The 64,822-nt window shown below is 48.0% G+C and overlaps 2 protein-coding genes and 1 long non-coding RNA gene across 4 annotated transcripts; 2 read left to right on the plus strand and 1 right to left on the minus strand.

The window, feature by feature from the left end:
• Positions 1–2,093: 2,093 nt before the first annotated feature.
• On the plus strand, positions 2,094–13,811 carry RAB25 (RAB25, member RAS oncogene family). Its single transcript, XM_084823923.1, has 5 exons — positions 2,094–2,444; positions 7,275–7,470; positions 9,263–9,456; positions 10,415–10,495; positions 11,584–13,811. Exons 1-5 carry the CDS (start codon positions 2,405–2,407, stop codon positions 11,718–11,720), a joined length of 648 nt encoding a protein of 215 aa, XP_084680049.1. The 5' UTR covers positions 2,094–2,404; the 3' UTR covers positions 11,721–13,811.
• Positions 8,184–24,146, minus strand: LOC146334155 (uncharacterized). 2 transcript variants are annotated; one of them, XR_014786280.1, is made up of 3 exons: positions 22,551–22,752; positions 12,445–12,505; positions 8,184–9,580 (listed from the first exon to the last, which is right to left on the minus strand). It is a non-coding gene; the product is annotated as an uncharacterized LOC146334155 (long non-coding RNA). The 2 variants fall into 2 exon arrangements; XR_014786281.1 differs by lacking the exon at positions 22,551–22,752 and adding an exon at positions 23,907–24,146 and having other exon boundaries at positions 8,185–9,614.
• On the plus strand, positions 22,830–35,196 carry LOC146334156 (ras-related protein Rab-11A-like). The gene is made up of 5 exons (XM_084823920.1): positions 22,830–22,997; positions 28,424–28,619; positions 29,839–30,032; positions 32,282–32,362; positions 33,554–35,196. The coding sequence occupies exons 1-5, from the start codon at positions 22,958–22,960 to the stop codon at positions 33,694–33,696; spliced, it is 654 nt and encodes a 217-aa protein (XP_084680046.1). The 5' UTR covers positions 22,830–22,957; the 3' UTR covers positions 33,697–35,196.
• Positions 35,197–64,822: the final 29,626 nt, after the last annotated feature.

The raw sequence follows: 64,822 nt of genomic DNA on the forward strand, positions 1-64,822 counted from the left end.
CAGGTTGCATTTCCAACTTCATATGTACCTGAGGTTATCATCCTTTTCTGCATTCCACGCTTCCAGTCTAGCTGGATTAGTTATTTAGTTTATGGCACAGAGGCTAGGAATTAAGCATGTTTGTGACAGTGCTGCTGAGAGCATAATGTAGGCTTCTAATTCAGGATCCAATAGCATAAACAATCTGAATAATTACAACTTCCATTACTGAAAACAAATCCAGTTCCTAGCTCTCAGGTTTGTGAAGAAATGCCTGAATGTGCACTGGCAGTTTCTGCTAAAAGGCTTAGACTGAGTGGGTGAAGAAACCTCAGCCTGTGAGCCAAGCGTCCACATCCAGGTGCCTCAGTCCAGATCTCTGGGCTCTCCCTAAACCATGCCTCATTGCAGCAGCCCAGAACCCCACTGGCCCCACTCCACATTCTTATTTTCTTCATCCTGCTCTGTTCCCCAAGTACAAAGTCAATGGAGGGAAACCTGCAGAAGTTGGGGGTGCAGGGTGGAGAATGCCTGGATCACAATCTCCCTCCCCAATTGTGCACTGAACCAAGGTAGGAGCCACATCTGTAACTCAACCCACTTTCAGCTCTGGCTGCGCCCATTGCTGGAAGGTGGACCACAAGTAGGATGTGAGCTCAAGAGTACCTCCTTGCCCATGTTCCCCAGCAACTGGTGTACAGAGACATACCACCTGATACTGGAGGCAGCCCACGGCCATCAGAACTAGTAGCCATTGATCGCCTTCTCCATGAATTTGTCCAATCCCCTTTCGAAGCCACATGCTGTGGTAGCAAATCCATAGTGTATGGTGCACCATGTGAAGCCCTTTTATCTCTCCTGAATCTCCCAACATAGAATTTGGAATCTCCAAGATGTTGCTTGCATGGCTTCAAAGAGGGATCGGACATTCGAGGAGGAGAGGGCCATTGACAACTGCCTCCAGTCTCAGAGGCAGCATGCCTCTGCATGCCAGTTGCTGGGGAATTCGGGCAGGAGGGGGCTCTTGTGGACATGTCCTATTTGTGGGCTTCCAATGGGCGGCTGGATTGTGAGCTGTTGTGTCATGCAGCGCGGGTTGTGAGCCAGGAAGACCCCCACTTCAGCTGTTATTTCTGCCATAAGAGTATTACCTCTTAGCGCACCCCCACCCCACACAACAGGAGGAGTAACCATGGTGCACAGCAACCCTGTCAGGCTTATTATTGTATTTATTCATTTGTATCGTTTGTGTCATTTCTCTACCTAAAGGCACGCAAGGCACCAAGTAACATTGAAACTATTGTGTCACGTATGTACATAGAGCCATGTGAGTTGGCTTTTGTTTTTAACATTTTCCTCCGCCACTCCCCCAAAATGCCGGTTGCTATTTATTCACATTTTACCGATGGGGCGGCGGGCTTGCCCAAGACCACAGGAGGAGGCTGTAGCAAGAGGGGAGAGAAGAAACCAGATCACAGTTGCGCCTTGGATTTCCCAGGGAGATGGACTGCCTGTCCCCGCCAGCTCAGGGGCTCAGGCTGCCTCCGTTTAATACAGTCAGGATCTGTGCCAGCGTCATTTAGGGCGCAATCCTATGCAGGTTTAGACAGAAGAAGGTAGGACTTTTTTTCTGTGTAAACCTGCACAGGATTGCGCCCAACGTGCCATTCCAACTTTTTCCATAGGGTGGTCCTGTTTTCAGTTTTCCGGAAGACATCCTGTGACCCTTAGCAGGCTGCAAGAGACGAGGAATTTCAACAGGAGCCTCTTCAAGGATTTACCGGCTGAACTTCAGCCTGTTGTGCGGCTGTCAATAGCCCAAGGACTCTACCTACCGGTTGCTGGCAAGCTGCCTCGGTACTGTTTCGATAAGGAATGATATAAATATCGTCATATAATACAATTGTATCAGTATAACACAACAGGAGCTCTGGCACAGAGAAACACGAGTGGCGACCACCTGGGGCAGCCCCCTCCAGCCACTGCCCCCCCCGGCCGTAACGCGAGCCTCGGCGACTCGGGCAGAGTCCGTCGGCCCCCGTGACGCGCCCAGGTGAGGCGCAGGGGAAGGGCCGGGCGCAGCCCTTACCTGTCTGACCGGCACAACAGCCGGAGCCCCGCCCCGCTGAGTCAGGCAGAGCGGCACCTTTCACCCACCCTTCTGCCTTTCCCTCTCCCAAAAGGCAGCCTTGCTCGAAAGGCCCCGCACCCACCGCCCCACCCTACCCTCCCTCGGTGCAAACAGTCGCCTCCCTTCGCACAGGCAAACTCCGTTTCTCTCCCCGCCGCTGCTGCCGCTGCAAAGAACGCCGTCTAGCATTTCCCCTTTCGCCACCTTCCTGGCTTAGTGGATTGGGGTATAAGCGAAGGAAGGCAAGCGAAGGCTTCCCAGCTGAAGTGGGCCCACCCGGGCAGCCCGGAAGCCATGGGGACCTCCGATGAGGATTATAACTTTGTCTTTAAAGGTGGGTGTCCATTTCAGCCCTTCTAGAAACTGGGGGGCGGCCCTGAGTTCTGTTCCACAAGCTGCATACTGAGCAAGGTCTTAAAGGTAGGGAAGCCTCTTCCAAATTCTGAATGGATAAGATCTTCAGAGATGGAGGTGTTCAGGCACTGGGAGAGGGGAAGGACCCTTCTGTGCCCGGGACTCCGGGCAGCCACCACCACTCAGAGTAGACCATACTGGGCTGGATAGGCCAACAGGGGGGCCTGGCAGAAAGCAAAGTCCGCTGTTCCTGCCTGAGAGCTACAGAAAAATCTCTGTCTTTGGGTGAGAGCTTGCGATGAACTCCTGCCCTCGTGTGACACCTGAGGGTATCCGTGGTGCTTCTTGCTTTAATCTTAGCCGATTATGATTTTTTGCTCATTACACCTGCATAAGCTTGCATATGAATAAAGCCTTCCCCAGCCTCAGGCCTTCCAAGTCACGACTAACTTAATTTCGACTCTACGTCTGCATCCAACCCAAAGATAAACACATCAAATATCAGTAATGACAATTTGTAAAGGAAAAATTAAAGAGGCAGTAGCAGCATAAAACAATTTACAGAGGTATTTTGAAATAAACCCGCCTTCACGGCCTGCCTACAAGTGTGACTGTTCTCAGTCTTCGCTGCCACAGAGGAAAGGACCCCCTGCGTGAAGCCCCCACCTGCCATTTCTGATGGTGAAACCCCAGGAAGTGAACCAGGTTGTTCGTGTGGCAGAAGGCGTTTCTTGAGATCTTCTGCTCTGGGCTCTTCAGGGCTTTAACACTCGAAACCAATAATGCCTTGAATCAAGCCTGGAAAGAAACTGGCAACCAGCAATGCCTTGGGCTGAACGCCACACATTTCAATTAGCCATGTTGTCATTCAGTTGTTCCGATTATGTTCCCTAACTTTTTCTCATGCCTTCTGATGTCCGTACCCATTCACAAACATCTTTTGCTAGTCCTAACAGGGCCAGAGTAGGTCACTCCTCCATGCTAGGTGGGGCTCTATCCTTGGTCTAAGCCTTGTGCAGTTCCCCGCTCACCCCTGATATGCAGATGGGGGGGGGGAAGAGAGAGAGGATCAGCCATCCAAACACCACTGAATCCATGTGCAAGTTGGATTTTTAATACTTCCCTCCCTGATGTTCTCCTTCATTGAGCAGCTGCTGAATTATTAAAGCCAGCATAGACTGTTTTGTGCATCCCAACTCTCCAAGCAGTGAGGGTTCTGGCACTTACTCTGGAGTCTGGCTTCTTTTGAATGAGGTCACCGGAGGCCTTTTGCAATATTTTTGTTTTTTTAATACTGAAATGCAAGTTGAGATTTCACAGTGTAATCTTTATGCTATGAAATCTCGACTTGTATATTTGTAAATAACCAAGAACCATGGGGTTGGAAGAGACCTCCAGGAGATCATCTTGACTCACCCCCAACTTACAACAATATGTTTTGGTTTCTGAGAAATCATGCTGTCCATTTGTTTTTTAGACCAACAGGTAGCCGTAATTGGAGCAGGTAGAGAGCTAGAAACTACGCAGTTGCTTGTTGTTCAGAGGCATGCAGCCCTAGTGCTGATCTTTAAAGTCTGGATTAGCAGTAATAGCGATCACGGCAAGGTTGTGGAAGTCCAGAATGCCCACTGATGTTTGGTCTCTACAGGGACTGGAAAAATCTGACATCTGGGAGGTAGACAGCTGGCAGTGACTGCTACCAATTCTGCAGAACAGAGGTATCCAGGTTTAAAAGGCACTGCTGTGCCTGGTAGGCAGCACAACCCCTTGGAAAATGGACTTCTATGGCGCAGGATGGCGGGGAGTGCCCGGTGGGGTTTCTTGGCAGGGGGAGCTGTGACTTGAGGTGAGGCCCCGCGACGAGATGGAGCAGCCGACAAAGAAAGCACAAACGAACGCAAGGGCCGGGTGTTAATTTGGTGGGGAGGAAGGAATGCAGTGAGTAAACAAGATGCTGAGCTGGCAGGAGGGTGTGCTAGGCCAGGTTGTTTAGCAACATGCAAAGGGCGTTAGAACTAATTCTGAAATGAACCGGCCAGTTTATCTTCGGGATCATTCACGGCATGGCGGACTCAGTGGTGCCGCTGAGGCTCGACCCCCATCTCAGCGACCGCCCAGACAGCGAGAAGTGATACGCAGGGAAGCAGGAGCAAGTTCTGCCTTATTGCTGTAGGCATCTAGTGCTGCGATTCGAGAGCCACCGCACGTGCCCAGAGTATTTACAGGCTTTTCATTGGGGCTGGCTCTTGCGGCCAACGGCACCCAGAGTGAGTGCTGCTGCAGGAGGCTCCGGGCTGCAGGTGAGAGGCCGAGGGAGGTCCGTGGCACCATCCAGAGGCAAAGCATCACCTCCTCTGCCACTTGCAGGCAAGCAGAGGCATGCTTGTATTGCCCCAAGCTCCAGCCCAAGCAGTTTCCACACTAGCCGTGGGCCCTGCTGGCTGGGAATGATGGGAGTTGCAGTCCAGCACATCTGGCGGGCGCCAGGTTTGGGGGAGGCTGCTGTGCACAGTGCGAAAGGGTCTCCTCTGCTTGCTGTATCTGCTTACAGCGGCCTCTTTTCCACAGACTTTAAAGCCACGTCAGTGTCTGAATGCGCTAGAAAAACACGTAATGGTCCGACACAATAAGATCAGCAATACAAAATATACTTTAATGTATTTTATTGCTGTACGCCACCTCGGAAGGGCTTCTGCCCTGCAAAGCGGCCAATGTATGTTATAAATAAATAAATAACTGCATGCATGCTTGCATGCATACTTGGGCAGCTGCAAGATGTGAAGTGGGAGATGTGCATTGCATGGTGTTGTAGGACCAAAGTGGACAAGAAGTTGGATAGGCACGATCAGATCTCCCATCTCTTTACATTTTTCAAAACACAGCCATGGATGGTATACATGCGCAGTTTTGGATTGGGACTGCCACGCCATGAGTGTGTGTGAGGGTGGTTAATCCTTTTTCCTCTTGCTGTTTTCACTGGAAATAACACACACACACACACACCCCAGCTGTTTTTTTGCTAAACTTTAGAGGCTGGAGATTGAATTGCTGTTCTCCGTCGCCTCCCCTTGTTTGGCCCAGAGGACCCCACTTTTTCTATGCAGTCCGTGGCTTCACTCTCTACAGATACCTCAACTGCCCCCCAAGCAGCAGGACTCACATCCGGGGGCTGCCCAGGTAGATTTTGTTTTTGCTGCTAACATTGTGCAGGGCAACGCCTCCTTTCTGATCCTTGCTGCAGTCATATCCTGATTTTGTCCTTATTTTACCTTTCCCAAAGAGACTGGGAAGGCAATTTTACATTTTTTGTTAGCGTTCACACAAGTGTGCTCAGTTTCTTCAGGTTTCAGTCCCCTCTCCCAAGTCTGTAGAAGCGAAACAACAGTATTGCATTGTGGCTGTAGTACACATGCGTGTAAATGCTCGCACATGAACACAAAATGCTGGGACAGGCATTCCCTTCTATTACTCCCATCTCCACCAACACTATTGCTTGTCCAGCGAGCAGAATCAGAATCGTGGGGCTGGAAAGGGCCTACAAGACCATCAAGTCCAACCCCCTGCTCAGTGCAGGAATCCAAGGCAAGTCCACGTCCAAGTCCAAATGCTGCTGAAAGTGTTTTTGCATTGCAGCTGAGTGTAAGTAGCTCCTCTGTGAAATTTAGTGGTGTTTTTAAGGAACCCTTTGGTCTGTTTACTTACGGATGTGGTTCTGAAGCTGGAGCAGGAGAGGCTGCTCCTGAACTCATGAATACAGTGGCACAGCACAGCGAGCAGGGTCTGCCACGGCGTTTGATGGGGGCAATCAGGCAGTGTGTCCTGTGAAGCTCACGGCCCAAAGGAGACAAGTGGCAGGTGCCCTTGTTTTCCCATGAGAAATATTGGGGGTTATATCTTCAACACAACTGAAATGAAGGTTATGTTATGTACCTGCATTTCCTTGTCATGTTCTTCTCTTGTTGCCTTTACCGCTCCCTCTCTTTGCCATCTCCTCCACCACCCGGTTTTTTATTGTAAGCTCCCAGAAACAGGTCTCTTTCTCTCCAGCTCATGTTGCTCTTTAAAATGCCTTGTATGGCAACTGTGTGAGACGCAGTATCAATAGCAACCCACAAAGGCAGCTTCCAGTGAGGGCTCCTGGCGAGAGCAACGAGGAGGCCTTGTGCAGCTGTTCCGCCCTTTTCGCTTTAACAGGGCCTTCTCAGTGGCTGCTCCCTGGCTCTGGAACTCCCTGCTGAGAGGCTGGGTTGGCCCTTCTCTGTTGTCCTTCCACTGGCAAGCAAAGAGGTTTTTATTCAAGCAAGCCTTTGGCATATAAGCTGCTCTGTTGCTGAAGGGGTTTTAAATTTGGGTGCTGTTTATTTCTTCTGTTGTTGTGTTTGAAACTGTTTTAGTTTATTTGTTTTTTGTTATGTTTTTATTAACATTTTGTTTTTAATCTGGATTTCACCATTAGCCACCCCGAGTGCTATTTTTTGGAAGGAAGGCAGGATAGGATTTCAATAAACAAACTTTTTTGCAGCAAGAAAGAAGGCGGAAGAAGCAGTAAGCAAGCACGGGAGGCTCACGAGTAGAAGCGGCCACGGTCTGGACCTCCATAGCGAGGCGAAGCGATGACACCATAAAAGCCTCCTCTGGAAGTGCGCTCAGGTGCAAGGTGCTGTTCCACCTCAGCCATTCCCTGAGAGATGAAGGCCATCCTGGTTTGTTTTAAGGGCTCCTGGAGAATGCCCATGCAGTGTGTCCTTGTGTCATTTACTTATCAGTGCACTTTGCATTTTGACTGAATACTCTTCTTTTCTCCCCCAAGTGGTTCTGATTGGAGAATCCGGGGTAGGAAAGACCAACCTGCTCTCCCGTTTCACCCGCAATGAGTTCAACCACGACAGCCGCACCACGATCGGCGTGGAGTTCTCCACTCGCACCATTCTGGTGGGAGACGCCCTGGTGAAAGCCCAGATCTGGGACACGGCTGGGCTGGAACGCTACCGCGCCATCACTTCAGCGTAAGAGGCAGGAGGGGCTGATGGGGTGGGAGTTCCTGGGAGGGACTCCACTGAGAACCAGGCAGGCCTAAGCACCGCTTTGGATCTCCTCTCACTCAGATTCACCAGGGAGCCTTAGGCAAGCCCCTCTCTCTTTGCCCCAGCACCCCCATCTGCAATAGGGGGATAAAAACAACTGACCACCTCACAGGGCTGTTGTAGCACATATCAGGTGTTGTGAAGTGCTCCAAGCATTTGTGCAGCCCAGTGCTAGGCATGTTTACTCTAAGCTGACTCTCCTACACCCAACGGCATGGGATACATTGCAAAACATCAGAGTCTTGTGACACCTTAAGGACCATCAGATTTATTGCGGCATGAGCTTTTGTGGAACCGAGGGCCCGTGTCACCAGGTGCACCTGAGTTGCAGGCTTTGTCTGTCTAAACATGCATAGGATCGCGCCCTTTGTTACTAATGTCGCTGGTGCGCCAAGACTCTGAGTGCGTAGCAGTGAAGAGCAATAAATGTGGCTACTTGTCCGGAAGTTCATGAATACATATTTCAGCTTTTCTGTCTTTGTGTGTGTGCTTCCTAACAGACAGAAAGCTGCTGGGAAGTCCATGGCAGCTGCTCCGAGATCTGTAGGGGATGGGTAGGATCCAAATTTAAAGGCATTTCAATAGGGTTTGGGTAGAATGAATTCCTGGTCGACAGAGGCAGTACTCTGCTACTTAAGAATAATCCATAGGGCTTTATTTATATAGTTTTGAACAGTTACGTTAATTGGGAAGCTTTACATAATCACGCAGCTACATTAAAATCCACTTTCAGTTCTTCTTCCAAAGGGGCTGAAGCAACAAAGCTTTCCCTTGATATTTTATCCTCGCAACGCCCCTTTGAGGTAGGCTAGGCCAAAGTCACCCAGTGAGCTTCCCAGCAGAGCAGACATTTCAGCCTGTCCCCAGTTGTGGCCCAGCACATTATCTGCTGCACCACGCTAGCTCTCTAAAGAGACTCTGTAGTTTTCAGACTTTCAAAGGCCTCTTTTGACATCCGCTGAGGAATACAAGCAGATGGCAAATGCTCCCAGGGCCTCTCCTAAGGCATATACTTAATTCACGCAGAGCACTGGTTGGGTGCTGGCCTCACGTGCACTGAACATGCACCCTAGAACCTGTGCAGAACCGCCGTGCAACTGTGCAGGATGAGGGAAAATCCGTGATGGGCAGGCAGCCATTCGCTTACACCAGATTGGAAGTCTCCCAGACCTTCTCTCGCTGATGAGCTTCTGAGACATGGCCACAAGACAGAAAAACTACTCTTAACTCCCTTGAAATAGTTTAGACAAATTCTAGAATTAGGACAAAAACCATATGGTAAGAAATGATTGCAAATGTACTATGCCATTAAAAACCACTCCGACACCTGCCCTTCACCCAGAAAATTAATCTGGCCCATATTGGCACATCTGCTTCGTTAGATGCTTCAGCACAGAAGCAACCCCACATGGGCCTGGTGGAAGCTGTAGGCCAACACATCTGGATGGCTCCTGCTTGGGCCAGACTGTCATCGAGTCATTAAAAGAGATACAGAAGGTGCCAAACTGAGGTGGGAAAACTGGAAGAAATCTGGGGTCCAGAATGAGGAACTGATGGAAGGGAAGACCCCTTTATGACATGATGGCGAGAATTCCCAAGCCAAGGAGGCATCTGGTGAAGAACAGAGGAGTTTCCTGTGCTTGTTTCCCTTCCGTACTGTAGCTTCTAGTTCTCCACATGCCCACTCTGAACTCTCCCTGTCTTGTCACTTCAGTTATTACAGGGGAGCGGTGGGCGCCCTCTTGGTTTTCGATATCACCAAACACCAGACGTATGACGTGGTGGAGCGTTGGCTGAAGGAGCTCTATGACCATGCTGAGGCCACCATAGTTGTGATGTTGGTGGGCAACAAGACGGATCTGTCCCAGGCCCGGGAGGTCCCAACAGAGGAGGCAAAGATGTATGCAGGTAGGAGCAGGTTTGTGGCTTCACCCAGGCATCAGACATTGATTTGCTCTGAACACAGGAACACATTGGGCCCAGAGAAGGATTTGTGTGCCAGCTTCTCAGCATCTGCGCGAAGAGCTAACAGCTGTAATAAGAAGGAAATGGGGCTGTTCCATTACCTGGTTAAAGAAATCAATTAATTAAATTTGCATCTGAGAAAAAAAGAATAGTTCCAAAGAAAAAAGCCTACATGCTTCATGTTTAGATGATATGCTGTAACGTGCAAGCAGCCTCCGCCCAGGCCTCCTCTTAGAAGAGGCACCTCCCATTCTTGCTCACACAGGAGGAAATGTCTCTTCCAAGATGGTTCTTGATGCCTTCAATCCTTGTAAGTGTTTGTACTATAAATGTGTGCATGTGTATTTTAAAAAGAGGCACCTACAGGCACATTTTAAATAGGTTACTCCAGTGGATTAATCGACTAAACGTTCTAGCCCCAGTAATGTTCCTAGTCGTCTTTGGCTGCTTTCGTGAGACAGACCTTTTTTCCCGCTGCCTCTTGAAGATCCTTCTCAAACAGAGTCTTTGTCAGTGTGTAACACTGTGTGTGTATGTGTTCGTTCACGAAGTGATTGTTGGCCAGAGATACAAGCATGACATGATACAAGCACATCTCTGAAATGTTGGGAGGGTGTGTGACCTCAGCAAATGAGGATTTGGGAGCAAGCGTTTGAGAAGATCACCTCTAGCCCTTCCCTAGATGTGAACATTCCCTTTTGGTGGCAAGTGCAGAGTACAATCTGAAGTTTGATATTTCAGAATGTCCTTGGTGGGCCTTGCCACCCAAACCCCTTCAAGCCACGTTTCTTCCTTTCGCACATTTTTGCAAGTGTCTTCACTTAAAAAAAAATACACTTCTTTTCAACATCCTCAAAATTGGGAGAGGTCTGAGAGGGTCTCGCTGTTGTTCTTGTCATAGAAAACAATGGCCTGCTGTTTGTGGAGACATCTGCGTTGGACTCAACCAACGTAGAACTGGCTTTTGAAACTATTTTGAGAGGTATGTTGTGGGACTGTTGATGCTTCAAAACTGAGATGGTGCAGCAAGAGCAGTGGAAACGCTCTGGGGGAGCTGGGGGGGGGGCTTGTCTGCCATGACTGTTCTTTATACTGAGGCTGTGGTAAGAGGGGGCCTGTGGGGATCTGGCCCTCTTGGGGAGGTTTCAAACCCCCAGTCCAATTTTTCACCTTTCCATTAAAGAAAAGGGGAAGTTTTAGCATTTTTACTTGTGGAGATCATGTGTCTGGGCAGAATTCAATCCAACTGCTCCATAAGAAGCAATACAATTACCTACCTTTATTAGACTATCTCCATTTATCTTCTGCCTGTTCTGCAATGATTCCCTCCTCGCCCCCCTCACCACACCACAACACTCCTAGCTAGAGACCTACATTGAGGAATCCCTCAAAAGTTTCAGAGGAAGCTCAAATCCCCCCAACAGTCCGGACATTCCCAACTGCTTCTCTCTTCTGGCTCCTGATAAAACCCTGTCCCTGTTCTTGCCTTTGGGGATGAAGCCGTTCCACTTCTGGGCGAGGAACACAGGCAGCTGTGGCCTGATACCACATCAGGCCACTGCCTGCACTGCCTGCTGGGGGCACTCTGCATCTCAGGCGCAGGTCTTTCCTGGCCCTTCTGGAGAGGCCGGGGGCCTCTTGCAGGCAAAGCAGGGCCCTTTCCGGAATCGTTGTGCATAGGGATGCAGCCATGATGGCTTATCCTGGGGTGAAGGAGGTGGGACAAACAGCAACTCCTGTATGGCCAAGGGCTGCGCTCCTGTGCACCTGTATGGCCAAGGGCTGCGCTCCTGTGCACCTCAATAAATGCACACAGGATCAGGCTGCAAGCATTCGTTCCATTAAGGCTTTTTAAAAAATGGTGGCTTGCAGTTTCCTAAAACGCTCTTGCTTCTGAAGCCCATTCAGGACAGGTTATTTCAGAGCAATGAATACAGCATAAACCAGAGAGGAGCCTGCAGTGAAATGGTGGGGTGGGAGGCTGGCTGGGCTTCAAGCAGTAATCTTTGGTGCGAGGTTCACTAGGTGGACTCTGAATCAAAATTAATATTTATTTTCCCTGCCTCCTAGACATTTTCAACAAAGTCCAGAAACAGAAGCAGAAAAGCCCCCTGGACAATACAGTTTCGCTCTCTGCTGAAAACCCCAATGCCGAATCCACCTCTCAAGCCATGGAAGGGAAGCGAGGGTGCTGCTTGAACATCTGAAGGGGCAGGGGGTGGGGAAGGAAGGGTCCCCTGCCCTTCGGGTGATTTTCAACTGAGACATCTGTTTCGCTGTAGCCTCTGCAGCCAGGGATAGCTTTGGAAGCTGTTGGATCCGGCTCTCCTACCTAAATCCAGGGTGGAGGTGGGCGGGCCACAAGCTGGCAAGGTCTACTTTGCTTTTCATTTGAACCCTGAGACCTGCAAGCCAGAGCCAGGTACAGAATTTTTCATTCATTTTTTGAATAGAACATTCTGAGCCCAGGAATTTGGTTTGAGTGCCAGAATGGAATGGAGCCAACAATCCTTTCACACAGCAATCCACTCCCGGTCCCCCGCCCCTGACAGGCTTTCTTAATTTCAGCAGTGTAATGGGGGGGTGGGGTCATTTTTGTTGCCATTGTTAAACAACTGGGATTCAGAAACCCTTGCAGAACTATTTCAGACCACCAAAAGAGCTTCCAAGAGTTCTGATCCACCTTCTGCCCACCCCGACCCAGGGAAGGCAGTGGTGTGCTGGAGGCTGAATCAGAAGTTGGTGATGCTTAGAGTTGACCCACTGACATCAGTGGGACCAAGTATGGACCCAACCCAAACTTTTCTTGCTGCTTTCTGCCAATTTCATCTTCCAGATGGTACCGGACTGTAGTACCCAGAAGAGCTAAACATAACAGTGGCTACAATCCAGGAAACATGAATCACAACTAGCAATCTTATGCCCACTTACCTGGGAGAAACCCCTCAAAAACAGCAGGGCTTATTTCATGCATCAGATTGCAGCACACGTTCTGTTGGGACAGGAATCGGTTATGACTAACTTTACACTCACTGATTTAAATTAGAATTCTTATTTCATCTTAACCATGTTTACTCAGGAGTAACCCCACTGAATTCAGTGGCCTTTACTTTATGCTAACTTAGAACCTCGCTGCATGTTAAATGCTCCAGATAAGACACATTTTTATTCCACCAGAGCTCAAGGGTAGAGTATATGGTCTTGTCCTCACAACAACCCTGTGAGGCAGGCTAGGCTGAGAGAGGAAGCATCTGGCCACAGTCAGTCAGTGGACTTGTGTCTGAGTGGGGATTTGAACCCAAGCCTCACAGAATTCTAGAGCTTGAAGAGGAAGCCATCTTGTCTGACCGCCTGCTCAGTGCAGGGGCCCCCTACTCCCAGCCCAATGCTCTAACCACTACACCACACTGTCTTCCCAGATATGGTGTAGTAGAGTCAGGTAGCTGACTTGGAACCCAATGGGTCTTGCAGGGCCAATACATGTGCCACGGAGTCCCCCTGAAATGCACTGGGAACGGTGCCAATGTGGCCGGTTGCCAGGTAGTAGGACAGGTGACAGAGGCAGCTTCCCACAGTCATTTTGAAGGCTGTAGACAAAGTACATAGGAAGAAATCCACCCCGGGGGGGCAGGACTGGAGCTCAGCATCACCCAAGGAAACTGATGGGCAGCAAATGCATCACGGACAAAAGAAAGCGCTGCTTCGCACAGTGCAGTAATTAACTTACAGCACAGGCGGCGAGGGCAGGTGGCTTGAAAAGGAGTTAGACAGCTCCGTGTGGGAGGGGGGGAAGAGGTCTAGCACTGGCGATTAGCCCTGATGGCTAAACGGGAGCCCTCCGGGGCTGAAGCAGGAGGAGCTTGTTGACTTTGCACCCTGCTTACGGATCCTCAAGGTGGGAACTTGGGAAGCAGAACTCGGCCCAGAGGCCTTCAGCGGGAGGGATGCTCACGATGCAGCTCGGCTCCGCCCTTGGGGCTCCAGCTGCAGCTGTGATTCCTTTTCCTGGGCTGCGTTCAGCCTCTGTAACCGCAACTTGAGTCTGCATAACTGAACTGATTTTCTTGACAAACTTACCTTCCATAAGACACAAATATACTTCTGTGTCCATGGAAATTGGCTGGTGTATTGTGTGTGTACATTTATATATATAAATATATGCAGGTTATTTTGTAAATAAATTTCTCTGGATTGTGTGTGTTATTTTATTTATGACTTTGCTTAACAGAATGATCTTGTTTGAAATGAGGGTGTGTGTACTGGAAAACGTTCCATTAATAAAAGAAGGGATTATTTTGAGATACTTTGCACGTTTCGAGAATGAAAAGCACTTTGCATGTGTTAATTTTGGTAAAACCGTCCTGCAAAGTAGGCTGGTCTTATCTCCATAGTGCAGGAGAGTGAGACTTAGGGAGCAATCCTATGGCCGCTAGTCAGCAGCTAGACAGCCACAGGATATCTGGTTTTCCGGGAACCACTCTTGGAGCCCGCACTCTGAGATCAGTTCCTGGAGAACCAACCTCTCCCACCCTTCCGGGCTGCCTCGCAAGCAGCGCGGAACAGCCCTGTGCTCCGTGCTTCAAAAAGGAGTGCGGAGCGGCCAAAATGGGGCATTCTGGGTGGTGTTCTGGGGCAGGGAAGGTGGAAATGTGGTATGACACACCCTATGTGTTGTCCAGCAGCCTCCTCTCCTGCTCTGCCTTCCTGCGGCTGTCCAGCTGCAACTGCAGGGCAGGAGAAGCATGGAGGGAACGATCCCCTCCACGCTTCTCCTGCCCTGCATTGGATAGGCGATAGCCTCCAGGTTTGGAGGCAGCCGCCTATCCCCGTAGGAATGTGCCCTTGATGGCTTGCTCAAGGCTGGGGCTGGAAGGACACTTGAATGGGGGCTTTGTTGCTTAGTCCTCACTTCTATGCTCCACCACCTGTCAAGCTCTAGAGTCGGAAAGGAGGACAGCGCAGGGCCCAGAGGCAAACCTTTCCTATGGAATGACTGACAGGCAAGATGGCATCGCTGTGCCAGTCAGGGCCAGCGCCAACCACCACCCAGCTCAGATGGAAAATTAAACAGCGCTCCGGAGCTCATTAACTCTGGAATCAATGAGAAGAGGGAGAGCCACTAAACAGGCAGGTCCTTGCTTCCGAAGAGCTTACAATCAAAAACAGAGAATGAGGAAAACAACAGGAGGGAGGGAGGAAGCTGGAGGGGGTGGCAGAGACATGGGCATATGCAATTAATTATGCATATTTCAAACTTGGTTACAGTTGGAAAGGGGGATTATGGGAACAGGCCAAATGACTTGTGAAAGAGAAGGTTATGATGCTTAGATTTGCTTGCAAAATACTTATAGCTGTGCCAGGGCAGGGTCTGAAGGCATATAATGCAGCCACCTTCTTGGAGACCCCTGTGGAGGCCGCCCTGGGCTCCAGCATGGGAATAGGCAGCATAAAAAGGGAATACATTAGAAATTAAAAAATGCATTAAGAACATAGGAAGAACCCTGCTGGATCAGACCAAGGGTCCATCTAGTCCAGCACTCTGTTCACACAGCAGCCACACAGCTGCCCACATGTTTCCTAGCAACTGGTGTACATAGGCATACTGCCTCTGTTACTGGAGGTATTATGTAGCCATCGGGACTAGTAGCCATCGATAGCCTTCTCCTCCATGAGATTTGTCCAGTCCCCTTTTAAAGCTATCCAAGTTGGCGGCCATCACCACATCTTGTGGAAGTGAATTCCATAGTGTAACTATGTGCTGTGTGAAGAAGTCCTCCCTTTTATCTGTCCTGAATCTCCCACCGTTCAGCTTCACGGGATGACCCTAGTAGTATGGGGAGGGCGGGAGACATGTCTCCCTATCCACTTCCTCCACACCATGCTTGATTTTCTACACACCTATCATGTCTCCCCTGACCCTCCCTTTTTCCAAGCTGAACAATCCCAGCTGTTGTAACCTTCCCTCACAGGGGAGTTGCTCCAGACCCTTGATCATTTTAGCTGCCCTCCTTTGCACATTTTCCAGCTCTACAATATCTTTTTTAGGTACAGTGACCAGAACGGTACACAGTATTCCAAATCTATGGCCGCACCATAGATTTGCAGAAGGGCAGTGTGACACTGGCAGTTTTATTCTCAGTTCCTTTCCTAATTATGCCTAACATGGGGTTAGGCATTATGCTTGGGTTTCTGTTGGATTAATATATTCCAACATATGCTGCCCAGGGCCTAGATGAAAGACCTCCTTCACTGCCGGAGAGCTACCTGAGGATGCATTGGTGGTGAAGAAGATGGCTTTGCCACCATCATTGCCACAAAGTAGGCATGTTGACGTGCCCTTTCCTGTGAGTGGTCAGAGTCACTGACACCTGTGCCATTAGTTTTCTAGCTGTTCTGCTTGCTTCATTGCCCCAGCTCCCTGGTAAACCAGGGGACTCAGTGAACTCTACAGCATAGCAGAGGATGCTTGGGAGTGATTGTGTCAATAGCTTTGCTTCTGTGCTATGCGCTGAGAAAGAGGCTTCCTTTCTCAGCACACGGCACAAACATGCATTGCGCTGGTGGGAATAGAGGAGTTTCTTCCTCCATCAGCAGTTTGCGGGGGAAGAGGCCACGGGCTGGATGGGGACCCAATGCAGACCAAATCTAGCCCACAGACTGACAGTTCCCTGTCCCTGTTGTAAAAGTTCAAGGCAGCCCATATCAAATTAAAAAATAACGAGCAAGACAGCAAACCAGGTCAAGATTATTAGTATGTGAGCATTTTGTACATCAAATAATACACTGCACAAGTGTACAGTTTGCTGTCTAGGGTGGAATCCAGCATCATTAAAATGTTGGCTTCCATTGCTTTGAAAAGTGGCCAACCAGTGGCCAACCAGCTGTTGACTGGGAACCACAAGCAGGGCATGAACACAACAGCACCCTCCCACCCATGTTCCCCAGCAGCTAGCGTACATAGGCTCCCTGCCTCTGGTCCTGGAGGTGGCACGTGGCCATCAAGATTAGTAGCCGCTGATAGCCTTACCCTCCATGAATTTGTCCAGTCCACTTTTAAAGCCATCCAAACTGGTGGCCATCACTACATCCCGTGGTAGCAAATTCCATGGTTTAACTACGTGCTCTCTGAAGAAGTCCCGAGTCTGTCCTGAATCTCCCAACAATCACAGAATCATAGAATAGTAGGGTTGGAAGGGGCCTACAAGGCCATCGAGTCCAACCCCCTGCTCAATGCAGGAATCCAAATCAGAGCATCCCTGACAAATGGCTGTCCAGCCTCGTCTTGAAGGCCTCCAGTGTGGGAGAGCCCACCACCTCCCCAGGTAATTGGTTCCATTGCCGTATTGCTCTGACACTCAGGAAGTTTTTCCTGATGTTCAGTCGGAATCTGGCTTCCTGTAACTTGAGCCCATTATTCCGTGTCCTGCACTCTGGGATGATCAAGAAGAGATCCTGGCCTTCTTCTCTGTGACAACCTTTCAAGTACTTGAAGAGTGCTATCATATCTCCCCTCAGTCTTCTCTTCTCAAGGCTAAACATGCCCAGTTCTTTCAGTCTCTCTTCATAGGGCTTTGTTTCCAGTCCCCTGATCATCTTTGTTGCCCTCCTTTGAACCCTCTCCAGCTTGTCTGCATCCTTCTTAAAGTGTGGTGCCCAGAACTGGACACAGTACTCCAGATGAGGCCTAACCAGTGCTGAGTAGAGGGGAACTAGTACTTCCCGGGATTTGGAAGCGATGCTTCTATGAATGCAGCCCAAAATAGCATTTGCCTTTTTTGCAGCCACATCACATTGTTGGCTCATATTCAGCTTGTGATCGACGACAATTCCAAGATCCTTCTCGCTCGTAGTGTGGTTGAGCCACGTATCCCCCATCTTGTAACTGTGCATTTGGTTTCTTTTTCCTAGGTGCAGAACTTGGCATTTGTCCCTATTAAATGCCATTCTGTTGTTTTCTGCCCAGCACTCCAGTCTATCCAGATCACTTTGAATTTTGTTTCTGTCTTCCAAAGTATTAGCTATCCCTCCCAATTTTGTGTCATCTGCAAATTTGATCAGCATTCCCTGCACCTCCTCCTCCAAGTCATTCATAAAAATGTTGAAGAGCACTGGGCCCAGGACTGAGCCCTGCGGTACCCCACTCGTTACCTCTCCCCAGCTTGAGAAGGTCCCATTGATAAGCACTCTTTGAGTCCGATTCTGTAGCCAACTGTGGATCCACCGGATCGTGGTTTCATCTAGCCCACTTTGAGCTAGTTTGCTCATCAGGATATCATGGGGCACTTTGTCGAAAGCTTTGCTGAAGTCGAGGTATATGATGTCTACAGCATTCCCACGGTCTACAAGGGAGGTGACTTGATCAAAAAATGAGATCAGATTTGTCTGGCAGGACTTGTTTTTGACAAATCCATGTTGGCTTCGAGTAATCACGGCATTGTTGTCAAGGTGCTTCCAGATGGATTGCTTTATGATCTGCTCCAGAATTTTCCCAGGGATTGATGTCAGACTGACTGGTCTGTAGTTCCCAGGTTCCTCCTTTTGACCCTTTTTGAAGATAGGGACAACGTTAGCCCTCCTCCAGTCCTCTGGCACTTCCCCGGTCCTCCATGATTTCTCAAAGAGAATAGACAGCGGTTCTGAGAGCTCTTCTGCCAGTTCCTTTATGACTCTAGGATGCAGTTCATCTGGCCCTGGAGATTTGAACTCATTCAAAGTAATGAGGTGTTCCTTGACCATATGCCTGTCGATCTCAAGCTGCAATCCTGCCCCTTCAGCCTGTACTTCGCCTTTGCCAGGGGGGTCATAGACCCTCTTTTGGGAGAAGACTGAGCCAAAGTAGGAATTGAGCACCTCTGCCTTTTCTTTGTCCTCTGTTATCATTTTGCCATCCTTATTTAATAGCTGAACAACCATTTCTTTCCTCTGCCTTTTACTATGCACGTAGCTGAAGAAAGCCTTTTTGTTGTTTTTAGCATCCCTCGCTAACCTCACCTCGTTGTCCGCTTTAGCCTTCCTGACGCCATCCCTGCAATTCTGTGCTACCTGCCTGTACTCTTCCTTTGTTACTTGGCCTTCTTTCCACTTCCTATATGTGTCCTTTTTTGTTTTCAGGTCATCCCTAAGCTTTTTGTGAAGCCACATTGGCTTCTTCTGTTGTCTTCCACCTTTTCTTCTTGTTGGAATTGTTTGTGATCAGCTTCATAGGGTGACCCCGGCTTCTAGTATTATGAGAGAGGGAGAAAAATGTCTCCCTCTCCACATTCTCCACACCAGGCATTACTTTGTAGACCTCTATCATGTCTCCCCTGACCCTCCTTTTTTGCAAGCTAAACGATCGCTTCTCTCATAGGGGAGATGCTTCAGCCCCTTGATCATCTTAGTTTCCCCTTTTTGGCACTTTTTCCAGCTCTACAATATCTTTCTTAGGTGACGTCAAAGAACATCTAGCTAGCTGCTGTTGGGGGAGAGATTTTTGGTCTTGTCCACCAAGGCAGTTTTTGTTGTTCAGTCGTTCAGTTGTGTCCGACTCTTCGTGACCCAATGGACCATAGCACGCCAGGCCTTCCTGTCCTGTGCTCTCTCCCGGAGTGTGCTCAAGTTCATATTCATTGCATCGGTGATGCTATCTAGCCATCTCATCCTCTGCCGTCCCCTTCTCCTTTTGCCTTCAGTCTTTCCCAGCATCAGGGTCTTTTCCAGAGAGTCTGCTCTTCGCATTAGGTGGCCAAAATATTGGAGCTTCAGCTTCAGTATCTGTCCTTCCAATGACCACTCAGGGTTGATCTCCTTTAGGATTGACTGATTGGACCTCCTTGCAGTCCAGGGGACTCGTAAGAGTCTTCTCCAGCACCACAGTTCGAAAGCATCAATTCTTCGGCGCTCAGCCTTCCTTATAGTCCAGCTCTCACAGCCATACGCTACTACTGGGAAAACCATCGCTTTGATTAGACAGACCTTTGTCGGCAAAGTGATGTCTGTGCTTCTTACTACGCTGTCTAGGTTGGCCATAGCTTTCCTCCCAAGGAGCAAGCGTCTTTGAATTTCATGGCTACAGTCACCGTCTGCGGTGATCTTGGAGCCCAAGAAAGTAAAATCTGTCACAGCTTCCATTTCTTCCCTTTCTATATGCCAGGAAGTGATGGGGCCAGATGCCATGATCTTCGTTTTTTTAATGTTGAGTTTCAAACCAGCTTTTGCACTCTCCTCTTTCACCCTCAACAAGAGGCTCTTGAGATCCTCTTCGCTTTCTGCCATTAGGGTGGTATCGTCTGCATATCGGAGGTTGTTGATAATTCTCCCAGCAATCTTAATTCCGACCTCTGATTCATCCAACCCGGCATTTCTCATGATGTACTCCGCATATAAGTTAAATAAGCAGGGCGACAATATACAGCCTCGTCGTACTCCTTTCCCAATTTTGAACCAATCGGTTGTTCCATGTCTGGTTCTTACTGTTGCTTCTTGACCCTCGTACAGGTTTCTCAGGAGACAGGTAAGGTGGTCTGGTACTCCCATCTCTTTAAGAATTTGCCACAGTTTGTTGTGATCCACACAATCAAAGGCTTGAGCGTAGTCAATGAAGCAGAAATAGACGTTTTTCTGGAATTCTCTTGCTTTCTCCATGATCCAGCGAACGTTGGCGATTTCATCTCTAGTTCCTCTGCCTCTTCGAAACCCAGCTTGTACTTCCGGTAGTTCTCGGTTCGCATACTGCTGAAGCCTAGCTTGTAGGATTTTGAGCATCACTTTGTTGGCATGTGAAATGAGCGCAATTGTACGGTAGTTTGAACACTCTTTGGCGTTGCCCTTCTTTGGAATTGGAATGTAAACTAACCTTTTCCAGTCTTGCGGCCATTGTTGAGTGTTCCAAATTTGTTGGCATATTGAATGCAGCACTTTAACAGCATCATCTTTTAGGATTTTAAATAGCTCAGCTGGAATACTGTCATCTCCGCTAGCTTTGTTGTTAGTAATGCTTCCTAAGGCCCACTTGACTTCACTCTCGAGGATGTCCGGCTCAAGTTCAGTGGCCGCACTATCATGGCTATCAGGGACATTAAGATCTTTCCTGTATAGTTCTTCTGTGTATTCTTGCCACCTCTTCTTAATCTCATCTGCTTCTGTTAGGTCCCTGCCTTCTTTGTCCTTTATCATGCCCGTCTTTGCACAAAACGTTCCCTTGAGATCTCCGATTTTCTTGAAGAGATCTCTAGTCTTTCCCATTCTGTTGTTTTCCTCGATTTCTTTGCATTGTTCATTTAAGAAGGCCTTCTTGTCTCTCCTTGCTATTCTCTGGAACTCTGCATTCAGTTGGGTATATCTTCCCCTTTCTCCCTTGCTTCTCGCTTCCCTTCTTTCTTCAGCTACTTGTAAAGCCTCATCAGACAGCCACTTGGCTTTCTTGCATTTCTTTTTCTTTGGGATGGATTTCATTGCTGCTTCCTGAACAATGTTACGGACCTCCATCCATAGTTCCTCAGGCGCTCTGTCTATCAGGTCTAATCCCTTAAATCTATTCCTCACCTCCACTGTATATTCATAAGCGATATGATTTAGGTCATACCTGAATGGTTTAGTGGTTTTCCCTACATTCTTCAATTTAAGCTGAAATTTTGCAAGAAGCAGCTCATGATCTGAGCCACAGTCAGCTCCAGGTCTTGTTTTTACTGACTGTATAGAGCTTCTCCATCTTTGGCTGCAAAGGACATAATCAATCTGATTTCAGTATTGACCATCTGGTGATGTCCATGTGTAGAGTCGCCTCTTGTGCTGTTGGAAAAGAGTGTTTGCTATGATCAGCGTGTTCTCCTGGCAAAACTCTATGAGCCTTTGTCCTGCTTCATTTTGTACACCAAGGCCATGCTTGCCTGTTATCCCGGTGATTTCTTGACTTCCTACTTTAGCATTCCAATCTCCTATGATGAAGAGGACATCTTTTTTTGGTGTTAGTTCCAGAAGGTGTTGTAGGTCTTCATAGAACCAATCAACCTCAGCTTCTTCGGCATCAGTGGTTGGGGCATAGACTTGAATTACTGTGATGTTGAATGGTTTGCCTTGGATTCGTACTGAGATCATTCTATCGTTTTTAAGATTGTACCCCAGTACTGCTTTTCCCACCCTTTTGTTGACTATGAGTGCTACTCCATTTCTTCTAAGGGATTCTTGCCCACAGTAGTAGACATGATGGTCACTTGAATTAAATTCGCCCATGCCTGTCCATTTTAGTTCGCTGATTCCCAAGACGTCGATGTTCAATCTTGCCATCTCATGTTTGACCACCTCTAGCTTACCTTGATTCATTGATCTTACATTCCAGGTTCCTAAACAATATTGTTCTTTACAGCATCGGATTTTCTTTTCACCACCAGACACATCCACAGCTGAGTGTCCTTTCGGCTTTGGCCCAGCCGCTTCACTCTTTCTGGCACTACTTGGAAGCCATAAGCTATGCCGTGCAGGGCCACCCAAGACGGACAGGTCATGGCAGAGAGTTCTGACAAAATGTGGTCCACTGGAGAAGGAAATGGCAACCCACTCCAGTATCCTAGCCAAGAAAACCCCATGGAATGTATCACAAGGCTAAAAGATATGACGCTGGAAGATGAGACCCTCAGGTCAGAAGGTGTCCAATATACTACTGGGGAAGAGCAGAGGGTATTTCCAAGTAGCGCCAGAAAGAGTGAAGGCAGTGTTTAGAGTTTCTCAAAAAGCAATGGTAGCTGTGTTCGTCATAAACACCATTCCAAAATCCATATCAGTGCAATACTTTTGTTAGACCAACCAAAAGATCACAAAAAATGTGCAAGCTTCCGAGATCGCAACATCTTTCACATTTGATTCTGCATCCGTATGGCTGTGAAAATTATCTTGAAAATGTGTGCAATTTACTTACTCATTTATTTCATTTCTATACCGCCCAAGAGCCGAAGCTCTCTGAGCAGTTCACAAAAAAAAAACCCCTTTTGTGCTCCTTGAAAATATCTTCAGGGTGAACTGGTTCATCTTGTGCGTTACAAGCAACCACGCCCCCCGCTTACCTGGCCTGGGTGGTGTCAGCCAGGAAGCACGCGGACTACAAACGGGCAGACTCAGATTTGCGCCCCACCCGTGTGTTGTGCCTGTTGCGCAGGAATGACGCTGCGGCCCTTTGAAAGAAAAGGAGGGAGACGAGGGACGGGCCCCGCCCCGCCCGCCCGCCCACCTGGGCCAGGTGAGCTCCGGGACAGCCAGTCTGCGGCAGCCGAGGTCGGGCCCAGAGCCGGGCCAATGAGCGCAGCGAGACGGGGCAGCGAGACAGCCAATGGCGGAGAGGGGCCGGCTCCCTCCGGGCCGCTCGACCGGCAGCCGGCCAAAGCCGGGCAGCCCCGGGGCAGCGAGGCCGTCGCCCTCCGTCGGGGCCCGGGACAGCGGCGCGGGGGAGCTCGGCGGGGCCGCCCGAGGCGCCATGCGGGGCAAGGACGACGAGTACGACTACCTGTTCAAGAGTGAGTTGCCGCGGGCCCGCCCCGCCCGCCCGCCCGCCCCCTCGGGCTCTGGCGGCCGCTCGCGCCGGGGCTTCGGCCCGGCGCGCGGGCACTGGCGGCGGGCGCCCCTCGCGAGGCCAGCCCGGCCGCCTCCGCCCCGGGGAGCTGCCCGCCAGGGAGCCCGGGCCGGGGCCCGGCAAGCGCTGGGGCCCCGGGCCCGGCGCGCCCCTCCGCGCCGCCCGGCAGCTGCCCGCCGCTCGCCCGCCGGCGGCCCCGGCCCAGGCGCCCCGACGCGGGAGCGCCCCGCGCCTGCCCCGCGAAGAGCCGCGCGGCCGGGACAGCGGCGCCCGGGCTGGCCAGGCGGGCGCCCTGCGTGTGGCGGGCCTGGCCGGGCGCCCGGCGTCGAGGGTGGGCCCGGGCGCATGGCCGCGGGGAAGCCCAGCCTCGGCGCGGGGCCCGCCCGGCCCGCTGCTCCGCCCGTCGAAGCCTCGCTCGGGACGCCGCGCCGCGCCGGCTCCCCGGCCGGTCCGCTTCCCGGGGCCCCGCGAAGCCGAGCGAGGACCCGCACGGGCGCGCGGCGCCGCCTGGGCGGAGGTCCAAGGCGCCGCGGCTGTCGGAGCTGCAAAGCGGCGCGCGGGCCCCGTTGCGGGCCGCGTGCGAGCTCTGGCGCCGCCTCTGCCTCGCTCTCCGGCGAGCTTCCCCTATTTTAGCCTCGCCGGGCCGTCCTCCGAGCAGCGGGTTACTGGTTCGTCGCTGGCCGGGGCAGCCTTGTCAAGAGCGGGCACGGCGCCCCACGGCAGCCATTTTGTGAGAGCGCCCGTGACGCTGAAAATTCCGGATGTGCTCCCCACCTCAGAAAGGTGGGGGACCCCTGGCCGCTACATCCAGGAGGCTTCCGACTTGCACATGTGAATTCATTGAAGCGTTTACCTGCTTCCCTTCATCACAGATCAAGCGCATAGGGGGGTTCACCTGCAAGAGTTGATGAGCACCCCAGACACAAAACTCTTCAGCGTCACCCCTCAAGATGTGCTTAGGCCCAAATTCTTGGAGCGAGCCCAGGTGTTGGGCCTCATCCAGACCCAAGACCTTTTGCAGGGCCTACAGCTGAGACACTCGTTGCCTCTATTCTGCATTCCACTTGGTCTCTCTACAAAGTGAAACTTGCACGAATGAGTAATGGTCATTCACTGGATTAGGCTTCCAAAGGCTCAGCTTTCTTTTCTTTGTAAAGGCCAGGATGGCAACTTGAGTGGTTACACACCTTAGAAAAACCTCTCACACACCTTCAGGCACTCACCCATGTCCCACGCCCAGGTTTGGGTCCACAAACAGCCCTTTTGTATCAGGAGGAACAGATACCCGCCCTGGGGGAGCCATGCAGCAGGGCCAGGGGAAGGGCCTCTGATTCATGCATGTGAAAGGAGGCATTGAGTGCCTGATCTCTCATTTAGTTTGCTGGGGGTGGGAGAGAATCCAGCCATTCCAGTTTAGTAGCATTTTACCTGGATGGAGCTGCAGGGGCAGGAAGCTGTGCAGCTCGGTCACATGAGCAGGTGTGCACCACTCTCTGCTGGGGCCGTTCCTAAGTCTGTTGCACCCAAGTCCAGGCCCGGGGGGGGGGGGGGTGTCGTGTGCACACACTTCAACCTGGAGCAGCCCAAGTCCATTCCTTGAGCCTGAAATACAGGAGGCCAAGGGCGCTGCTCTCCTTCAGCAGAAAAAGGCCAAAACCCAGGCTCAATTAGGGTACTACATTCCAATATTTCATGCATGGAACAGCCCTGTTTTCATAACGAGGCTGATTATCTGAGCGCTCCCTCCCCATGACGCATTGCTGAAGGGTCTACTCTGCCCACTGTATTTGTTGTGTTTTTAATTGCAAACTGCCCTGAGAACTTTATTGAAGGATATAAATACCAAAACTTATTCTGCAATAGCTTTGTACTTCATTGCTCTGAAAGCCGGGGGGGGGGGGGGTCCTTTGGGGGAAAGATAAATGAAAAAAAAAAATGTAACTGTCCTGCAACATGTCATCAAAAGTGCAAAATACACTTTGGTAGGCTGTGCACTGCATGAGGCCTTAGTGTGTATGCGCAAGTATTTACATGGGTGTGTGCTAGAGACGAGTCATCTATTCCCTTCTCAGCAAATGTAATTTCTAGAGACTCCAAATAATAGAGATTAAAATATAGAGTAAATATGGACCATTGGAGCAAACGTATTTATACCAGGCCCTGCTGATACAGTGGGTGGTACTGCCTGCTGCACACACGTGCAACGCAGCAAGGTTAAATGATCTGCTCTGGGGTCTGTTCCAGAAATAAATTGTTTCAACAGTGAGTATTTTAAAAGCATTTGTTCTGAGGTAAAAAAAAAAATCCTGCAATAATTATTCCTCACATTAACATCGTGCCTTTTCTCTAAGGAGTTCAGGGTGGTATACGCGGACCAACTATCATTCAATCAGTCATTTAATTTATTCATATTCCCAAAAAGTGGTGCTGAAGTTTGAAATGTATTTTTTATTACGGCTAACTGTACTTAATGTACTTAATTGTATTTTATCAATACAATTAAAAACATAATTAAAACAAAGAAAAAACAAGTTGAACACAACAATTGAGCTTCTTTGCTGAGTGGGGATTTGAACCCAGGTCTCCTTGGACTTGGCCTGACACTGTAGCCACCACACATGGTCTCCCTAGCAATATTTCCCACACAGTTCAGTCATTCCCCACCCCCACATAAGATCCCTCATTTAAGCAAAGGGCATTTGTGCCTGTGAGATGCACGCCAGTCACACAGGCCCATTAATTTTTGTCCCTCCGCTGTAGCCCAATCTGCTCATTGGGAGCCGGATTCAGGCCAGCACATCCCTTCCCCTCCGGGTGTGCTTACGTTCACCTCCCTTTTCTGTTTAGCAGTAATCACGGTGTGCTGCAATCTGGCAAATTCTGGCTAAGGCTAACCAGGAAAAGCCTTCAGCCACGTGTCTTGGAGGCAGTTCCTGGTGTACAGATTTGGCGTAGAGGCCATAATTTGCCTGATTCAGGCATCATGGCAAACTGATTTGCTAAACAGGAAAGGGAGTCAGTACGCCAGAGAGGAGGAAGGAGAGTAATTGTCTTGATCCTGTAAGCTCCCTCCAGGTGTGCCACACACCATCATCCTAGATCCGCCATCAAAAGGCTGGTTCACACATGCATGTACCCTTGATTTCTTGACACTTGGTGACAATGTGTGGACTAACACCATGGAAAAGTATTGCATGAGAGGTGGTACTAAAGTTCAGTCTGTAGTGTTGGGTGTTTGCAAACTGAATTTAACCCTCCTAGTGTTCCGTAGTGGCTATGGAGTACTAAAAGGGTGAAATTTGGGTTGCAAAAAAGCTAAATTTGTCTGTTTTAATGTTCCATAGCGCTAAAACGGCCTTTTTAAAAAACTTTTTTGCTGCCACCGAATTCAGCGGCACAGTGAGAGGTGCACCAGGGCAGTGAAGGTCATGTGATCTCAGCCCTGTTGTAGATCATGCCTGCAAAGCACAGGTGGATGGTGATAGAAAAGATCATTATGTTCTCCCCAGCAAAACATACAGGGAGGGGAAACGGGGGTGCATGGACATGCCTCCAAAGCAAGGGGGGGGCAGGATCATAATTAGCTCCAAGCAACCACGAGCAGGTTTTTTAAAAGAATAACAACAAAAACCTTGCCCAAGGAACCACAACAGATTTTAAGATATAGCAACAAAAAAAGAGAAGGAAAAAGCCAGAAAGGATATTAAAGTAGATAAGTAATTAGCACAAAAAAGGTGTGTGTGGGGGGAGTGAGCATATGTCCCTTTTAGGACTGGGTTGACTCAATGACTGGGGTGCTGGGCCTGCTGCTGGGCACTGCGTTGGCACACACAGTGATTGCACATGGAGACTTGGGGGGTTTTAACACACAGGTGGGCGCAGTCTCCCTTCTGGACTAGTGGTCAAAAAACAGCATCCACATTCATTTTGCCTGTTGCCGTGAGGAGCGTGCCGTGCTCCTCAAACTGATGCTGAGGGCCAGGGGTGAGACTCATGGGCAGTCGGGACTTCAGGTTCTCCCCCTGGTGCCTGGTTGCTTGCCTTCCCCTCCCCTCCTGTGCCTGCGCTGCCCTGCTGGAGGAGGAAAACAGAGCATGAGCAAAGCTCCTCTCCTTTGCACATGCCCAGGTTGGACTCCAGAGCAGGCTCAGGATCGCTAAAGCTGGGGGCTCTGTAGTTGCTGCAGCGCTGGCAGTAAAAATGCGTTTCTCTTCCCTGGGGTTGGGAGTTTGGGGGGAATGGCACCCACGTTTGGCTCCATCTTCCTCACTCCCTAAATAGCAGCGTGTCTGTGCCTGATAAAGGTATTACGCCAAGATGGAAGCCACGGAAGTTGATATAACAAGGGAGTCGCACGCTCCCTGTCACCAGCATGGGCCACCAGTCTGGCTGCTGCCTTCTGGACCAACTGCAGTTTCCCAACAGATTTCAAAGGCAGCGCCACTTTCCAGTAGCCGGTTCCAGTACTCCAAACAGGATATAACTAAAGCATGTCTCACCACGGCCAGCTCGAGGGCTGGTTACAGGGAGCACGTGACTTGACAGCAGCTTCACTGGCTTCTGGGCTGTTTCTGGGTGGAATTCAAGGTGCTGTTTATGACCTATACAGCCCTAGACAGACTGGGACCACGCTACCTGAAAGGATGCCTTCTCCTATACGAGCCTGCCAAGGCCTTAGGGGAAAGCCCTTCTCTCAGTCCCACTGCTATCAGAGGCGCGTTTGGTGGGGACACGAGGGAGGGCCTTCTCGGTGGTTGCACACAGGCTCTGGAACTCCCTGCCGAGGGAGGCTAGGATGGCTCCCTCTATTGTGTTTCTGCCAGCAGGCAAAACTACTTTTATTCAGGCAGGCCTTGTTAAACTTGCTGAACTCCATTTTCTAATTGGTGGGTACTTTTTGTTTCTTATTTCTTTTTAACTGTTTTGTTTTAATGAGGTTATGTTCGAATCATGTAACATTTTATCTTGATTTTATTATTAGCAGCTGCCTTGAGCACTCTTGACTAATTTTTCCCATGCTCACCACCCAAATGCCAGCATGTCAGGAAGAAGTCTTGACTGAAGGGGTCTTTCTGATAGGCTAATTTCAAGTGGGCAGGGGGCTATGTTTAGGTGTGGGAGCAGCCAAACGTGTAAATCCCCCCTCCTACAGTCTGAAGTGGTACAGTCCAGGAAAGACTTTACACATTCTGCAAAATCCAGTGGCAAACATTGCCTTTTTCTTAATCTTTAGTTACTAGCCCTGAACCTTTTGTGTTGGCAAAGCTATTTCAGTCAACCTTGCTATCTTCCCTCCCTGCACCCTTACCATTCTGAGGTTAATTGTTGTCTCTGAATTATTATTTTTTAAAAGTTCTTGTTTCTTTGCAGCTGTCCTCATCGGGGACTCGGGAGTCGGGAAGAGCAATCTTCTTTCTCGCTTCACCCGGAATGAATTCAACCTGGAGAGCAAAAGTACCATTGGGGTAGAGTTCGCCACCCGCAGCATCCAGGTGGATAACAAGACTGTGAAGGCCCAGATCTGGGATACGGCTGGACAGGAGCGCTACCGGGCCATTACTTCTGCGTAAGTGCCTCCTTGCCCTCGGATGCCATGCCGATGTGCCAAGTGGGGTCACTGGCTCATCCTCCCCGCCCCCCCCCCCCCCCGCGCGCCTCCGTACAAGTTGAGAACTGCTGTCTGACATCATGCTTCCCTCTGCTCTGCTGGCCCTGAATTAGGCTTGTCAGAGTCTCTGGGGCTCAGACCCTGTGGCTTGGGAGCAGAGCCTGGGTGCTCAGGAGCGGGGCCTCATGGGGGGAGGGGCTGGAGCTGGATGCGTCCTTGTGGAGGGAGACCTGGTGGGTCAGCGGGCAGGGCCTGACTGAGCCTGGGGGCTCAGGGTGGAGCCTGATCACACAAGCCAGCTGGAGAGCGTGCATGATCATCCGGAGACCACTTCCACTCCTGGACCCTGAGCAGACCCTGCTTTGAGTTCTTGCAGAAGATTAGAACCTGGGGATCGCTCGATGCATGTTGGTTGGCCCAGGCAGAAAGAGCTGGTACTTCACACAATATGGACTTAACTTCTGGAATTCCTTACCATGGCACACCCACTAGCTTAGGCCAAAGGGTGGGCTGGTAAATGTAACGGCAGTAGTCTCTGCTCCCTTTTCCTCCAAAGTTCTAATACGTGTTAATTTGGAGGGAGGTTGGGAATGCAGGAGACCCTGGTGCAGGTGATTTTGTGAGGTGAGCAGCCTGCCCCTGGTCCTGTGCCCCAAAGGAGCACATGAGCACAGCGGGCCTTGTGGTGGATGGGCAGGGGAGTGGGGCAGGCTCTGCTTCACTCCCCAGGCAGCACGCAAGAGGCTCTGGTAATGTCAAGAACCAGCTTCTTCATTATTTCCAAACATAAGAACCCCCCCGCCCCCCGAAGAACAAGATTGCACGCTGAAAGAAGGAGCACGCTGGCTCAGTTCCAAGGCTTGCACTCAGGCTAGCCCCTGAGACGAGCGCTTGCAGGCTATGTGTCCAGCGGCATCCCTCGCAGCCGCTACCTGCTTGAACTCCTGGCTTCCAAAAGGGACCTTTGCTACAACTGGCTGAGTCACCAGGGTCCACGGAGGGACAGATGCTCAGAGGCTGCGCGTGTAAGAGGCTGCGCAAATGGGTTGGGAAACTGGTGATGACTTTATCACATAAACAGTACGTCTTTGAAACAGCGCTGGGGTGGGGATTTGGTGCTGAGCTGCAGCCCTGCGCCCATTTTGTCCCTTCTGCTCTCCTCTCCCACCTGCTGCAGTTACTACCGAGGGGCAGTTGGGGCCCTTCTGGTGTATGACATCGCCAAGTACCTCACCTATGAGAATGCGGAGCGCTGGCTCAAGGAGCTGCAGGATCACGCAGACACCAACATCGTCATCATGTTGGTGGGCAACAAGAGCGACCTCCGGCACCTGCGGGCCGTGCCCACCGACGAGGCCAAGAGCTTTGCAGGTACCCCCTCCCCTCCTCGCGGGAGAGGGAGGGGCTCCGGGCCGCCTGCCTGGACTCCGCCCTGGCACAGCGTGTGCTCCACCCATGGCATCAAAGGCACGCCCCTTCGCCACGCTAGGCTCCAGGGAGGCGTGCAAGATGGCCATGGTGCATGTACTGTGCTCCACGTTTCTCTTCACCACAAGCAGCTGAGTGTTGTGCCCTGTGGGACTGGTGGATGCCCAGCAGTCAAATGTGTTCATTAGCCAACCCTTTGGACTGGCTTATGGCATGTCTGCGACTCATGGGGAGGGGCAGTGAGCGCTCCCCACCCCGGCTCCAGGCTTTGGAGGCCCTTGGGAGGACGCTCACAACGGGGCCCCTCCCTTGGTGAGTCCCCCTTCTCCCCGCCATCGCCCCCAGCTGCTGCTGCTCCTCCTCCTCACTGCTCCCGCTGGCTGGCTGGACAGGCAGAGGGCCAGGGAGCAGGGAGGGCGCAGCATCTCCCGCTCTCCTCCTCACCACCGCCGTTGTCTGGGCCGGAGCGAGAGGCAGGGGGACAAGCTGGTTGCAACGGCGAGGAGCAGCAACACCAGGGGGCCGTGGTCCGTGGGCCCCTGCTGGGGTGTAGGCCCTTGGCAGCTGCCCAGCTATGCCTACCCTTGATGCCAAACCCTGCGAGCCATCCAGGACATCGAAGCCATGCCTCCCCATTTCCCCTGGAGCCTGTTGCCACATGCCCTTGTTCACACAGACACGTGAGTCGCGTATGTACACGTCTAATGACCAGTGTGGGTCTAAGAGGGCCTCTAACCGCAGGTGTGGTTTTATGCACACAGTGGATTTATGTGCTACATTCTTACCGAAGTGTGGAATAGCTACTGCTAGAATGGGGAAATTGCTCAAACACTTGTTCAAAATCCACAAAGCACAGACTTTTGTTCTCCAAATGTATTACAGAAGAGAAAATCAGCTTGGTCAGTATACTGACCCACTGCCTAGCGCCTGGGCCAGTAGACCATTTCTAACAGGCCTACCTGGAAAGTGAGAGAGACAAGGGAAGTGTGGGGAAATCAGCATTTGCCAAAGGAGGACAGGAAGGTGGCACTATGGAAACAGCCGAGCAGAGGACTGGGGGGCTGTGCTACCAAGGGAGTTAAGAGTGCCGGTGACAGTAGTGGGGACGGAAGTGTATAGATTCCGGAGGAAAGGAAGAGGAATAGAATGGGGTTGCCCTTCCCTTCCTGGCTGGTCTGGCCAGTAGTTAGAAACATGCTGTGGGCCAGACCACCCTCAGGTTTCTCAGCTTAGGTTCCAAATTCAGAAAGGGGGTGCAAGCAGCCGCGGGCTGCTCCTGAAGACAAAATGATCGAGAAACCTCTGAAGGAATAATGTTGATGTTTAGCCGTCACAGTGATGATGGGGAGAGTGAACGGAGGCCCAGCTGTTGTTAGGGATCCAGGAGCCACCGCAATTTGGTCAAAAATAGGTTTAGATGGAGGGCCTTGCTAATGGGGCTTCTCCTTAGCATTTCCAATATTCAAACGTGGTGTGTTCAGCTTGGGACCTTTTAATAGTGCTCCAGCCCTTCCTCAACTTGTTGCTCTCATACTTACAGCCATGAGAGCTAGAAACGCGCATTCTTGTGTTTCTCTTGTGAGAAAGAAAGCCTCCTGGCATGCTCAGTCTAGACACATTCCAAATTCTGAACTTTTGCTATACTTTTGTGGAATCATGGAATGATTATAAATAAATGAGGAGTAAGATGAAGTGCAGTGGATTATTAAGGGGTGGTTAAGGTAATGTGATGTTGGTAGAACATCCGTCTTGATTGAACTAAAGTGATAACTGTTTTTGCTGCAGCTGCTATCCATCTTTCTTTGTGCACCTGCATGTTCTGTGGATGACTGCCCAAGGGTGCAATCCTATATATGATTAGACAGAAAAAAGTCCTACAATTCCCAGCATTCCCCAGCCAGCCATGCTAGCTGAGGAATGCCAGCTGAGGAATGCTGGGAGTTGTAGGAATTTTTTTCTGTCTAAACATACATAGGATTGCACCATAAAGGTGGCATGTGCAAAGTGCATTTCCCTCTGGTAAACTCCTCACATACCCCTGGGATAGCGGGAGAAGGCTTCCTGGTTTGAACCCTGGGATTTCTACTTTGGAAAATGAACTGCTGAGGTCTGAAGTGATAATATATAAGGCAAAGTAGTCAGGGAGATGTGTGTGCACAAGCCATGATCATTTCTCTCTCCACCTGCCACAGAAAAGAATGGATTGTCTTTCATAGAGACATCAGCTCTGGATTCCACCAACGTGGAGACTGCCTTTCACAACATCTTAACGGGTAAGTTTTCTCCTCCACCAACCCCACCCACCGTGGTGCTCTAACAAGAGCTGCAGCCTAGCAGGCGTGATTTCTGATAGGCCACTTGGCATCTGCTGCCTGCCTGCTGGGATTCTTGCAAAGAATACTGGACTAGGTGGATCTTTTGGTCTGGTCCAGCAAGGCACTTCTGCTGTTCTTCAGCACTTAACACCGAACAGTGATACCTTAACAATTAACCGGATTCTGAGTCTGCATTTTTGCTTTATAAATCATGTTACAGGAGGGGTTCTAGGTTGAAATATAGGCCACATGTGACTGATGTTGGCCCATCCATCTTCTAGAAATTTCTGCAGATACCTCATGGGGTGGGGGGCAAACATCCACACCACCCCGCCTTCCAAGCACAACGCACCGAGGCAAAACACGCTCCGTGAAGAAACAAGCCACACACACAACAGGCAGAACATCGCCTTAATCCCCCGGCTGTGGCCTAAACCCCTCCCGCTTACCCTTTTATTTTTTCTGGGCAGCTGGGCACATCTCAGAGCAAAGTACCGGGCTGCAGCGACAGTCTCCGTTGGGCCCAGAGGCATTCTTGAAAATAAGGTTGCACTGGAGGCTGGCACGTTGCTTTGCAGCCTGCCAGCCTCGCGCGCTGGCTCCGGGTTCCCGAAGTCCCGTGGGCAAGGCGCCCTTGATGGGCCCCCACTCTCTGGGAGGCTGCCTTCTCGCCACCATTGTCACCAGCTGCTCTCGCTCCTGCTTCTCATCATCGCAGAGAGCCGGGGAGTGAGCAGGCCGCGGCACCCTCTGCTCCTCCTCCTCACCACCTCCGTTGTCTGGGCCAGAACAAGGGGCAGGCGAGCAAGCCGGTTGCAGTGCTGAGGAGGAGGAGCGAGCCCAGGGAGTCGTGCCACTGGGCCCCTGCTGGGGTGTCTGACCATGCCTACCCTGCCAGCCTCCCAGTTAAAAATAGAGAAATAATTACAATGAATCCAAACAATAAAATAAAAAATGGGAGCGGCAGTGGGCTTGGTGTACACCAACGACGGAGGTGTCTGTGGGCACACTGGTTTTCCCAGGCACCATGTTGGAGGCCAAAGGCTGTACACTGCCGTCTTTTAATTCCATCCTGCTTCTGGTCGCCCAGAGGGATGCCATCCATCCACTTGACTTCATCTGTGTTCCTCGTGTTTTGTTGCCCTCCAGAAATCTACCGGATTGTATCCCAGAGGCAAATTGCTGGTGGGCAGCCAGAGACGGAGTTCAGCCCTGGCAGCACCATTGAGCCCATCAAAGTCCTGCCCACTCACCAGGAAGGGAAACAGGCGCCCTGCTGCCAGAACATCTAACTTGTAGGGACTGTGATGGAAAAGCTGGTTGGGCCAGTCCGAGATGACAAGGAAGGCCGGAGAGTTGCCAGGTGCATTCCAGCACCTCCAAGAAGAAAGTCATGCTCTGCATGCTCTAGATGAATTGAGGTTCTGCTTTCTCCTTCTGGTACCCAACCTCTATCACGTTCCTGTGCTTCATGTAGGTCATTTTTTTCCTCCACAGTGAAACACATCCTTAGATGTGGCAAACGTTGGTTTGCCTTCCAAGGTGGTGGGTTATTTGAAGCTACTTGTCTGATCGAGCTGAGACCACCCCCCCAATCCACATCCTTTTTCCCTGAAGAGGCTGCTGCTGGGAGCTCCTGGCCAGTACTACCGTATGGGGCCTGTTCCAGGAAGGTGGTGGATTGGCAGGGGGCAGAGTGGGAAAAATCAGGGTAGCTGCTCAATTATGGCCCCTTAAATTTCTTGACGAAACCTTTCCTGTCTCCTGTATGTTACCTGGTTTATTTACAGTCTTTGCAAGCTAGTCAGTTGTTATATGTACACATACATTGATTGTAGGCACCCCCCCCCCCCATATCTAGAATATCAAGGAGTTGAGCACGTTGGCACTGTACTGCTCTCCTTTGGAATGGCAAAGCAGCCAATATGTCCAACTATTAACTTAAACAAGAGTTAAACTGGATTCACTCTCACGGCTTTCTCCAAAGCAGCTTGGGAATGGTGTTGTGAAGGTGCCAAATCCTTCACTTCCTCATATAAGCACAACTCCCCAAAGTTCCTTAGAGGGAAGCCAGGATGAATTAGGCCTGTTCAAAGCCATTTTGTTTCTGTCAGGTAGACATGCCCCAAATCCCAGAAGTCCACTCCTATGCAAAACGTGGACCACTGACTCAGTTGCTGGCTGTGTAAAGAGGCTGCAAAAGTGAGGCCAGGCAGAGATCTACCTCATGAGGAAATGGTGAATCTTGGCTGCCCCCCCACCCCGCCCTGCCTTTACATCAGGAGTAGGCAATTTGTGGCCCTCCAGATGTTTTGGCCCAGAATTCCTGTCAGCCGTGGCCAACATAGCCAATGGTGAGGGGTGATTGGGATTGTAGGAGACAACATCTGGAGGACCACAACTTTCCCACCCCCGCGTTATGTCAACAAGGCTGCTTGAGGGAGTGTGAGTTGCTTCAAAGTGCTGGATGTTAAACACAAAGCGCTTGTTAAAACCACAGCTTGCCAGGCAGGCGTGACTGGCGTCCCCGTTGGCTGACGCTTCTGGTTTGGGAGCCCACTTTCCCCCTCCACCATGCAGTAGATAAGCCTCCATCTGGTAATTGCCCCATGTCAATTTATTGTCACGCTGGTGACCACTTCCATTCATTTATGTGGCTTTTAATATGGCAAATGGGTGGATTTTAATATGTGGAATTTCCTTCCCTTATTGCTTTAGAATTTGTGTCTTGTGTGTGTTGTTTGTTTTTTGTGTTCAAGTGTTTAAATAAAAGCTCTGTAACAACATCCTGGAAGCCTCTCTGAGGTGCTGTGGTATCTGAAGCCGGGGCCCTCTTACACTCGGGCTCAAAGCACACTCTTTCCTGGCATTGAAGCTGTTGGTCTCCCTAGGGAGCCATGGACAAGGGTGGGTGGGTGGGTGGTGTGGTGGGAAAAGCTTTTCCCTCACCTCCATGGCCACTGCAAAGAGTTGTGGTCCAGTCAGATGTTTCTGGGCCCTCAGAAGCAAATGCCTGATACCTACTGGGCTTCCTTCCAGATGGTTACTAACACTACTGATCAAATACATTATGTAGTCATTCCATCTTATTCCTTCTTATTTATTTATTTATTTATTTTGGTGGAAAGAAAGGCAGAAGAGGTGGCAGGGAAACTTGGGAGGGTTACAATCGGAAGATGATGCCCAGTGACTTGAGGGGTAGAGAATTTAACTCTGTGAAAACCATGAGCTCAGGGATGTATGTACCTGTATGTACCTGTGCCCTTCACAAACTGAATTTCTGTTATCTGCATTAATTGTGCACATTAAGCACATTTAGATACCACTTTTTTCTGCCATGCTTTCCTTGGTGGGGGGGTATAATTTATTCTAGTTTTCCTAGTTGTGGCAAGTGGACATGGAGCTATAAAGATCTCTCTGGCTTCTGAGATTTGAGCAGGCATTTGTAACCAGGAGGGCTAGATGATGGTCAAAATCCCACAAGGTTGTCTTCCACCTATTCTTCTTGTTGGAATTGTTTGTAATTGTGCCTGTAGAATTTCCTTTTTTAAAAACTCCCACCCATCTTGGACTCCTTTTCTCCCTAGAGTCACTTGCCATGGGACCTTACTTATAATTGCTCTGAGTTTATTAAAATCAGCTTCCCTAAAATCCAGGGTACGCGTTTGGCTACACTCGGCTTTTGCTTCCTTTAGAACCAAGAACTCGAAGATAACATGGTCGCTTTCTGCCAGAGTTCCCGTAACTGCTACTTTACCCACTAAGTCATCTCTCTTGGTTAGGATCAATTCAAGGATGGCCAATCCTCTAGTTCCTTCCTCCACTTTCTGTAGGAGGAAGTTATCAGCAATACAAGTCAGGAATTTCTTGGAAGGGCCATGTTTTGCAGAATTTGTCTCCCAACAAATATCAGGGAAATTGAAGTCCCCCATTACTACTACACCATGCTTCCTTGAAACATTGGCAGTTTGCTTTTCAAAAGTTTCATCCTCGTCTTCTCCTTGGTTGGGTGTCTGGTAGTAGACTCCGATCACCATGTTCCTTTTATTCTTTGCTCCATTTATTTTAACCCAGATGCTCTTGATGGGGCTACCAAGCTCATCCTCCTGTATGTCTGCGCAGTGATACGTATTTTTAACATTTCGTGCAACTCCACCTCTCTTTCTGTTCCTTCTGTTCTTTTTGAACAAGTTATATCCTTCAATTGCTGTATTCCGGTCATGGGAGTCACCCCCCTCCCAAGTTTCAGTTATACCTACCAAGTCGTAATTTCTGTCCCATATTAAGAGTTCAAGTTCATTCTGTATGTTTCCCACTCTGGGAATTAGCATTTAGTCATTCATTAGCCATGTGCTTTATAGTCTGGCTTTCTTCCTACATGTTTTTGAAAACTATTATAGGGTGCTAGTAGAGCTATTCTCTCCATTGTGGTGCATGAACCTTTGTCCATTGTTACCCCAAACTTTACTTCTCTCTCCCTCCCCCATAGGATTCAGTTTAAAGCCCTCCTGATGAAGTTCTTCATGCTGTGGCCAAACACATTCTTCCCAGCTCTTGTGAGGTGCAACCCATCCCTTGCCAACAGTCCATTTTCCAGGAAGTATAGCCCATGGTCCCAGAATCCAAATCTCTCGTGTCAGCACCACCTTCATAGCCAGTCATTCACCTGGAGTATTTTTCTTTCCTTTCTATCCCTCTTCAATTGGAAGGATGGGTGAGAATACTATCTGGGCCCCAAAGTTCTTGAGTATCCTTCCCAAAGCTTCGAAGTCTGACATGATTTCTTCGTAGCTCCGCTCGGCGGTATCATTTGTTCCCACATGGATGAGAAGAAACGGATACCTGTCAGTGGGCTTTATGAGTGTAGGCAACCCTTTAGTCACGTCTCCAATCCATCCTCCTGGGAGACAGCATACCTGGTGAGTCCATGGGTCTTTGCAATATACTTGGGTTTCGATCCCACGCAGCAAGAAGTCTCCCACAACTACTATTCTTCTCTTGTTGTTGTAGGCCTTGGTTTCATTGCCTCTGCTTGACTGACCTTCAGCGTCTTGCTGGCTCTTATGCGGGGTCCCCTGTAATTCTTTCTCTTCAGGCTGTCCTCCAGTCTCATCCTCAAGTACCTAGAATCGGTTCCATAGTTCCACCGCTTCCACTGGTGCAGAGTGGCTTCTCGTTTTTCGGCTCCTGACTGTCCCCCTTTTCCAAGGAGTATCCTCTACTTCATTTTTCCTTGCCTCAGCATTGTCTGCTTCTGCCTCAGCTTACTGTTGCTCTTCTGGCTTCTGTACTTCGCTTTGGTGCTGTAGTTCCACCGTTCTGTCCAAGAACTCTTTGTCTTCTCTTGTTCCCTGGAGGGTCGACGCTCACCCGTCACCACCACTGGAGAGTCTTTCCCTTCCATAGCCTCTGTTCCCTTTATGTTTCTAGCTCTCATGTTACTGGGATAGCCTGTGCTATGTCCTCTGTTCACTGAAGGTTAACGGCTGAGTCCCACTGGTATGGAAGTGGGTGTCACAAGAAAAAGAAATTTTAAAAAATGGGCACTGTCCCTTCTCCATCCTGTTCATTTCAGTGAGGTTTGTGCTGGAGCGCTCGGCCGTGGACTGGTCTTGGGAGTGTGAGTGAGAGATCCTGACCCACAACAGCACCTCCAGATTTGCCTTGCTGCAAGGCCACTTGTGCCTCAGGGTGCTTCAGAAGGTTGGGGAAGCATGTCAGACCGTGCCTGGCAAGCTGGGCTTTGATGCGACACTGCGCCCATTAGGTGGAGCCATTTTGTAACTTTTTTGCGAGGCGCAACACTGCTGAAGGTTGTGATGTTGCACCTGCCTCTGCAAGACGGTTCCCCCTCAAGTCTTTTCATCTGAGTTAAGTACATATTACAAAAATGGAATATTCAGCCAGGCTGCTACTAACGTTTTATATTGGTCCTCGCCGCTGCTGAAAAGCCGGTGTAGCACAGTAGCTATGAAGAGTGAGCGAGGCATTGGGAAGGCCCCCGTCTGAATCTTGCCTTGGCTGCCATCCTCTCCCTCCATCTGCAGCACAGTGATGATTCTGATGACATTATTGATATCAGGGTCACGTATGGGATGTGAACACTCACGACTGCTGATCACAGGCCAGTGAATCTACAGAGGAGGTGGAGGTGTACTGGGGACATCTGCAAATGCCCTAAGAGCAGTAATGTCTCTTGGGAGTCTCTAAGCTATTGTGGCTAATACAGCCCTGGACAGACGTCTCCTCCGGTTCTTCCTCAGTTCCAGTCCACATTAGCCACCCGTGTGTGTGGCACAGCAGTTATCCTCGGTTAATTAACAGACTATGCAAGTGCAATCTTGCGGATATGATGTGACACAACAGCCAAAAGCATTACCTGGATGTGGGCGTGCCTGTGTATCTGTTGTGTTTTTCAGTTACTTGTTGGCACTGAAGTTCTTTGCTGCTTGTGGTTTTTCTGCTATGTGCAGGACCATTTCAGTGCATGCACAGAGTGTGTCTTAAAAATACTTCAGTGTTTGTTTACATGAGGACATTAACGGGCTTTCAGGATAACTTGGTCAAACGCTTATAGGTGGGACACGTAAGGAGAGGGCCAGAGCCATTCTCCTTTTTGTTTAAAAATGTAGCTGCAGTTATTTCATATTTATTTTATTTATATACAGTATTTCTACCTTGCCTCTCCATTTCAAAAGAAGTCCTCAGTAGGCTGAAAACAAGACAAAGAGAATACACTAAAATCCTAACAATACAGTAAAATAATTTAGCTACAGCAGAATAAAATGGTATAGAAGGGAGTCTGAAAAAAATGTAAAGGACAGCCAAATGTTTGCCTAAACAAGTCTTCACCTGGTAGCAAAGCAGCAACAGACTGTGTGCGAAGGAGCATGGCAGAACTCTTGGGGCTGAGTTCCATACCCTCGCGCTGCCACAGAGACAGAAAGTGAGGGGCAGGCGGAGAGGGGTGGGGGAATGGTCTGTGTCATCTGTATTTGCATACTGATGACAGCAGACTACAGACGATCTTTCCCAGCAGTTTCCCATGTATATAAGGAGGGAGCTGTTGCACTCACGTCCTGCTTGTGGGTTTCCCATATGGAGCTGGTTGGCCACTGTGTGAACAGAATGCTGGACTAGATGGACCCTTGGTCTGATCCAGGAGGGCTTTTCTTAGGTTCTTATTTTAAATGGCAAAGAGGACAAGGTGGAACCAGAGGTCAAGGCACTGAGCAGGAGTCCCCAGACAACAACATCTAAAATGTCCTCCAGGAAGGAACAGAACTACGCCTTCCAGAGAAATTGGTAGAAAGCATTGTTAAAGATAAAATCATAATGCATATAGAAGGACAATCCTACCGAAAATGAATCAACATGGCTTCTGCAGAGGTAAGTCCTGCCTCACTAATGTTTTAGAGTTCTTTGAGAGTGTCAGAAAACATGTGGACAGAGGTGATCCGGTAGACATTGTTTACTTGGACTTCCAAAAGGCTTTTCTCAAAGTCCCTCACCAAAGACTCCTGAGGAAACATAGCAGTCATGGAATAAGAGAGGTATTATCACCCACAGTGATTTTATGGAGGCGTCTGCCCCTTTTAAGGCTTCTGGATGGTTTGGCACTGTGCCCTCTCTGATGTACAGAGTGACAACACCTCTAGTACACCCATCCCTGTCCTTCCTATAAAGTGTATGAAGAGATTACCGCATCCTACGAGTTCTTGCCATTCTGCTAGGTTTCTATTATTACCACAATATCTAAGTTCTCCTTTAAAACCAAGAGTTCCAACTTTCCAGTCTTGGCTTGAAGCCTTCAAGCATTTGCACAGGAACACCTATACATTGATGTCTCTGGCGTGTGCATTTTCCACCATGGCCCTTAGGCCTCTTTGCCTGGCTATCATGTTTCACCATATGCTCATGGCCTATTTCCATCCTGTCCCAATCTGGAAACCGAACAGCCCTATGGCCCTCCAGACAGTGTCTAGTGGCCGTAGGATTTCTCCCTTAATAAATCATGGGGTAAAATCCAACTAAAGTCCTACTTAGAGTAGACCCATTGAAATGAATGGGTATTAAGTTAGTCATGAATCCCCAGTATTCTACATGCTGGAAGGAGGGCCGAAAGGGAGAACAGCCCTTGAACATCTACGCTCTGTTCCCCTCTAATGGCCTGTTCTCCTCCCTGTCATGCCGCCTCCTTCCTTCCACTTTGCCAGTTCCTCCCACACCCCCATAGTGTTCTCCACCCTAGGACCCATAGCAGGTAACATAAATGGGGGTGGGGGGAGGGCAGAAATGGACGCCTATGTGCCACGCTTGAAGCCCATTGTTCTGCTCCAGGATAAGTAATGGTGGCTGTGAGGTGTCCTTGCCGATATCATGCTTTTTCCTATGACTATTCTTTGTTCCCACCACCTACAGGAGTGTCTCTGTGCATGTGCTGAGTGTTACTTTCCCTTCACAGGGAACATCCTCAGCGAGTCTCACATATGTAGGACTTCCAAGCAATGTATTCCTGGGTGTTATAAATTAAGCACCTGTGACAGCAGTTACCGTTGGTCTCATAAAAGAGATCTATTTACCACTTTTTGCAACACTTTGCCTACCCTTTGTTTCTCTTTCCTGGCCACTGTATTATAATGCTGTCTGTCTGGGTGAGCCATCCCCCTGGCTCAGATGGTGGCTTTGCCTTTCCATGGAGCAAGCCCTTCCTTCTTTGCATTCCTGGAACTATCCCTGCCTTGAGTCAGTGTTTGTCAGCAATTCTGGGCGCTCTTACACCATCACCCATCTATATTTACAAGGTGAGATCAGTCAGAGAAGGACCAGGAAGAGACAAAAGGGGTGGGAGCAAAATTGGTATAGCAACAATAAACTGTGGTCATGCCACTTCTGAGGAGGAGAAGTGAGGGAGATGGAGGTGGGCTGGCTGGAGAGTAGAGGAGTCCTTTAATCTTTTAATGCTTGCCCAACAAACTCAGGAGAATGCGGATAATCAGTAGATCCTAAGAAGGCCCCTGTGGGATCAGGCCAAAGGTCCCTGGCCTTGTGCTGTTCAATATTTTAATAAATGGGCTGGATGAGGGCGTAGAGGGGATGCTCATCAAATCTGCAGATGACACGAAGCTGTCAGGAATAGCCAGCACCACAGAAGACAGGGTCAAGATTCAGAAGGAGCTGAACAGGCTGGAACACTGGGACAAAACCAGCGAGGTGACGTTCAGTCGACATGAATGTAAAGCTTGCAGTTGGGTACCACCACAACAAAAGAGGCACAGGATGGGGGAGATCTGCTTCGGCAGCAGACGGGCAAAAGGGACCGAGGGGCTCAGCAAGCTGAACACCAGCCAGCGGCGAGGGGCAACTGCTGAAGAAGCCTGTGTGGTCCTGGGCGGCATTCAGAGACTCATCATGTCCAGATCCCAGGAAGGAATAGCTCCACTCTGTCCTGCACTGGTCAGGTTGCATCTGGAGTCCTGTGTCCAGTTCAGGGTGCCACATCATAAGAAGGATGTAGACAAAGTGGAGCATGTCCAGAGAAGAGTGACCAGGATGGTGAGGGGTCAGGACACCAAGCCCCATGGGAAACAGTTGAGAGAGCTGGGTTTGCTTTGCCTGGAGAAGAGAAGGTGAAGGGGAGGTGTGAGAGCGGTCTTCAGATATCTGTAGGGCTGTCATGCAGGAGCATTATGCAGGGCATTGTGATGAACATCAAGAGGCCCTGCTGTCTGGTCCACCAGGGACAGCTATTAGGCGGGTGAGTCTGAGGGACAAGGCTTTCTCAGTGGTGGCCCCATACCTTTGGAACTCCCTCCCCAGGGATCTATGCACTCATGGCCTCATCACTGCTGTTTTTATTTAACATAACATATTTAGTCCAGTCTGTGTTTGGCTGAATTTTGCTACATGTGAAAAATGTTTAGCCGCTGCTGGCTCGTGTGTGTGTGTTTTAAACGCTGAAATTGTAACTGTATTTTCAGGAGTCTTGTAAGCAGCCTTGTGAAAGCAGCGCACCCTGAAAGGCAGGTTAAAAATGTTTTAAATACACCAACAGCCCTCCCCCATGTTTGTGTACCCCCCCGGGGGGCACGTGTGTGTGTGTGTATTTATTTATTTATTTATTCATTTATATACTGCCCAATAGCTGAAGTTCACAAAAATTCAAACCAAAAAGCTCAGGATAAAATAATAAAAAATATGAAAGCATTAAAACCACAATATAACAATACCACCAGAATAAAACCTAGCAGCAATGCAGAGATTTAAAATACAGATAAAAAGGTCTTCACCTGGCACCAGAAGGAGTACAATGTAGGTGCCAGGCAAACCTCTCTAGGGAGCTCATTCCACAGCTGGGGTGCCACAGCAGAAAAGGCCCTCTTCCTGGTAGCCACCCACCTCAATTCCTTCTGTAGGGGCTCATGGAGAAGGACCCCTGAAAGTGATCTTGGGGTCTGGGCTAATGATCTCTGCACAACTCCTCCTGTGCTCCACTGTAAGACTGTTACAAATTGCACACTGTGTGTGCGTGTGTGCGCACAATGCCCAGCTTTTTCTCTCCCTGTCCCCCCAACTCCTTGTTTAACACCCAGCCAGATGAACTTGAAAGTTTGCTCATAACTTTGTGATATTTTATTTGGCCTAATAAATGTATTAATTACTACACTGTGGCTTCTGGATTTATTTCAAATGGACAGCAGAGCTCCTTACAAGTTTTGTGTGCTTACATGCAGGGCTTTTAGAAAGCTGGCCATTGTCTTTTCCCCTTCATGGATCACTGCCTTGTTGTGGCGAAGGGGCTTGCGTAACTCAGTGAAGCCATAAGCTATGCCGTGCAGGGCCACCCAAGACGGACAGGTCATGGCGGAGAGTTCTGACAAAATGTGGTCCACTGGAGAAGGAAATGGCAACCCACTCCAGTATTCTTGCCAAGAAAACCCCATGGAACGTATCACAAGGCTAAAAGAGATGACGCCGGAAGATGAGCCCCTCAGGTTGGAAGGTGTCCAATATGCTACTGGGGAAGAGCAGAGGGTATTTCCAAGTAGCGCCAGAAAGAGTGAAGCGGCTGGGCCAAAGCCGAAAGGACACTCAGCTGTGGATGTGTCTGGTGGTGAAAAGAAAATCCGATGCTGTAAAGAACAGTATTGTTTAGGAACCTGGAATGTCAGATCAATGAATCAAGGTAAGCTGGAGGTGGTCAAACATGAGATGGCAAGATTGAACATCGACATCTTGGGAATCAGCGAACTAAAATGGACAGGCATGGGCGAATTTAATTCAGGTGACCATCATATCTACTATTGTGGGCAAGAATCCCTTAGAAGAAATGGAGTAGCACTCATAGTCAACAAAAGGGTGGGAAAAGCAGTACTGGGGTACAATCTTAAAAATGATAGAATGATCTCAGTACGAATCCAAGGCAAACCATTCAACATCACAGTAATTCAAGTCTATGCCCCAACCACTGAGGCTGAAGAAGCTGAGGTTGATCGGTTCTATGAAGACCTACAACACCTTCTAGAACTAACACCAAAAAAAGATGTCCTCTTCATCATAGGGGATTGGAATGCTAAAGTAGGAAGTCAAGAAATCACCGGGATAACAGGCAGGCATGGCCTTGGTGTACAAAATGAAGCAGGACAAAAGCTAATAGAGTTTTGCCAAGAGAACACGCTGATCATAGCAAACACTCTTTTCCAACAACACAAGAGGCGACTCTACACATGGACATCACCAGATGGTCAATATTGAAATCAGATTGATTATGTCCTTTGCAGCCAAAGATGGAGAAGCTCCATACAGTCAGTAAAAACAAGACCTGGAGCTGACTGTGGCTCAGATCATGAGCTTCTTATCGCAAAATTTCGGCTTAAATTGAAGAACATAGGGAAAACCACTAAACCGTTCAGGTATGACCTAAATCATATCCCTGATGAATATTCAGTGGAGGTGAGGAATAGATTTCAGGGATTAGACCTGATAGACAGAGTGCCTGAGGAACTATGGACGGAGGTCCGTAACATTGTTCAGGAGGCACCAACGAAATCCATCCCAAAGAAAAAGAAATGCAAGAAAGCAAAGTGGCTGTCTGATGAGGCTGTACAAGTAGCTGAGGAAAGAAGGGAAGCGAAAAGCAAGGGAGAAAGGGGAAGATATACCCAACTGAATGCAGAGTTCCAGAGAATAGCAAGGAGAGACAAGAAGGCCTTCTTAAATGAACAATGCAAAGAAATCGAGGAAAACAACAGAATGGGAAAGACTAGAGATCTCTTCAAGAAAATTGGAGATCTCAAGGGAACGTTTTGTGCAAAGACGGGCATGATAAAGGACAAAGAAGGCAGGGACCTAACAGAAGCAGATGAGATTAAGAAGAGGTGGAAAGAATACACAGAAGAACTATACAGGAAAGATCTTAATGTCCCTGATAGCCATGATAGTGCGGTCACTGAACTTGAGCCGGACATCCTCGAGAGTGAAGTCAAGTGGGCCTTAGGAAGCATTAGTAACAACAAAGCTAGCGGAGATGACAGTATTCCAGCCAAGCTATTTAAAATCCTAAAAGATGATGCTGTTAAAGTGCTGCATTCAATATGCCAACAAATCTGGAACACTCAACAGTGGCCACAAGACTGGAAAAGGTCAGTTTACATTCCAGTTCCAAAGAAGGGCAACGCCAAAGAGTGTTCAAACTACCGTACAATTGCGCTCATTTCACATGCCAGCAAGGTGATGTTCAAAATCCTACAAGCTAGGCTTCAGCAGTATGCGAACCGAGAACTACCAGAAGTACAAGCTGGGTTTAGAAGAGGCAGAGGAACTAGAGATCAAATCGCCAACATTCGCTGCATCATGGAGAAAGCAAGAGAATTCCAGAAAAACGTCTATTTCTGCTTCATTGACTACGCTAAAGCCTTTGATTGTGTGGATCACAACAAACTGTGGCAAATTCTTAAAGTGATGGGAGTACCAGACCACCTTACCTGTCTCCTGAGAAACCTGTACGAGGGTCAAGAAGCAACAGTAAGAACCAGACATGGAACAACCGATTGGTTCAAAATTGGGAAAGGAGTACGACAAGGCTGCATATTGTCACCCTGCTTATTTAACTTATATGCAGAGTACATCATGAGAAATGCCGGGTTGGATGAATCAGAGGTCGGAATTAAGATTGCTGGGAGAATTATCAACAACCTCCGATATGAAGACGATACCACCCTAATGGCAGAAAGCGAAGAGGATCTCAAGAGCCTCTTGTTGAGGGTGAAAGAGGAGAGTGCAAAAGCTGGTTTGAAACTCAACATTAAAAAAACGAAGATCATGGCATCTGGCCCCATCACTTCCTGGCATATAGAAGGGGAAGAAATGGAAGCAGTGACAGATTTTACTTTCTTGGGCTCCAAGATCACCGCAGACGGTGACTGTAGCCATGAAATTCAAAGACGCTTGCTCCTTGGGAGGAAAGCTATGGCCAACCTAGACAGCATAGTAAGAAGCAGAGACATCACCTTGCCGACAAAGGTCCGTCTAATCAAAGCTATGGTTTTCCCAGTAGCAACGTATGGCTGTGAGAGCTGGACTATAAGGAAGGCTGAGCGCCGAAGAATTGATGCTTTCGAACTGTGGTGCTGGAGAAGACTCTTACGAGTCCCCTGGACTGCAAGGAGGTCAAATCAGTCCATCCTAAAGGAAATCAACCCTGAGTGCTCATTGGAAGGACAGATAATGAAGCTGAAGCTCCAATATTTTGGCCACCTAATGCGAAGAGAAAACTCCCTGGAAAAGGCCCTGATGCTGGGAAAGACTGAAGGCCAAAGGAGAAGGGGACGGCAGAGGATGAGATGGCTAGATAGCATCACGGATGCAATGAATATGAACTTGAGCACGCTCCGAGAGAGAGCGCAGGACAGGAAGGCCTGGCGTGCTATGGTCCATGGGGTCACGAAGAGTCGGACACGTTGACAGTTGAACGACTGAACAACAACAACACAACATTGTCTTTTGCTATGCTTCGACCGGAATGGCAGTGAGAGATGCAGGCAAGTTGCGTCACGTTGCATAAATAGAATGCAAGACATGTGCTGGGCTTGTTTCGCCTCTGCAACTGCTTCCCTCTCAGCCTTTTCTGCACTCGCGCCCTTTACGCCTCTGCGTGTGCTTCCCCCTGCTTTTCACATCGGCTTCCACGCTCCTAATGCGTGTTTCATGCCTGCCAGTTCTTCCACACTGAAATCTTATTTGCATTATTTAATACAGACCCTTGCACATCATTGTACATAATGACACCATTTAGATCGTCTGTGTCACTAGGTGATTATTTAGCGAGGAGGGTGTCACGGGCGCCGGTAGACACAGACGAGGGGAGCCTTTGCTTGGGGGGACAGGGGAGATGTTGTTCCTATAGTGCTGGCCTTCTGGAGGCTGGGGGGGTCGCTCACTTGTTGGGGGTGAGCTGGCTGGGAAGCCCTCTTGAACAGAGCTGCTGTCAGGCTGGAGCGAGAGCTCCCAAACCAGGGAGCCTTGGAAACATCTCGGGGGGGTTCAGTGAGCCTGTTCTTCCTTAATATTCTCAAAGTAGGCATTTTACAAGATTGGATCTGGCAAGGGGGAGGCAGCACTGACTCCACTGGAACAATTAGTAGTCATTATTTCAGGTATATAATACCTTATTGCATATAAAGAATGAACAACCAGGGCATATTAATACAAGGAAGAAAGAGCTTCAGCCAGAGGTATCTATAGGAACATGGAATTGTATTTGGAAACGGGTAGAGCAATATACAAAAGTGACTTGCAGGGCCAGTACACGACCTCCTGGCACCAACACTGCCCGGGGGGGGGGGGCGGGGGGGGCGGATGGGGAGTGTGAGCTGCTTGCTGGGGGGGGGGGGAGCAAAAGCTGCCACCTCCTGCCTTCTCCTCAATACTTCGCTCTAGAATCATAGGAATCATAGGATAGTAGGGTTGGAAGGGGCCTACAAGGCCATCGAGTCCAACCCCCTGCTCAAAGTCAGAGCATCCCTGACAGATGGCTGTCCAGCCTCATCTTGAATGCCTCCAGTGTGGGGGCATTCAAACCAGCTTTTGCACTCTCCACTTTCACCCTCAACAAGAGGCTCTTTAGATCCTCTTCGCTTTCTGCCATTAGGGTGGTATCGTCTGCGTATCTGAGGTTGTTGATAATTTTGAACCATGATAGCATGATAAAGGACAAAGAAGGCAGGGACCTAACAGAAGCAGATGAGATTAAGAAGAGGTGGAAAGAATACACAGAAGAACTATACAGGAAAGATCTTAATGTCCCTGATAGCCATGATAGTGCGGTCACTGAACTTGAGCCGGACATCCTCGAGAGTGAAGTCAAGTGGGCCTTAGGAAGCATTACTAACAACAAAGCTAGTGGAGATGACAGTATTCCAGCTGAGCTATTTAAAATCCTAAAAGATGATGCAGTTAAAGTGCTGCGCTCAATATGCCAACAAATTTGGAACACTCAGCAGTTGCCACAAGACTGGAAAAGGTCAGTTTACATTCCAATTCCAAAGAAAGGCAATCCAGAGAGTGTTCAAACTACCGTACAATTGTGCTCATTTCACAGGCCAGCAAGGTGATGCTAAAAATCCTACAAGCTAGGCTTCAGCAGTATGTGAACCGAGAACTACCAGAAGTACAAGCTGGGTTTTGAAGAGGCAGAGGAACTAGAGATCAAATCGCCAACATTTGCTGGATCATGGAGAAAGCAAGAGAATTCCAGAAAAGCATCTCTTTCTGCTTCATTGACTACGCCTTTGATTGTGTGGATCACAACAAACTCTGGCAAATTCTTAAAGAGATGGGAGTACCAGACCACCTTACCTGTCTCCTGAGAAACCTGTACGAGGGTCAAGAAGCAACAGTAAGAACCAGACATGGAACAACCGATTGGTTCAAAATTGGGAAAGGAGTACGACAAGGCTGTATATTGTCGCCCTGCTTATTTAACTTATATGCAGAGTACATCATGAGAAATGCCGGGTTGGATGAATCAGAGGTCGGAATTAAGATTGCTGGGAGAATTATCAACAACCTCAGATACACAGACGATACCACCCTAATGGCAGAAAGCGAAGAGGATCTAAAGAGCCTCTTGTGAGGGTGAAAGTGGAGAGTGCAAAAGCTGGTTTGAAACTGAACATTAAAAAACCTAAAATCATGGCGTCTGGCCCCATCACTTCCTGGCATATAGAAGGGGAAGAAATGGAAGCAGTGACCGATTTTATTTTCTTGGGCTCCAAGATCACTGCAGATGGTGACTGTAGCCATGAAATTAAAAGACACTTGCTCCTTGGGAGGAAAGCTATGGCAAACCTAGACAGCGTAGTAAGAAGCACAGACATTACCTTGCCAACAAAGGTTCGTATAATCAAAGCGATGGTTTTCCCATTAGCAACATATGGCTGTGAGAGCTGGACTATAAGGAAGGCTGAGCGCCGAAGAATTGATGCATTCGAACTGTGGTGCTGGAGAAGACTCTTATGAGTCCCCTGGCTGGACTGCAAGGAGGTCCAATCAGTCAATCCTAAAGGAAATCAACCCTGAGTGCTCATTGGAAGGACAGATAATGAAGCTGAAGCTCCAATATTTTGGCCACCTAATGCGAAGAGAAAACTCTCTGGAAAAGACCCTGATGCTGGGAAAGACTGAAGGCAAAAGGAGAAGGGGACGGCAGAGGATGAGATGGCTAGATAGCATCACCGGTGCAATGGATATGAACTTGAGCACACTCCGGGAGAGAGCAGAGGACAGGGAGGCCTGGCATGCTATGGTCCACGGGGTCACAAAAAGTTGGACAGGACTTAACGACTGAACAACAACAATATTAAGTTATGGGATTTTGCAGTTCTAAATAAAGTTGGATTATTAGAGCTAGTCAGGAAGAAAAGTCTTGTGCTACATATGAGCAACAATGGAAACGGTTTAGGGAGCAATCCTGTGGCCCCTAGACAGCATCTCAGGGGCCATAGGATTGTTCGGAGTCCCTCCTCCGAGGTCGGAGTCGGGAGGGTGAGAGAACCAACCCCCCTCGCCTGCCCCCTCACAGCTGGCACGGACAGCACTGCGCTGGCTGCTGTGTGACATCAGAAAAGTGGCCTCAGGGAGGTGGAAACGGGTGTTTCAGCGGGCAGGGAGGGGAGGAGACCAGAGAGGCCAGGAGACAAGCTATCCCAAGGCCTCCCCAGCCATCTCCCCTCCCCCTCTGAAGCGCCCCAGCTAGTTGGGCAAAAAGGCCGGCCTCGAGAAAAATGCAGGGCAGGGGGACAGGGAGGCGAAGGTCGCCTCTGCTGCTCCTCCCGCCCTGGACAGGATGATCATAAGCCTCCGACTTCGGGGGCTTGGGATCACTGAGAGGGCAATGAATTGCACTGCGCCTTTAAGCAATGCTGGAACAATCCACACATTGTAATGTTTGGCAACCCATTTTGTCTATGTAAGGAAGAGGAAATGGTATGATTTGGCTGCTTGGTATGCTGCTGTTGCTGATCTATTTTCCTTTGGAAATTTTGATTTTAAAAATCAATAAATGTTTTTTAAAAGAGCGTCAGGAATGACAACAGGTTTTCTTGAGAGCAGGGCCAGCCCCAGGCCTGAGGGAGCCATGGGCAAAGTGCCCTCCTCGGTTGAGCCCCCCATCAGTGGGCCCTGGTGGCGTGCCTGCCACCCCGGGGCAGGGGCAGCCGCACTCTGGGCAGACGCCAGCCCTCCCTGACCAGCACCTTGTCCTAGTGATGCGCAGGAGCCTTGGCTGTGCACTCGTCCATGTCCACGGCCCCCTGGGCCAGTGGCGCAGCCCATATTGCGCCCGGGACATGTGCCCAGCCCTCTCTTCTGCCGGGCGAGGCAGTGTGTGCAAAAGAGTTCCCTCCAATCAGGTTTGAAGAGCAGACTGGTGAACTGCGATGAAACCAGGCCGAGGCCTTGACAGGGATGGTGAGGTTGACAGAGAAGATGCCGCTCCCTGCCCCCAGCCTAAGGCGGCCAGATCTCCGAGCTCAGCCTCCTCCTCAAGCCATCCTGGGAGAGGAGGACAAGGGCTGGGGACTTCCTGCTGAGCGCAAGAGCTCCAGACAATGCTGGATGTACTGCTTGGAGCATCTACCTTCGTTTGTTTCTCGGGAAAGGCAGGATGAAACCTACAGCCATTTTGCTGTTTGCTCTGCTCCGATCTCCATCAGGCCCCCGGTGCTGTGCTCCACCTCCTGAGCCTCAGCAAAAGGGGCAACCGTACCTCACCCTGTAACGTGGGAGAGGGACGGCGGGCACCCAGCTGGAGGGAAGACTCCCAGGCCCCTTGTGCACAGCAGCTGGTGATCACCAGCATGGAGCGGACTGGCAGAGAGCAGGAGGAAGCTGCGCGTGGGTGCTGGGTGCTGAGGCCCCATCTCCCCTGGGTGTGCCTGGAGCCAAGGGGCAAGGTCACCCTACCCGGCAAATGCTTAGCAGAAGGCACTGAAAGGGTGGCGTTGGGAAGCGATGGATGGTCTAATCTTTCAACTCTGCAGTCTAGCCTTCCCAACCCTGGTGCCCTCCAGATGTGTTGGACTACAACTCACAGCATCCCCCAGACCAGGTGGTCCGAGGCCGAGGAGGCCATTTAAAGCAATCTTAGTAAGTTTGTTTTTAAATTAGCTCAGTGAAAAGCCACCTGCGTGTTCACTTCCTCTGAGGCTTATGGAGGGTGGCTGGCCAGCACCAACTCACCTTCTCATTGGTCCTGTCCAGCAAAGCACACTGAGGCATTTGATCCTGCTGGCAGGGGAAGAGAAAACTCACACACTCACACCTGGGGAAAGAAGCCACAGGGGCCGATTTCCCCCGGCACATGTGCCAGTCACTTTCTGACGAGATTAGCACAATTACTCCTGGCAGCACAGCTCGTCATGTTGTGCAAACCCGGAACCCCTGGACTGTTGTAGGGTTCTGGGTGGCCTATTACCCATGGCAACAAGCCACCCTGGCCAGGTTCACATAACCCGCCAAGCCATGGTGCCGAGTGTAATTATCCTAATTCCCACAGCATGCGGAGTGAGCAACAGGCCACCGTGGCTTATTAACCCCCCTGCGATCGTGCAAACCTGGCCAATGAAAGGCGACAGTGTGTAAGACAAGAGCTTCAGAGCAGAAACAGGAGCAAGAGTCTGGAATTCCAGCTCTGGGAGCTGTTGAGAAGGGCTGAGGAAGGGGCAAAGCTCGGTGGCAGGGCACCCGCTTTGCATAGCCCATCAGCCCCTTGGAGAGCTCCTGTAGAGTTCTGACTGAAACCCAGAGCGGATTCACTGCCCCACTGACATTGGAGCCAGCAGCCTCCACTGGGTGTGACTCAGTAAAAAGCAGCTTAACTCACCCCAACGCCATTTTGGGGTGTGTGCTGAGCACTGGGAAACTCTCCTGGATGTCAAAATAACTGGTTACAGCACTGATGTTAGATACGCAGATTAAGAAAATAGCGAGAGAATGGAAAATCACCATCTTTCCTTACAGGCAGAACCCATCACAGATACAGCACAGCTTAGTTTCTGTAAGAACCAATCAAGACCAAGATTTTGCATTTCTTAAGTAATAATACTTTAATAAAATTAAGTTCTTAATGTAATTTAGCACATTTAATACAATAACCCTTTCCCTTCTTTGTTTTCCTACAAGTTGTGCAACATCAGTATTCTCTTTTTTAAGCTTTAACTTTTAAAAAATCTTCTCTTTACTATATGCCTCCAAACTCAGACACTGAGTCTAACTAGTAATCTTCTTCTTCTTCTTCTTCTTCTTCTTCTTCTTCTTCTTCTTTATGAGTTAACATTTCTTGGCTTTTCTCTCCTTCTCTCTCTCTTTCTCTTGGGCTTTAGCACAGAGAGAAAGAAAGAGAATAAAAAATAAAATAAAGCCCAAACCGTGGGCAGGAATGCATGACCAACTTCCAAGGATTGATTACAGATTTCCTATGATAATAAAATCCCAAAAATGTAGACAAGGAATGGGCCAGAAATGACCATGGTAATAGAAGTACAAAATGAACTGTGGATGATCAACATGTTATATAAATTTTCAAATTAGAACGACGATTTCAGCACCAAGTTAAAAAGGAAAATTTAAGTCCGCAACAGCCCTCATATGTATGCCCTAAAGGGCCTAAAACATGATGGAATATTTTCGTAACCAGAGAGCTCAATGATCTCGTAATTATGGCAGGCCTTTCCATTTCCCCCTGAAAAGGAGGCACTGCTCATGTAGAGGCTTTCCCACTGCACAGCTGGAGGGTGGGGATTACCTGCAAAGATATAGCAGTTGAATGGCCATGCCCTTTCCTCTCCCGCTCAGAATCGGATAGTCTATCCCCTCGTACAGAACTACTGTTCCCAGAATTCCCTAGGGAAAGATGATGACAAACTGGTCTAACACTATCTCCCTAGGGAATTGTGGGAATTGTAATAAAATGACTTAAGCCAGTAGTGTAGATGGGTCCTGTAATAAGGACATGGGAAACAACTAAATGCACACGACTCAGTGTGTCAGAGCTGTTGGGTTGTAGACATGGCGTTGAAATGGAGCCAAGGTGTAGAATGGGGTGGAATGGAATCCCATAATTAAACAGGAGAAAAAAGCAATTGCTGCTCCTTTCATTTATGACCAACAGAGACTAGATCATTATAGCACCAGTACAGTGAACAGACATGTGTTTTTTTTAAAGTGCTGATCCATTTTAACAGAAGACAAAGTAATAATGGAATAACCACCTTTCTTTAAGCTACTCAGCTGCAGACCTATCAAACATGGGGCCAAACAAGATGTGATGTGGGATATTGTGATATCAAGATCTTTTTGTTGTCCAAAGAGCAGCCATGGGGTGGGGTTTGGATCAGAGCAATGGTGCAGGGGGTGTAAAACCTTTGCCACCTTGCTGATTCTCTTGTACAAATCCCCTGCACAGAAGGGAGAACATACAGGCATGATATGGGTGCCCAATTATTTCCCCCTTTATAGCTGCTTTGAGAAGGGGACAATTTGCATTGGGGATTTGGCATGGAGGCAAAGGGTTAAGTCCCCAATCTAAATTGGGGTGGGTGGTGGGCGGGTTGTCACTGTTGCTTTTTGGACAGCAAAAAGACATTGGGAATGATGGCACTCCCCCATCCAGCTTGGCTCTCAGAAAATTCTTCTCCGCTATGTTGTGGAGCTGTTTTCTGCAAACTGTTTCTAAAGGATCATGGGAGAACTTTAGATAGATCAATACACTCTTTCACTTGTAAGGATAAATCTATTCTCATCCCAACAATTCCAGAACACACCCTAATACAAGAAACTGATGTATTTCAGTTAGTGAAACACTACTGGTGTGACTCTGGTTAGATTCCACTGATGTGACTCCAGTTTGTAATTCGAATTCCCCTTACTTGGTGACAAGGAAAAAGATTCTAGCATTCATCCAACCCAATAAATGAATTTCACACTAATTTAAAAAGCAACAGTAGTTTTTCCTAAATCTTGATTAGTTGAATTGATCCAAAATGGAACGAGTCTGAATTTTACTACATCAATCCCTTAATGCTGGGAGCAAATCCTGGCTGTCAGATGCAGTTCAATTCAGTAACTGATTTTCCTCTGACTTCAGTGGCATCTGTGTGTTTTACCCTAAATTTGGATTAATTCAGTTTACATCAAATTCCGACAGACAACAAATCTGAATCCTCCCACATGACCTAGAAAGTGAAATGCTGGTTCCAAAATGCGTTCTTGAATGCCCTTTTCCTTCAATAGCAACCGGAGACTCCAGCTCTCACATGCCAGAAATAGGCTTCACTGATGCCAATGAAGTTGTCTTTACATTTTACACAAGTGAATCCTGGTTTTTAGTTTTGACGGTATTTAAAAAAATAAATAGTAAAAAATCAAAGCACAAGCCCTTCCCAAGAGCTGAAATGTTTCTTGGAAAGTTAGCACCCACTCAGTCCACCCTGACAATCTCTGCTGTTGCATTCAGCCAAAGTGAGGATGGAATCTGCTGACTAGTATGAATATTAGAAAATATCTACCCTACGAATGTAAACCGGTTTATGTTATTGTAGCTTTCTCCTCATGGACTCCTGGGCATTCCAGTCCTGTAAGGAGCCTAGAGACCTCTAAGGGAATTCTCAGCACCCTTGCAAAATAAAAATACAGTTCTTGAGGGAAATTGCAGCACTTAGCATCAGCCGGATGGAAACCGGTTTAAATTTGTAGTATAGATGTAATCTATAAAGTGCATCTGAGCTTCAGTCCAGGGCATTACTGCGTTACTGTTCAAGTATCAAACCAAAAGAACAAAATGAGGTAAAATAAATGAACAAGCAAAATTAAAAACAATGACACAAGAACAATTAAATGGCCTGTCTCTTTGTCTGATCACAAACACCAACAACCAGAACAAGTCAAAGCAGATTCAGTAATTTCTGTTCCAAACTGGATTGTGAACACAGAAAGTGAATTCTAATATTGTGTACATAAATTAGAAGTTCCAGGGTACCCCACAGGGCTTGTCAAATGTTCACTTTACAAGCAGTTTTTTAAAAGATCAGGAGGTATTAAAGATGTACACACTCACAAGAGCACCAAACTGATGGACTTAAAACAGGATTCACATCAGCAGAAAGAGATTTGTCTGGCATATCTGTGCCAGCTGAGGAGTCGACAGAGTTTGGTATGGTGGAATTGCTTCATGTTTGTACTTGCCTACGTGGAAATTAGTGTTGGGGGTGAAAAAAGGAACTAATTTCTATTTGCATCCAGGGGGAGAGTTGAGAATGGGCAAGATGGGAGTCGCACCAGAGTTGTGCCAAGACACAGGTGCTTCCTGGCCTAAATAGTCACATGATACGCTCATGCGCTATTAAACAGCAGGCCTGTCTCCCTCCAGAAGTACCAACATCTCCAGACATGGAGTCCAGGGACTCTGAGCTTGTCTTTAAAAAACAAAACAATACATCATCTTGGGACACAGCATGTCCATCCCTCAATATTAGAATTCTCTTATCAATTCATGGCAGAATAAAGAAAGGAAGTCATCTCTATACTTCTCAGAGGCTTAGTTCAAAATTACTCTAATAACAGTACCTATATACTTTAAACTATGTTATCATTTATAATAATAACGTCATATAGTATTGAAAGATTTTAGTGCAGCAAAAGCTGCTAACTCCGACTACCCTGGGATATGGTGACACTCAGCGCAAGATGTTATCCAGGTAAAAAGGCTCAGAATGACTGGAGCAGGGTGTGGAGGGTTGCTGCTAACAAGACTGGCCACCAATTTCTTTGCAGAGGCACAGAATATTAACCCAGGGGCTCTACTCTTCACACCCTTGAAGACTTTCATCTGCACATATTTGTAGACTGAAACTTTCATTCAATACTGTCCAGTCTGCTTTGGGCATCCTTGGGGTGAGTATGTTGGAACCTCTTCAAAATATCTGAATTCCGTATTTGTCTGTCTTCCAATTATGCAGGTTAAATTTCTGTACCCTGGGCAGAATTTCTTCTACCTTCAAGGATTTGGGTTATTGAAGGTCTGGATTTGTAAGGGAAGCAAAAGGCAGGTGAGATCAGGGCTGGGGGGAAATGTCAAACTGCTACACGTGAGCATCCAAGGTTCTTTCTAGACCAATCCCAGCATTATACTAAGCTGAAAAATGTTCCTCGATAGAATTATAAAATTTGAATGCACCTGTATGATCAGGTGCCTAAATCGATTTGTTTTTTCCCACCCTGGTTGAGCATGCTAAAGATGCAATTGAAGAAGGAAAAACAGGGGCAGGATGGCTGTTGATTAAGTACAGCCTGCACCCAATTAAGGAAAACTTAAGTCAATTAATTGTATGAGTTTCAATCACACTGATCAATGGATTAAATGTTGCAGCCCTACTTTCCTGGATAAGGGCACTGAAGTCCCACTCTCTGATGTTTATTGGACATAGCTGTTTTCCACCCAATTCCACTTTCTTAGCAGTCAGATGGAGTTTCAAGCCAATTTTATTCCAGGTTCTCCTTTTAGATTCCACAGGGCAGAGGTTGTTGTTGCTGTGAATTCACCAAGAATGGAAACGGGTAGGAACAGACAGATAAGGAATACTGGGCAAAAATTTAATCCACATGGATCTCTGAGACTAAGAATTGTGGTTATCAACCATGTTTATCACAGATATTCACCTACTTTATATGTAGAATCTAATTCTTTCAGCAAGAAAGAAAGTGTTACAAAACACTTTTGGTATTTTTGAGAAATTTCCTTTCTCCAAAGGAAAACAGTACTTTGCCTTTAAAGAAAAAAAAAAGCAAATTCTTTCAAATTTTCACATTTCTGTTCAAAAAGCAGACCTTCATCTTCTTTCCCCCTCCGAACGTGTTTGATGTATATTCTTTAAAAGATCAACATAAAAAAACTTAATTCTTTTTTTAAAAAATACATATTAGATCCCATAATTTCCCCATTCTATAAAAAAATAACATTGCAGCTTTGACTGACAGAAAGTTACTAAACTGTAGCTCAAATTTCAGCTAAGGAATGTACTATGGAAAGGGGGGGTACATAGAGCATTAGCAGGGAAATTAACAAACAAACCAAAAACAAAACCCTGACCTTGGATAAGAGTTTCTTTTACATTCCTCTCAGTCTGGGATTATCCATTTTCTTATATTTTATATGGATAGGATCTACTATTCATTTTTATTATTTTCTATAGGATTATAAGAAATACATAAGAAATTTTTATATTTTTAGAAACATGTTTTTTATAGTTAGCAATTCCTTTTTGTTGTTGTTGCTTTCCCTCTCTCTTTCTCTCCCTCTTTTTGGTTAAAAACTACAGAATGATTCTTTGAGCAAACGCCAATGGAACCAGCACATCAGGGACTTGCCTACCCAGAAATGTCACTGTCCTTTACGAAAGAGGAATTTTGGATAGTCATGGTTTCTTTAAAAACAAGGTATTTGACCACCCAGCTCTGAAGTTATAGAATTACCCTACAAACTTATTTCAGCATCATGCCTGTTTCACTGTCATGCACCCTAAACAATCCTGGGAATTGTAATTTGGCAAGGGTGCTTACAATTCTCTGTTACAGATTCTTAGCTTCCTGGCACAGAAGTACAGTTCCCCGGAGAGATTTTTTACCAAACCACGAGTCTGTGATGTAGCTATACTCCCATTAGGGTTCTATCCCAAACAGGGCTGGACACTCAATTCCCATTTAGCAAAGCACCAAAGGAAGTACTTGATACCTAGTAAAAATAAGATCAGTGTCCAGCATCTTGCAGGATTAAGCTGTTACCTGGATCCTCCTTAAAAAAGAGAAAGATATATGTATGCTTAAAAATGTTGTTAGATGCCTATATAAATAGTTACAGAGAAGGTAGTTAATTGCCTTCAGTCTTTCTCACAACAGACACTGCTAAGTCTCAGAGTTGGTGGACCCACACGGATGCCCAGAAATCCATTTTTGTAAACATACCAACAATCATTTGCCAAATACTAACTGTGGATGTACTTTCTGGCTAAGAGTTGGGAACAACAGTACCATTTCCTTGCTTCTGTGGGTTTCTCGGATTGCAGGGCTGGCCCAAGACATTTTGCCACCTGAGGCAAAAACCCCATTCCATGCACAAAAACTGACTGGACTGGCAGTTGAATCTTACTTCAACAGTGGTGATGGGAAAGTGTAATCCAGAGTGGTGCAGGTAAGTCTGGGCCCTGGGACCAAAATCCAGGGTTGCGTAGCATGGCGGCGGGGGGCAGGGCAGATGACCACCCAGAGAGTGGCATCAGGGCAGTAGAAGTAAGCTCCATTTTATTCCTGTAGCCATGACAGTGCCATGATTTAAGTGAGTTTAAAATACAAAACTGCACATGCTCAGAGCATTTTTTAAATCAGGCAAATGATTTAAATACAGCAGTTACAGCAGTTGAAGGATATAACTTGTTCAAAAAGAACAGGAGGAACAGAAAGGGAGGCGGGGTTGCACTGTATGTGAAAAATACATATCTCTGCACAGAAATACAGGAGGAGGAGCTTGGTAGCCCCATCGAGAGCATCTGGGTTGAAATAAATGGAGCAAAGAATAAAAGGAACCTGGTGGTCGGAGTCTATTACCGGCCACCCAATCAAGGAGAAGCCAAGGATGAAACTTTTGAAAAGCAAATAGCCAATGTTTTAAGGAAGCATGATGTAGTAGTAATGGGGGACTTCAATTTCCCCGATATTTGTTGGGAGACAAATTCTGCAAAACATGGCCCCTCCAGGAAATTCCTGACTTGTGTGGCGGATAACTTCCTCCTACAGAAAGTAGAGGAAGGAACTAGAGGATCGGCTATCCTTGACTTGATCCTAACCAACAGAGATGACTTAGTGGATAAAGTAGCAGTTACAGGAACTCTGGGGGAAAGCGACCATGTTGTACTTGAGTTCTTGGTTCTAAGGGAAGCAAAAGCCGAGTGTACTCAAACGCGTACCCTGGATTTTAGGAAAGCTGATTTTAATAAACTCAGAACAATGATCAGTAAGGTCCCATGGCAAGCAATGCTAGCGAGAAAAGGAGTCCAAGATGGGTGGGAACTTTTAAAAAAGGAAATTCTCAAGGCACAATCACAAACAATTCCAACAAGAAGAAAAGGTGGAAGACAACAGAAGAAGCCAATGTGGCTTCACAAAAAGCTTAGGGATGACCTGAAAACAAAAAAGGACACATATAGGAAGTGGAAAGAAGGCCAAGTAACAAAGGAAGAGTACAGGCAGGTAGCACAGAATTGCAGGGATGGCGTCAGGAAGGCTAAAGCGGAGAACGAGGTGAGGTTAGCGAGGGATGCTAAAAACAACAAAAAGGCTTTCTTCAGCTACGTGCATAGTAAAAGGCAGAGGAAAGAAATGGTTGTTCAGCTATTAAATAAGGATGGCAAAATGATAACAGAGGACAAAGAAAAGGCAGAGGTGCTCAATTCCTACTTTGGCTCAGTCTTCTCCCAAAAGAGGGTCTATGACCCCCCTGGCAAAGGCGAAGTACAGGCTGAAGGGGCAGGATTGCAGCTTGAGATCGACAGGCATATGGTCAAGGAACACCTCATTACTTTGAATGAGTTCAAATCTCCAGGGCCAGATGAACTGCATCCTAGAGTCATAAAGGAACTGGCAGAAGAGCTCTCAGAACCGCTGTCTATTCTCTTTGAGAAATCATGGAGGACCGGGGAAGTGCCAGATGACTGGAGGAGGGCTAACGTTGTCCCTATCTTCAAAAAGGGTAAAAAGGAGGAACCTGGGAACTACAGACCAGTCAGTCTGACATCAATCCCTGGGAAAATTCTGGAGCAGATCATAAAGCAATCCATCTGGAAGCACCTTGACAACAATGCAGTGATTACTCGAAGCCAACATGGATTTGTCAAAAACAAGTCCTGCCAGACAAATCTGATCTCATTTTTTGATCAAGTCACCTCCCTTGTAGACCGTGGGAATGCTGTAGACATCATATACCTCGACTTCAGCAAAGCTTTCGACAAAGTGCCCCATGATATCCTGATGAGCAAACTAGCTCGAAGTGGGCTAGATGAAACAACGATCCAGTGGATCCACAGTTGGCTACAGAATCGGACTCAAAGAGTGCTTATCAATGGGACCTTCTCAAGCTGGGGAGAGGTAACGAGTGGGGTACCGCAGGGCTCAGTCCTGGGCCCAGTGCTCTTCAATATTTTTATTAATGACTTGGAGGAGGAGGTGCAGGGAATGCTGATCAAATTTGCAGATGACACAAAATTGGGAGGGATAGCTAATACTTTGGAAGACAGAAACAAAATTCAAAGTGATCTGGATAGACTGGAGTGCTGGGCAGAAAACAACAGAATGGCATTTAATAGGGACAAATGCCAAGTTCTGCACCTAGGAAAAAGAAACCAAATGCACAGTTACAAGATGGGGGATACGTGGCTCAACCACACTACGAGCGAGAAGGATCTTGGAATTGTCGTCGATCACAAGCTGAATATGAGCCAACAATGTGATGTGGCTGCAAAAAAGGCAAATGCTATTTTGGGCTGCATTCATAGAAGCATCGCTTCCAAATCCCGGGAAGTACTAGTTCCCCTCTACTCAGCACTGGTTAGGCCTCATCTGGAGTACTGTGTCCAGTTCTGGGCACCACACTTTAAGAAGGATGCAGACAAGCTGGAGAGGGTTCAAAGGAGGGCAACAAAGATGATCAGGGGACTGGAAACAAAGCCCTATGAAGAGAGACTGAAAGAACTGGGCATGTTTAGCCTTGAGAAGAGAAGACTGAGGGGAGATATGATAGCGCTCTTCAAGTACTTGAAGGGTTGTCACAGAGAAGAAGGCCAGGATCTCTTCTTGATCATCCCAGAGTGCAGGACACGGAATAATGGGCTCAAGTTACAGGAAGCCAGATTCCGACTGAACATCAGGAAAAACTTCCTGAGTGTCAGAGCAATACGGCAATGGAACCAATTACCTGGGGAGGTGGTGGGCTCTCCCACACTGGAGGCCTTCAAGACGAGGCTGGACAGCCATTTGTCAGGGATGCTCTGACTTGGATTCCTGCATTGAGCAGGGGGTTGGACTCGATGGCCTTGTAGGCCCCTTCCAACCCTACTATTCTATGATTCTATGATTAAATGGCTTTGTTGTTATTGTTCTAACCCATAATGAATGTGGAAGCAGTTGTAAAGCATATAATGGAGGGGTGGGGCAGGTGGAGAGAAGATAAATTTGAGCTGTGTGCTTCACAACTGAAGTAATACACGTAGCCACCTAAAGGAGGGGAGGGGGGCAAATAAGACTGTTAATTTCAGGGTCTAAAATTACCCAGCTGCACGACTGGTTCTCAACTGCACTTGATTCAAATTCAAAGTGATCTGGATAGACTGGAGCGCCGGGCAGAAAACAACAGAATGACATTTAATAGGGATAAATGCCAAGTTCTGCACCTAGGAAAAAGAAACCAAATGCACAGTTACAAGATGGGGGATACGTGGCTCAACAATGCCACAAGCGAGAAAGATCTTGGAATTGTTGTCGATCCCAAGCTGAATATGAGCCAACAATGTGATGTGGCTGCAAAAAAGGCAAATGCTCTTTTGGGCTGCATTAATAGAAGCATAGCTTCCAAATCCCGGGAAGTACTAGTTCCCCTCTACTCAGCACTGGTTAGGCCTCATCTGGAGTACTGTGTCCAGTTCTGGGCACCACACTTGAAGAAGGATGCAGACAAACTGGAGAGGGTTCAGAGGAGGGCAACAAGGATGATCAGGGGACTGGAAACAAAAGCCCTATGAAGAGAGATTGAAAGAACTGGGCATGTTTAGCCTTGAGAAGAGAAGACTGAGGGGAGGTAGGATAGCGCTCTTCAAGTACTTGAAAGGTTGTCACAGAGAGGAAGGCCAGGATCTCTTCTCAATCATCCCAGAGTGCAGGACACGGAATAATGGCCTCAAGTTACAGGAAGCCAGATTCCGGCTGAACATCAGGAAAAACTTCCTGACTGTAGAGCAATACGACAATGGAACCAATGACCTAGGGAAGCGGTGGGCTCTCCCACACTGGAGGCATTCAAGACGAGGCTGGACAGCCATTTGTCAGGGATACTCTGACTTGGATTCCTGCATTGAGTAGGGGGTTGGACTTGAGGGTCTTGTAGGCCCCTTCCAACCCTACTATTCTGTGATTCTATGATAGCAGCAGGCTAGCTTAGCGGTGTGCACAGAAAAGGGCATGTTTTGCACACACAGCTCTGTCCTCCACCACCTTGCCACTGCCCAGCATCTGTTGTCCAAAGTGGACACTTCCCTCTGCCTAGTGGTAGGGCCGGCCCTGTCTGATTGGGTGTAGAAGCATGGTCAAATTCTCCTCACCCATTTGACATGGCATGACAGATCTCCAGCTGACCAAATGTCTTCAAAGAATGCGATTGGCTTAGCGGTAGTCTCCATTTGCCTGGAGTCTCCATTGTATTCCGCTCACCTTTCCCCAGCTTCTGTGGCTTTTCTCATCCTCTGTCTCAATGGCTGGCTAGCTTGCTGACCATAGGAAGAGTCAGCAACTGAGAAGGGAGAGTTGCTAAAAGGAGTCCTGCTCTGTTAAGCCTGGAAAGGCCCCAAAGAGGGTCCGGAGTACTCACATTTGTGCTGGTCCAAGCAGAGGCCTCTGACTGACTGCCTATCCCAATATTGGGAAGAATTCGTGTTCCCAGATGAGCCTGAATGGAGCTCAGAGGCAGATAGCTAGCTAATGTTGGTGCTAGAATTTGCCCACAAAGCCCTACAAGCCCTGACTCTGGCCAGTTCACATGATCAAGCAGCCCACCGTGGCTTATTTAAGCCACGGTGGGCTGCAATGTGGGTGGATGGCCATTTTGAATATTCCGCCCTAAAACAGCCCAAGGGTTCTAGGTAGTTTGAAGTAGTTTAGACAACACAAAAAAGTTGCAGCTGGAATATTCCAAAACCCACATGTCATGTGCCACAACCTACCTGCGATGGGTTGTGGTGATTGTGTGAACCCAGTCCACAGGTCTAAGTAGATCTACCTAGAAGCAAGGAAACCAACCTAGTTCCTTCCAAATCTGCAGCATAATTAAGTTCTATGCAGTTAAATTCTTAAGCGTGTGCTTAATTTTCACATCAAACCAAACAGTTTGAATATCTTTTATAGAAGTGTTGGTCAGGTTGGCATTATTTTAAATCAAAGCCAAACATTTGCATTTTTAAAAGTGGCACTTTTATAAATTTGTTCAATTTATAATGTTTGTCATATTTAGTCATTTTTAAATACAACTTTGTGATAGCTTTTTGTTTCTGGGAAGGGCTATTCTTACTGTAACTACCCACTTATACTTACACACACGCACACACAAGAGGAAGGAAAAAAAATGAAACATATATTAAAAACACTTTTTAAGCAATACTCTGGATACAAATGTATTTTTAACCTACATATATTCTAAACATTCTAATCTTTTTAAGGATCACTTTATCATAAAATAAAATATCCTTTTTTCCCTTATAATAAATTACCTAATAAAAAGTATTTTTATTTAGCCCAGTTCCTTACTACATTTACATGTAATAAATGCATTTATTAAAATAGAATATTAAATTATAAAGAAATGTTCTAATTTTTTTCATCTTTTCCCCCCTCTCCATTAAAAAAAAATCCCAAACAACCAGGCATGTAACATCAAGGCAAAAGAAATGAAAGGAACAAAAGATTGAAATGTTTGTTGCTGTTGATTTGATTCAAGAGGGTTAACAGTCATAGCCTTTGCATTGTTGGAGATTTTTAAAAGTGTGTGTGTGAGAGAGAGACAGAGAGAGAGAGAGAGAGAGAGAAAAGAGAAAAAAAAGAGATAGACATCCCACCAGCTAAAAAATACTTCTGCAACTAGAGTCTGGATAGGAAAATCATTTTGCTGTCTCCTCATTTAAATATAATTCCAAATTCATTTCTTAATGCATTATAATAATACTATTCTCTATATACTTTATGTCAATGAGGCTGTTATCACAGTATGATAACTGAAATCACCCTCCCCTTACATTTCCCCCCAACCTTTTACACAAACACACCGATACCTCTAAACAATGGCTTTGAATATCACATGACTGGCATTTGTCTTCTGTTCCAACCAATGCATATGTTAACAATTAACCCCACATGGGGAGAGCTGAAAGGAACGATCTGCTGCGTGTCGCACTGTGCCTGGAGTCGATATTCCAATTTGAAATTCCAGAAAAAATGCTGAAGATTTAAATGCAAAAAAGCAAAGACCAAAATTTCACATCAAAGTTAGCGCATTCTGATGCTGACTATGTTCAAACAATGTGTCAAGAATGGAAAGCTGCAGCCTTTGGTCAATCAATGGATTGATCAATTAAAAAGCATTTGAATGACTAAAGCGCTGCCCCTCGTTAATCATCTACCTAGTTCAATTCCTTAAAAATTAGTTTTAATACAAGTACTTACAAAAACGGACAAATGCCACCTTAGAAAAGACCAGGGCATGCCTCTTCTTCTAAAATGATGGCTCCCCTGGCAGATGCATGCAGAATCTAAAAACAAAAATGATGCCTTTAACTGTTTTTTCTCAGATGCAAATTTATGCAGATTTAATGTATTACGTAACCAGTTAATCAGTTGAAACATATGATTTATCAACTACGATTCCCTTAATCAGGTGACAGCCGTAAAAATGTTTTAGACATGATACTCTTAACCCTTAAGATGTTGAAGCAAAGACTGAATAGTATCCAAAATGTTACCTTTTGTTGCCGATAACAAACAACTTGAGAGTTTTAAATTTTAAAATCCGAAAATAGGTCTACATCTGAATTCCAAGAGCCAAATTTCGAAATTCAG

This window comes from Heloderma suspectum, chromosome 17, assembly GCF_057233095.1.
Source record: "Heloderma suspectum isolate Gila_16-S chromosome 17, 16-S_ref, whole genome shotgun sequence".
Taxonomy (NCBI): Eukaryota; Metazoa; Chordata; class Lepidosauria; order Squamata; family Helodermatidae; genus Heloderma; species Heloderma suspectum.

Coding starts and splice junctions, on each gene's coding strand:
- RAB25 (XM_084823923.1), top strand. CDS start 2,405: ATGGGGACCTCCGATGAGGATTATAACTTTGTCTTTAAAG. Junction 2,445..7,274: donor TTATAACTTTGTCTTTAAAG/GTGGGTGTCCAT, acceptor TTCTCCCCCAAG/TGGTTCTGATTGGAGAATCC. Junction 9,457..10,414: donor GGAGGCAAAGATGTATGCAG/GTAGGAGCAGGT, acceptor TTCTTGTCATAG/AAAACAATGGCCTGCTGTTT.
- LOC146334156 (XM_084823920.1), top strand. CDS start 22,958: ATGCGGGGCAAGGACGACGAGTACGACTACCTGTTCAAGA. Junction 28,620..29,838: donor TACCGGGCCATTACTTCTGC/GTAAGTGCCTCC, acceptor CACCTGCTGCAG/TTACTACCGAGGGGCAGTTG. Junction 30,033..32,281: donor CGAGGCCAAGAGCTTTGCAG/GTACCCCCTCCC, acceptor CACCTGCCACAG/AAAAGAATGGATTGTCTTTC.